Source organism: Zingiber officinale, chromosome 2B (genome assembly GCF_018446385.1).
Source record: "Zingiber officinale cultivar Zhangliang chromosome 2B, Zo_v1.1, whole genome shotgun sequence".
Classification (NCBI taxonomy): domain Eukaryota; kingdom Viridiplantae; phylum Streptophyta; class Magnoliopsida; order Zingiberales; family Zingiberaceae; genus Zingiber; species Zingiber officinale.
In genome coordinates, this window is record NC_055989.1 from 108,032,330 (window position 1) to 108,104,418 (window position 72,089).

The 72,089-nt window shown below is 39.9% G+C and overlaps 3 protein-coding genes, 1 long non-coding RNA gene and 1 pseudogene across 8 annotated transcripts; 1 reads left to right on the top strand and 4 right to left on the bottom strand.

The window, feature by feature from the left end:
- Positions 1 to 17,112: 17,112 nt before the first annotated feature.
- Positions 17,113 to 20,121, bottom strand: LOC122046723. 3 transcript variants are annotated; one of them, XR_006130364.1, is made up of 5 exons: positions 19,383 to 20,121; positions 19,224 to 19,307; positions 17,726 to 17,862; positions 17,407 to 17,572; positions 17,113 to 17,299 (listed from the first exon to the last, which is right to left on the bottom strand). It is a non-coding gene; the product is annotated as an uncharacterized LOC122046723 (long non-coding RNA). The 3 variants fall into 3 exon arrangements; XR_006130363.1 differs by having other exon boundaries at positions 17,668 to 17,862; XR_006130365.1 differs by having other exon boundaries at positions 17,388 to 17,572; positions 17,668 to 17,862.
- Positions 18,145 to 18,924, top strand: LOC122046722 (auxin-responsive protein SAUR65-like). The gene has a single exon (XM_042607548.1). It carries the CDS (start codon positions 18,201 to 18,203, stop codon positions 18,729 to 18,731), a length of 531 nt encoding a protein of 176 aa, XP_042463482.1. The 5' UTR covers positions 18,145 to 18,200; the 3' UTR covers positions 18,732 to 18,924.
- A 5,024-nt stretch (positions 20,122 to 25,145) lies between the features above and the next one.
- Positions 25,146 to 30,765, bottom strand: LOC122046720 (YTH domain-containing protein ECT4-like). Of its 3 annotated transcripts, none has more exons than XM_042607547.1 (9): positions 30,534 to 30,765; positions 29,450 to 29,517; positions 29,110 to 29,284; positions 28,602 to 28,678; positions 28,181 to 28,517; positions 27,980 to 28,098; positions 26,264 to 26,791; positions 25,938 to 26,150; positions 25,146 to 25,795 (listed from the first exon to the last, which is right to left on the bottom strand). In XM_042607547.1, exons 1-9 carry the CDS (start codon positions 30,565 to 30,567, stop codon positions 25,439 to 25,441), a joined length of 1,908 nt encoding a protein of 635 aa, XP_042463481.1. In that variant the 5' UTR covers positions 30,568 to 30,765; the 3' UTR covers positions 25,146 to 25,438. The 3 variants fall into 3 exon arrangements, with proteins under 3 accessions (XP_042463481.1, XP_042463480.1, XP_042463479.1); XM_042607546.1 differs by having other exon boundaries at positions 27,983 to 28,098; positions 29,450 to 29,526; XM_042607545.1 differs by having other exon boundaries at positions 29,450 to 29,526.
- An 11,842-nt stretch (positions 30,766 to 42,607) lies between these two features.
- On the bottom strand, positions 42,608 to 44,982 carry LOC122048552 (annotated as a pseudogene).
- Positions 44,983 to 63,082: 18,100 nt separating this feature from the next.
- On the bottom strand, positions 63,083 to 65,169 carry LOC122046724 (glucan endo-1,3-beta-glucosidase 6-like). Its single transcript, XM_042607550.1, has 2 exons — positions 64,511 to 65,169; positions 63,083 to 64,433 (listed from the first exon to the last, which is right to left on the bottom strand). Exons 1-2 carry the CDS (start codon positions 64,855 to 64,857, stop codon positions 63,302 to 63,304), a joined length of 1,479 nt encoding a protein of 492 aa, XP_042463484.1. The 5' UTR covers positions 64,858 to 65,169; the 3' UTR covers positions 63,083 to 63,301.
- Between the last annotated feature and the right edge of the window lie 6,920 nt (positions 65,170 to 72,089).

The window sequence follows — 72,089 nt, forward strand, 5'->3', positions numbered from 1 at the left end:
CTCTGATCGGTCCACAAAGCTCTGATAGGAATTTTTTATTTTTCTCTCGAAATTCAGAAACCCCTAAAAAATCACAGAAAAATCCAAAAATTGTAAAATTTTGAGGATACATTCCTCATAACATATATTATCATGGAAAAATAGTTTTCTATGAAAATAACTTCCATTTTTAAATCTTAATACAAAGTTTGAAAGACTTTGAAATAGTTCAAGGTTAATCCATCTTTGTATCAACTTGCTCAATGATGAATGCTATCACTAGAAAAGCTTCATCAAGGTTTTTCAAATCAATTTTGAAATGATTTTAACCATTCAATTTAGGATCACAATCTTAGGGCTAAATGTACATGACTTGTACACAAGCTTTCCCTATGATCCTCAATTTAGAATTAGGCTCATCTAGGTACAAGAGCTATGCACATTGATCCTAACTCATAATCCTAATATCTCACACACATCTAAGGTGTATCAAACACATCCAAGTCAATTTTGATGTGAGATATGGGTTTAGATCATGTTAAGCTAAGTTCTCATGCATTTTCTAGACAACAATTTGATTTCCATATCAAATTGAGTTTTTATCCTTAAATCAATTTAATTGATCATAAATGCAAGAGATGATGACATAGCATAAAATAATATCATAAGTGAACATATGTGCCAATGTCATGATGTCATGACATAAAGTATGAAACTTAAATAAGGCATGACATATAACTAACCTATGCATTATCATGACATTTCAAATGACAATAAACTAAATATGATGTCATGACATGGCATATGACAAACAATATATGACAAATAACATATAAAGGTATAGAAAATACCTAATTCTAGCCTTAGTTGCCATTTTGATAATTTTGATCATTTTGCCATAAATTCTATATTCCTAAGTGTAATAGACCTAAAATCATATACTAAAGATTTTTAGATCACTATGTGCCAATTAGATTGACCCTAGAAAATTCCTCAAATGTGGTTGGCACATCCTAATCACCTTAGGAATAATTTTTAATTTCATTTTCAAGACTTGGTTATACCTTGAAACTTCCTAAAATGTCATCTTTTACCATGATTAGGTTAACTACCTATCCAAATAAGGTGGGCACACCCTAAACCATCTAGCGTGATGAGATCACGCTCCTAGGAACCCAAAACCTATTTGAGCTCATTGGGTTCACTAAATATTCACTGGGGATGACTTCCCTAGCAACCCTCCTAATGACCCTCATAGGCTTTAAAGCCTTGGTCATTTGGGACTCATCAAGATCAACTCTAGGGGTGACTCCCCTTGTGACCTTGGTGATGGTCTTCCTAGCCCTAGGTCTTGTTCCATAATCGAATGGAACATTATGATAAGTGGGCTTGACCACTTGAGACTTAGGTTTGTGACTCAAACCTCTCATGTCCTTGGGCTATTGTTTTTGACCCTTAGACCCTAGAGTTGACTTCTCCAAATTCTTAAGAGTCTTTTCTAAGGTGTCAAGTCTTGACCTCAAGACTTGATTTTCCTTCTCTAATACCTCAAGTTTTAATTTGTCATTTTTCTTTGAGGTATTCCTAGGCATATGTCTAGTTGTTTTGGGATTCCTATCTAGGTTTTCCTTAACCTTAGATGAGTTAATTCTAGGGTTGGCATTTCTAGTATTATCCTTACCTAGACTAACATGTTTGGCACCTAAGCACATGTATCGGTTTCTATGGTTATCATGCTTATTATCATTGGCAATTGCAATAAAGCTACTAGCATGTTTCTTATTAGAATTGCAATAATGTGCCTTAAAGGGTACCTTAGGGTTTACCTTAGCTCCCCCTATAGATGTGCTTGGTCTCTTGTCCTTGTGAGGTTGCCTCCCCCTCGGACATTGGCTCCTATAATGTCCCCTTTGCTTGCATTGGAAGCACACCACATGCTCCTTGCCCTTGCGTATCGGGACTCCGGCTTCCTTGACCTTTGGCGCCGATGGAGTCTTCCTAATCCTCTTTGGACATTTACTCTTGTAATGCCCATATTCCCTACACTCAAAGCACATTATATGTAATTTATTTGAAATTAAGTTGCTTGAGTTACCTAGGGTTGAGGATGGATATACGCTCTCTTCTTCATCCCTTCCGGAGGTAGAGGCTTCTTCTTGCACCAATCTTGATGAAGAACTCTCCTCCTTGTTAGGATATCTTCGTACGGCTAGAGGGGGGGTGTGAATAGCCGACCCCAATCTTTCGCGTTTCTTCCTACGATTAGGTTAGTGCAGCGGAAATACAACGTAGAAAGAAAATAGGAGAAGAAAGACAAACCATATAACGAGGTTCGGAGATGAACTCCTACTCCTCGGCGTGTCCGTAAGGTGGACGAAGCCTACCAATCCGTCGGTGGATGAGTCCCCGGAAACCCGGCTAATAGATACTCCTTGTGGGTGGAGAAACCTCACCACAATCTTTGCAACAGCAATAGGAGTACAAATAGGAACAAGAAAACAAGAACAGAAATGTAAACAACACTTGCTTGCCTTCTTGAAGTCAGCAGGAACCCTGGTGAAGCAGCAGCTTCTCGGATCCAAGCCTAGCTAGAAAACCAGCAACAGGAAGAAGCTCACACGAGCTCAACAAAGCTCACAAGAGGAAGAAGCGAAGCTTGAGGCAGGAGAGAACTTCCGAAGGAAGAAGAAGTAGCTAAAGGAGAGATTTCACCGAAGTCCTGTAGCCCTCTTTTATACTGCGAAGAAGACAGAGAACTAGTCGTTGCGTCGCAACGGATTCTGATCGGTCCATGGACCGATCGAGAACCTCTGATCGGTCCACGGACCGATCAGGGTCCCTCGGGAAGGGCCCGATCGGTCTTGTGGACCGATCAGGAACATCTGATCGGTCCATAGGCCGATCGGGCTTCATTCTTCCGCTGCGATCTATGCGATCGGTGCCGGACCGATCGGGCCATGGATCGGTCGGCGATCCGGCTTTCTTCTCGCGGTTGCGTTGCCTCACGATCGGTCTCGGACCGATCGATTATCGATGAGCCATCGATTACGATCGGTCACCAAACCGATCGGCCTTCACTGGATCGGTCACCAGACCGATCCAAACTTCTCAGCCCTAAACCTAAGGCTTCCACACCAACATCCGGTCAACCTTGACCTGTTGGTACATCATCCCTAGCATCTGGTCACTCCCTTGACCTGCTAGCACTCCCCGCTAAGTGTCCGGTCAATCCCTTTGACCCACTTAGACTTTTCCACACCAGATGTCCGATCATCCCTGATCCATCTGGATTTTCCTCTTCGTGCCAAGTATCCGATCACTCCCTTGACCTACTTGGACTTTCCAACACCAGAAGTCCGATCATCCCTGATCCATCTGGATTTTCCCTTGCCTGGTTTCACTCACCAGGACTCTCCAACTGCCTAACATCCCAGTTAGGACTTTCCCACTGCCTGGCTTCACTCACCAGGACTTTCCACACTGCCTAACATCCCAGTTAGGACTTTCCCACTGCCTGGCTTCACTCACCAGGGCTTTCCAACTGCCTAACATCCCAGTTAGGACTTTCCCATTGCCTGGCTTCACTCACCAGGACTTTCCAACTGCCTAACATCCCAGTTAGGACTTTCCCTCGTGCCAAGCTCCCTGCTTGGACTTTTCCAGTGCCAAGTCTCCATACTTGGACTTTTCCCGTGCCAAGTCTCCATACTTGGACTTTTCCAGTGCCAAGCTCCCTGCTTGGACTTTTCAGGTCAACCAGGTCAACCTTGACCTACGGTTGCACCAACAATCTCCCAAGTTCGTATTCTTGTCAACACATCAGAATACAACTTTTCTACTCTCGTCAAACATTGTCAAACATCAAAATACAACTCGAGTCACGTCATCTCGAGTCAGGTCAACCAGGTCAACCTTGACCTAAGGTTGCACCAACAATCTCCCCCTTTTTGATGTTTGACAAAACTCATAATCAAGTTAGGTTAACCCGATAACCTAACTTAGGTTTTCCAACCATCTTCCAATGTCCAATGTTCTTTCCTTGAACATTCTCAGGACATTCTTCCCTTAGGTTAACCCGATAACCTAACTTGGGTTCTCCAATAATTCTCCCCCTTTTTGACACACATCAAAAAGAATTCCAATGTTCTTCCTTGAACATTCCTTGACATTCTTCCCCTAGCTTAGGTTAACCCGATAACCTAACTTGGGTTCTCCAATAATTCTCCAATGAACACTCTCCCCTTTTTGACACACATCAAAAAGAAAAAGGAGGGTATCAAGGTCAAGAGTTTCTTCCTAATGAAAGTCCCATACCTTTCATTGAAACTCTTAATTTCCCCCTTGATACTAAACTCAACAATCAACTTAGTGATAATCACATATCACTAATCCTCAAAAGTCTTAAGGAGTAAAAACTCCCCCTAAAAGTCAACTCCCCCTTGACAATTAGGTAAAAACTCCCCCTAAAGGTTAACTCCCTTTAGAAATCCACAAAACCCAACTTCCACCTGAAATTTCAGACCAACAGCTGAAAATCGAAACGACACGCTCTGATCGGTCCCCGGACCGATCAGGCCTTCACCAGATCGCACCAAGCTCTCTGGTTCTTACTGGATCGGTCTGCAGACCTATCCATGCTTCACTGGATCGGTCCACAGACCGATCAGGACTTACCTGGATCGGTCCCCAGACCGATCCAGACTCTGATAGGCAGATTTCTGAAATTTCCTTCCCGAAATTCAGAAACTCCTAGAAAATTCCAGAAAATTTGAAAAATTATGAAATTTTGAGGATACATTCCTCATAACATATACTATCATGGAAAAATAATTTTCTATGAAAATAGTTTCCATTTTTAAATTTTGATACAAAATTCGAAAACTTTGAAATAGTTCAAAGTTAAGTCAATTTTGTATCACAATGTTCAATGATGAATGCTATCACTAGGAAAGCTTCATCAAGGTTTTTCAAATCAATTTTAAAATTCTTTTAAAACCATTTGAATTTAGGACCATAATCTTAGGGCTAGATGTACATGACTTGTACACAAGCTTTCCCTATGATCCTTAATTTCTTGAATTAGGGTCATCTAGGTACAAGGACTATGCACCTTGATCCTAACTCATGATCCTAATATCTCACACACATCTAAGGTGTATCAAACCACATTCAAGTCAATTTGATGTGAGATATGGGTTAAGGTCAACTTAGGCTAAGTTCTCATGCATTTTCTAAACACCAATTTGATCTCAATATCAAATTATATGTTTGTCCTTAAATCAATTTCATTGATTATGATGCAAGAGATGATGACATGGCATAAAATGGTATCATAAATGAAAACATGTGCCAATGTCATGATGTCATGGCATAAAGTTTGAAACTTAAATAAACATGACATAAAAACTAGCCTAAGCATTATCATGACATTTCAAATGATAATAAAACTAAACATGATGTCATGACATGTGAGGGCAAACAATCATGGCAAGATTTAGCATAAATAAATATACCTAGATTACCTATCTAAGTATCCTTAACCACTTGGCTAACTTCAAATTTAATCCTAGATTGCCCCAAAACGCCAAAATCCTAATTTTGACACTTCTTGAACTCTAGATTAATTCATGCCACTTAAAGATCAAATTTATCCTCAAAACTTGGCATGTTTCATTTTTCCTCAAGAGTTCTCTAGATTTTCCCAAATTGTGCCAATTGAGATTAAAAATGAAATTTCCAATCTTTAGGCACATTTAACTCTTCAAAGGAGTAAATGATAATTCCATTTCATTTTCAAAAGTTCTCAAAACCTTGAAAATGCTCCTTGAGTGTCAATTTCCTCAAAGTTGGGTTAACTACCCTTCTAATCGGAGTTGACACTCTCTAACCCATCTATGGGGTAGAGAAGATGCTCCTAGGAACCCAATACCTATTCGAGCTCATTGGGTTCACTAAATATTCACTAGGGATAACTTCCCTAGCAACCCTCCTAATGACCCTCTTAGGCTTTGAAGCCTTGGTCATTTGGGACTCATCAAGATCAACTCTAGGGGTGACTCCCCTTGTGACCTTGGTGGTGGTCTTCCTAGCCCTAGGTTTTGTTCCATAATCGAATGGAACATTATGATAAGTGAGCTTGACCATTTGGGACTTAGGTTTGTGACCCAAACCTTTCTTGTCCTTGGACTTGGGTTTTTGACTCTTAAACCCTAGAGATGACTTCTCCATGTTCTTAAGAGTCTTTTCCAAAGTATCAAGTCTTGACTTCAAGACTTGATTCTCCTTCTCTAATACCTCAATTTTTGATTTATCACTCTTCCTTGAGGTATTCCTAGGCATATGTCTAGTTGATTTAGGATTCCTACCTAGGTTATCCTTAGCCTTAGATGGGTTGATCCTAGGGTTAGCCTTTCTAGAATTATCCTTATCTAGATTCATATGTTTAGCTCCTAAGCACATGTATTGATTCCTAAGGTTATCATGCTTGTTATTATCGACAAGTGCAATAAAGTTCCTAGCATGCATTTTATTAGAATTGCAAAAATGAACCTTAGAGGTTACCTTAGGGTTTGCCTTAGCTCCCCCTTTACATGTGTTTGGCCTCTTGTCCTTGTGAGGTTGCCTCCCCCTTGGACATTGACTCCTATAGTGTCCCCTTTGCTTGCATTGGAATCACACGATGTGCTCCTTGCCCTTGCGTTTCGGGACTCCGGCTTCCTTGACCTTTGGCGCCGGTGGAGTCTTTCTCACCCTCTTTGGACACTTACTCTTGTAATGTCCATGTTCCCTACACTCAAAACACATTATGTGTAATTTGCTTGAAATCACAGTGTTTGAGTTACCTAGGGTTGTGGATGAAGATGAGCTTTCTTCTTCAACCCTTCCGGAGGTGGAAACTTCTTCTTCTTGCTCCGAACTTGAGCAAGAGGAACTCTCCTCCTCTTCTTCCTTGGATGTTGAGTAGCCCTCAACTCCCAATTCGCTCCCTCCATGATGTGAGCTACTTGACTTACTATGCTCCTCTTCATGGCTTGAAGTGGAGCTCTCCTCATGGTACTTGGCCAAGTTATCCCACAACTCCTTGGCATTGTTGTATTTACCTATCTTACACAAAATATTAGTAGGTAATGAAAATTCAATTGTTTTCGTTACCTCTTCGTTGATTTCGGATTTGTGAATTTGTTCTCCGGTCCACTCCTTCTTCTCAAGAGGTTTTCCTTCCCTATCCACCGGAGGAGAAAAACTTTCTTGTACACAAAACCAATTCATTATGTTAATCATAAGAAAGTACTTCATCCTTACCTTCCAATACGCGAAGTCGCCGCATTCGTAGAAGGGTGGAAAGGTGACATCTTCTCCGAGTAGATCCATCCTCTAGCTTGTGCTCCCCGGGTGTTAATCCGATGAAGAGCAAACCTTGCTCTGATACCACTTGCTAGGATCTCTTCGTACGGCTAGAGGGGGGGTGTGAATAGCCTACCCCAATCTTTCGCGTTTCTTCCTACGATTAGGTTAGTGCAGCGGAAATACAACGTAGAAAGAAAATAGGAGAAGAAAGACAAACCATATAACGAGGTTCGGAGATGAACTCCTACTCCTCGGCGTGTCCGTAAGGTGGACGAAGCCTACCAATCCGTCGGTGGATGAGTCCCCGGAAACCCGGCTAATAGATACTCCTTGTGGGTGGAGAAACCTCACCACAATCTTAGCAACAGCAATAGGAGTACAAATAGGAACAAGAAAATAAGAACAGAAATGTAAACAACACTTGCTTGCCTTCTTGAAGTCAGCAGGAACCCTGGTGAAGCAGCAGCTTCTCGGATCCAAGCCTAGCTAGAAAACCAGCAGGAAGAAGCTCACACGAAGCTTTAGCACCCAGAGCTCAACAAAGCTCGGCGAAGAAGAAGAAGCTTGAGGAGAGAACTTCGAAGGAAGAAGAAGTAGCTAAAGGAGAGATTTCACCGAAGTCGTAGCCCTCTTTTATACTGCGAAGAAGAAGCAGAGAACTAGTCGTTGCGTCGCAGATTCTGATCGGTCCATGGACCGATCGGGAACCTCCTGATCGGGAAGGACCGATCGGTCCTGTCCGATCGGACGGCCCGATCGGTCTTGTGGACCGATCGATCGATCGGTCCATGACCGATCGAGGCTTCTTCCGCTCTATGCGATCGGTCCGCCGGACCGATCGGGGTGGATCGGTCGGACCGATCCGGCTTTCTTCGCGAGGTTGCGTTGCCTCGATCGGTCTCGGGCCGATCGATACAATCAGCATCTGGCACGCCCGATCGGTCACCAAACCGATCGGCCTTCACTGGATCGGTCCGGACCGATCCAAACTTCTCAACCCTAAACCTAAGGCTTCCACACCAACATCCGGTCAACCTTGACTGTTGGTACATCATCCCTAGCATCCGGTCACTCCCTTGACTGCTAGCACTCCCCGCTAAGTGTCCGTCAATCCCTTTGACCCACTTAGACTTTTCCACACTAGATGTCCGATCATCCCATCCATCTGGATTTTCCTCTTCGTGCCAAGTATCGATCACTCCCTTGACCTACTTGGACTTTCCAACACCGGAGTCATCCCCGATCCATCTGGATTTTCCTTGCTGGTTTCACTCACCAGGACTCTCCAACCCCTAACATCATCCAGGACTTTCCCACCGCCTGGCTTCACTCACGGGACTTTCCACACTGCCTAACATCCAGTTAGGACTTTCCCCTGGCTTCACTCACGGGACTTTCCACACCGCCTAACATCCAGTTAGGACTTTCCCACTGGCTCACTCAGGGCTTTCCAACTGCCTAACATCCCAGTTAGGACTTTCCCATTGCCTGGCTTCACTCACCAGGACTTTCTAACTGCCTAACATCCCAGTTAGGACTTTCCCTCGTGCCAAGCTCCCTGCTTGGACTTTTCCAGTGCCAAGTCTCCATACTTGGACTTTTCCCGTGCCAAGTCTCCATACTTGGACTTTTCCAGTGCCAAGCTCCCTGCTTGGACTTTTCAGGTCAACCAGGTCAACCTTGACCTACGGTTGCACCAACAATCTCCCAAGTTCGTATTCTTGTCAACACATCAGAATACAACTTTTCTACTCTCGTCAAACATTGTCAAACATCAAAATATAACTCGAGTCAGGTCACCCTTGACCAACTCGAGTCAGGTCAACCAAGTCAACCTTAACCTAAGGTTGCACCAACACTCCTCTTTTTCCTTAGATGTTGAGTAGCCCTCAACTTCTAATTCCATACCTCCATGATGTGAGCTACTTGGCTCACTTGACTCCTCTTCATGACTTGAATTGGAGCTCTTCTCATGGAACTTAGCCAAGTTGTTCCACAACTCCTTGGCATCGTTGTATCCACCTATCTTACACAAGATATCATTAGGTAATGAAAATTCAAGGATTTTCGTTACCTCATCGTTGATTGTGGATTGGTGGATTTGTTCCTTCGTCCACTTCTTCTTCTCGAGAGGTTCTCCCCCTTTATCCACCGGAGGAATAAAACCTACTTGTACACAATTCCAATTTACTAGGTTAGTCATAAGAAAATACTTCATTCTTACCTTCTAATACGCGAAGTCGTCGCGATCGTAGAAGGGTGGAATCGTGATGTCTTCTCCAAGTTGATCCATTCTCTAGCTCGTGCTCCCCCGGGTGTTAATCCGACGAAGAGCGACCTCACTCTGATACCACTTGTTAGGACCTTCGGATAGCGGCTAGAGAGGGGGGGTGTGAATAGCCGACCCCAAATTCTCGTTTCTTCCTACAATTTTAGTTAGCGCAGCGGAAATAAAAGATAGAAACGAAAATGGAAAGGATCAAACCTCAAACACGACGATATAACGAGGTTCGGAGATGATACTCCTACTCCTCGGCTTGTCCGTAAGGTGGACGAATCCTATCAATCCGTCGGTGGATGATACCCCGGAAAATCGGCTAATAAGAACTCCTTATGGGTGGAGAAACCCCACCACAATTCCTTTTGCAACAGCAATAATGGAGTACAAAGAATAGAGCAAGAAACAATGGACAATATGAATGTAAAAACACCCTACCAAGTTTGCTTGCCTTCTCGTTGTCCGGAGTCCGTTGATGAAGCAGCAACTTCACGGATCCAACAATAGCAGCTAGAAAACCAGCAAGGAAGCTCACGCGAAGCTTCAGGAACGAGGGAAGAGCTCAGCAAAGCTCAGATCACAAAGAGTAGTCGTTCAAGTGTTGTTAAGTCCACCTTCACTGTAGCGGCCTTATAACCTGTACTGCGAAGAAGAAGAAGACAGAGATCTAGCCGTTGTGACTCAACGGCTAAACCTGGACCGATCAGGCTCCGCCCTGATCGGTCTGGGAGGCTCCTGATCGATCTATGGACCAATCAGGCCCTAGGTTGATCGGTCCCCAGACCAATCCCCAACTCACGCAGAGAGGTGATTCCGAAGCCTGATCGGTCTGTGGACCGATCAGGCTATAGGTGGATCGGTCCACAGATCGATCCCCCTACCTTCTTCTGCCTCCTGATCGGTTTACAGACCGATCAGATAACTTACAGTCAGCCACTGTTTGGTTACTGATCGGTCACCAGACCGATCAGATAACCCATAGTATCACTGGATCGGTCTGCAGACCGATCCAATTTCCCAGCTTTAAACCTAAAGCCTTCCTGATCTAGAGAACGAGCTACCGAGCCCTCTCTGACCTAGTCCGGAGAACGAGCTACCGATCCCCCTCCGACTTCCTCATCCGGTCCAGAGAACGAGCTACCGAGCCCTCTCTGACCTAGTCCGGAGAACGAGCTGCCGAGCCCTCTCCGACTTCCACGTCCGGTCCAGAGACCAGCTCCGAGCCCTCTCCTAGTCCGGAGAACGAGCTACCGGCCCTCTCCGACTTCCACGTCCGGCCTAGAGCGAGCTGAGCTACCGAGCCCTCTCGACCTAGTCAGGAGAACGAGCCACCGAGCCCTCTCGGACCTACTCGAACGAGCTACAGAGCCCTCTCCGACTCCATCCATCAGAGAGAGTGCAGCCCTCTCGACCTACCATGCCAAGCTTCCATACTTGGATTTTCCCGTGCAAGCTCCCCTGGACTTTTCCGTCCAAGCTCCCTGCTTGGACTTTTCCGTGCCAAGTCTCCATACTTGGACTTTTCCCGTGCCAGGTCTCCATACTTGGACTTTTCCCGTGCCAAGCTCCCTGCTTGGACTTTTCCGTGCCAAGTCTCCATACTTGGACTTTACCCGAATCAGGTCAACTCAAGTTGGGTCAACCAGGTCAACCTTGACCAAAGGTTGCACCCACAATCTCCCAAGTTTGTATTCTTGTCAAACATCAAGATACAACTTTTCTATTCTCGTCAAACATCAAAATACACCTCGAGTCAGGTCAACTCGAGTCGGGTCAACCAGGTCAACCTTGACCTAAGGTTGCACCAACAGACAAGAGTTTAAGGTCGTCGCTCGACCGTCAGTGAAGACTAGGGTTTATAATCGTCGCTCAACTTTTAACTTAGTTGATCGACACAAGAGTCTTGAACACTTGGGGTTTTTATTCATTCTCTTCCTGCATTCACAAGTCATACACTTACACAAGTACATATGTATTTACTCACGCACCTCTCACCCGACCCTATAGGGTTGGAGATAGTTCGCGCTCTAAGGCCGCTCGAGCTATCTTCCATCTTCGTCCTGCGGGTAGTAGGCTCCCGAGCAGAGTTTCTACACGACCTTGTAAAGTTCCACCCATGGGGCTTCCAGTTTGGTGATGTCGCTGACCGACTTTATTCTTTTCCACACCAGATCACTGACTTAGAAGGACCTTGGGATCACCCTTCGTTTGTAGTTCTGCTTGATCCGCTGCCGGTACGTCATCAACTGAATGACTACTTTATCCCGCGTCTCATCCACCAAGTCGAGCTCTATGAGTCTTCGCTCGGCGTTCCCCTCATCGTAGAGCTGCACCTGATCGGATTCTACTCCGACTTCCACCGGGACCACCGCTTCACCGTCGTACACCATATGAAATGGTGTTATGCCGATCGCCTCTTTTGGAGTCATGCGAAGGGCCCACAGAATGCTGGGGAGCTCGTCAACCCAGCTGCCTCCTGCATGGTCGAGCCGAGCTCGTAGACCTCTGAGGATCTCCCGGTTGGTAACTTCCGCTTGGTCGTTGCTCTGGGGGTAAGCCACTAAGGTGAAGACTTGCTGAATGTCATAGCCTTCATACCACTCTCTAAGCCTCCGACCGGCGAATTGTTTCTCGTTATTTGACACAAGCCGATGGAGGATGCCGAACCGACACAAGATGTTCTGCCAGACGAATTTGATGACCATCTGTTCAGTTATCTTTACTAATGGCTCGGCTTCCACCCATTTTGAAAAATAATCCACCGCAACGAGTAAGAATCTTCGCTGAGCGCTGAGCGGTCACCATGGTCCAACGATGTTCATGCTCTATTGGTCGAACGGGCAAGACACTATGGACACCTTCATCTCCTCGGTTGGTCGGTGTGGGATATTGTGATATTTTTGGCAAGACATGTAAGCAGCTACTGTCCGAGCGACATCTTCTTGAAGTGTGGGTCAAAAGTATCTGGCCAGAAGGATCTTCCAAGCTAGTGATCGGCCTCCCGGATGACTTCCGTAGGAGCCTTGATGTACTTCTTGGAGGATGTACTCTATGTCTTCTAATCCAACACACTTTAGCAATAACCTCAAGAAAGCTCACTTATAAAGCAGGTCCCCGATCAGCGTAAACCGTCTGACCTTCTTTTTCAATAGACGAGATGCTTCCTGATCGGACAGGGTGCCACCTGATCAGAGGAATTCAATCAACGGTGTCCTCCAGTCGCTTGGGAAGGAGACTCCCTCCATCCGATTGATGTGCGCCACTAGTAAGACCTGCTCGATCGGGTGGTCTATCTCGACCGGGGATAATGAACTAGCTAACTTAGCCAGTTCATCTGTCGTCTGGTTGTCTGATCGGGGGATCTTCTGTATAATGACTTCTTGGAAATTTGCCTTCAGCTTCTCGAAGGCTTCTGCATATAGCTTGAGTCGGGAGCTGCTTATTTCGAACGTCCCTGATAGCTGCTAAGCGGTTAACTGGGAGTCCGAATACATGAGGATTTTTGCAGCTCTGACGTGCCGAGCTGCCCGTAGGCTGGCTATCAAGGCTTCGTATTCGACTTCATTATTCGTCGCCCGATAATCCATCCAAACGGACAGCTGCATCCAGTCCTCCCGGGGTGAAATCAATAGAATGTCGATCCTGCTATCTTGCTGAGTGGACAAGCCATCGATATATATTTTTCAAGTTGCCTCTGGCTCGGTGTTCTGGACCTTTGTGATGAAATCAGCTAAGGCCTGGGCTTTAATCGTCGTTCAAGGCTGATACTGAATGTCAAACTCACTGAGCTCGGTTATCAACTTGATCACCCGTCCGGACGCCTCTGGATTTAGAAGGACCCTTCCCAGCACCAATGCGTATGCTAATTTTTTAAGACAGGTGTAATGGGACTCTGTATCTTTCAATATATTACTCAAAAAATACATGGATTATTGTTCGTGGCCATTCTGCTTTACCAATGCCGAGTCAACCGCATACTCGGTGGATGACAGATAGATCCAGAGCAGCTCACCAGCACTCGGCTTGGCCAATACAAGCAAGGAGTTAAGGTACTCCTTAATCTCTTCCAGTGCCTTGTCGCGCTCCGCATCCCATTGGAATTTCGTTGCTCGGCGCAGCACCTTGAAGAACGGATGGCTTCGGTCGGATGAGTTGGAGATGAACCTTGATAACGCAGTGATCCATCCAGTTAGTCGTTGGGCCCCCTTCAAGTTGCGGGGCGCGGGCATGTCTTGTAACGCCTTCACCTTGCTCGGATTCGCCTCGATGCCCCGTTCGGTGATGATGTATCCGAGAAAGCGATCACTCTTTGCGCCGAATAGACATTTGCTCGAGTTCAGCTTTATCCCATATGCCCTTAAGGTCCGGCATGTTTCTTCGATATCTACACAAAGATCAGCAGCTCGAAGGGATTTTATTAATATGTCATCGACATATACCTCCATGTTATGGTTGATCTGCCAATGAAACACTTTATTCATTAGTCTCTAGTAGGTGTCGCCGACATTCTTCAATCCGAACGACATAACATTGTAGCAATACGTTCCGTCGGTCGTGATGAAGCTAACCTTCTCTTGATCCTCCTGAGCGAGCAGCACTTGGGGGTATCCTTAGTACACATCAAGCATGTGATCAGCTCGCAACCCACCGTAGAATCCACCATCTGATCTATCCTAGGCAGCGGATAGAAATCCTTCGAGTATGCCTTATTCAAATCACGGAAGTCGATGCAGACCTGTCACTTGTTGCCCGGCTTGAAGACCAGTACGACATTAGCGAGCCAGCTTAGGAATTGAACTTCTCGGATGTGGCTGACCTCCAGCAATTTTTCTATCTCCGCCCGGATGATTAGGTTTTGTTCCGCGCTGAAATCCCTCTTCTTTTGCTTCACCGGCCGAGTGTCCGGTCAAACATGAAGCTCATGCTAAGCCACATTCGACGAGATGCCTGGGAGCTCATGTGTCGACCAAGCGAACACGTCGTGGTTTTGTATGAGGTAGGCAACCAGTTTTGCCTTCTTCTTAGTATCCAGGTCGGCGACGATAAAGGTGGTTGCCTCCGGCTGGCTTGGGTGGATTTGAACCTCTTTCTTTTCTTCATAGATCAACGTAGGAGGCTTTTCCGTGATAGTGTTCACCTCCAAATGCGGATTTTTCGAGTGGCCCTTGCTTCAGATTTGACCATCTCGACATAGCATCGCCGAGCGGCCAGCTGGTCGCCTTTGACTTCGCCCACCTTGTCGTCCATCGGGAATTTGATCTTCTAACAGAAGGTGGACACCACCGCTTGGAACTCATTGAGTGTTGGTCGACCCAATATGACGTTGTAGGCTGACAGCGCATCCACCACAATAAAATTTGTGGTTCTTGTCCTCTTTAGCGACTCCTCCCCGAGCGAGACAGCCAGGCAGACTTAGCCGATTGACAACACTTCGTTGCCCGTGAATCCATAGAGTGGAGTCATCATGGGCAGCAAATCGCTCCGGTCGATTTACAACTAATCGAACGCCTTCTTGAATATAATATTCACCGAGCTCCCTGTATTAACAAAGGTTCAGTGAATAATGTAGTTAATGATTACCGCTCTAACGATCAGTACGTCGTCATGAGGAATCTCCACTCTTTCTAAGTCTTCCAAACTGAAACTGATCTCGGGTCCTTCGGCCTTCTCCTTGCTACAGCCAACAACATGGATCTCGAATCGCCGAGCATGCGACTTCCTCGCTCGGTTGAAATCACCGCCGGTCGACCCACCAGCGATCATTCCTACCGCGTTGTCAAATTTGGCTAGGTGGTCGTCCGGTTCAGTAGTTCCATTGTATTCTCTGATTGCTAGCGGGGTATAATGCCGAGGCAGAGGGTCGTTCAAAATCCCTTGTGAAAATTGTTGATTGATTCACTCAGATGAATCGTCGTCCCTCGGCGCCTTCCCTTTCCTTGTGTCCCGAACGGGCGCGTCATCTGAGGAAGACCCCTGATCCTTGTTCGCTCGGCCCCATTCCTCCGATAAGGTCCTGAACAACGTTCGGTGGAAGGAGATCGACGCAATGAGTGCTTCCCCATACGTGTGGGTAGACTTCTTGTTCTTCCCTCGAGCAAATATTTGGTCCGCTTGGTCTCCGTGTTCAACCGGTCGGCCAGCGGCTGATGCTGCGGGTGCCTACGCTTGGCACTCGGCCAGCGCTTGGCGCTCGACCAGCGCCTATTGTTATTACTGCTCCACTATTTTTGCCGCTCAAGCTTGTATCAGCATGTCGAGCTCCTCTTGCATCAGCGTCAACGTGGTGAATCGTCTAGTGTCCTCCATCTTCTTATTTGGATGCAAACTACGTTCCCATAGACAGCGCCAAAATGATCCTGTCCAAAAACGAGAAGGTGGAAAGCTAGGGATGTGGCGGCTTCACTGACCGACTGTAGACCTCGCTCCGCTCTATAAAACAAGTAACGTCAGTGCCGAGCCAGGGGAGAGGTCCCCGACATTGGCCCTCCGACGCTCAAATCAGTCACCAAAATAATGGAAAAAGTGGAGCAACAGTAATTCTAGCGCAAATAATGAATCTCGTGTACCTGCGCCGATGATGGACCCCCTTTATATAGAGTCTTGGTGGGAGACGTGCACACTTCTCAAGACATGGACACATTCTCCAATATGTCCTATGAAAGGACCTGTCGAAAAAATACCTCTGCCACCATACCTTAACAGGGTATGCATATCCCTGGCAAGACAGTAGAAATTTCCACCGTACGATCCGTCTGTCGACCATACCTCGTGTCAACGACACTATCTCCCAAAAGGATGTCAAGAGATACTATAGTGGTCCCGTTGTTTGGTCGAACGGGGTAACCGCTCGACCGAGACTCCTCCGCTCGTCCATGGCCAAGTCCCACTGCTTGGCCGAGCGAGGTAGCCGCTTGGTCGGAACTCCTCCGCTCTGTCGGCCTCAGTTGCTCTTTCCTGCGATGACTGTGTAGCAACATGTCCTCTCCCGTTCAGACAAACTATCCGGTCTCCTCAGTGTCCCATTGATCCACACTGAACGTTGGATCATTTTATCATATTATCCCCGAGCTGAACAGGTAGTCCACTCAGACATGTCTACCGTCGGTCAGGCACTGAATACCTCAATCGACCGCTGTAATTGTCCTCAATTCAACTCTTTAACACCTTACATTGACCATCCTAATTTTAATCTCCACCTTAATAATTGATCCTGTACCAAATGAGTATCCCTATATCACCACATCAGTAACATAATTGAAATATTTATGTTGTAACAGATGAACTATGTCTGCTCTAATATAATTTATAAAGATGCTAAAAATAAGGATAACTTCAAAAATAGGAATATCCTGATGCGGAATAAGAGGCTTTTCGATAATAAATAAAAACAGGACTCCCTTTTAGGATTCTAATAAAAAGGAATATCTTTTTAATTTTTGCTCATTATAAATAGAATAAGTACTACTGCATAAATTAAAATGTTTTTGATACTCAATAAACATGCATAATTAATCATAACTGGATCTCATGATATCATGTGTAACATCACCAACTTGTCTGGGAATCTTATTAAATATATCAACAAATTCTGCATTGAAACTGATGATTATTAGCCATTTTCATCTGGTCAAGCAGCGTTCTTCATGTGCTTCAAAATGGTGAAGTTTTCGAGACCACTTCGTTCCTCTTAGAAAACTATCAATCATCAACACACACCAAAGCTTATTAGTTAAGAGAATTCATATGACTTACTATTTTTATAAAAAAAAAAAGAATTCTGAACTGGAAAAATATTAGATTACTGTTCTTTCACCCGTCCAAGATTTGACCACGACTGGATCAACACAGGGTCTCGTGATCAAACTTCAAATGATTGATCAGAAGCAGACCCAAAAGTTGAAATCTTCATATGATTTCCACATGGGCTCTGCTCTCCAGACCCACCTGCTGCCATGTTCTCCCAAGCATCTAAATCCAATAGAAAAAAGGGAAAACAAGGGAGAAGTCGAATCAGGAGGCGATCATAAACTTGAGTTTAAAGAATGGAGAAATGAAGATCGTACAAGGATCACATGCAAGGACAGTGAAAGAACAGCAGGGACAACTACCAAGTGGCCGTACCATCAGGCATGAAAGATTTGTAGATTTTGCAGAAACCAAGTGGTTTGGAGTTGGAGTCAGGTGGTGAGTTGAGTAGCGACAGCAGAAGCATTGTTGTATTATTGGCTTGGTTCCTGACAAGGATGAGTAAATTGGACCTGCAAGAGTGTTAGATTTACTTGTTTGTAAAAAAATCTAAAAGATAATGAAGCAGAAAATCAAATCAGAGAGTTCAAAAAAATGTCTTTAAGAAATGAGAGCCTACCAAGTTGGTTCAAGATATTTACAGTGGAATTCAGACGTTGAAGTACTAAGTTGGAAAGTAAAAAAATTATTAAATTGTGTTGTAAATCTGAATATTATATGTAATAGTATCTAGAATATTTCTGTTGGCGTCCCAACTCCTTTAAATCCTTGTGAGTTTCCCAGGCTTTAGACAAAGCAATTCAAGTAGCTCCACTTGATTGACACTCGTTGCTGTGCTTCTGAGTTGTTGATGGAGTCCAAGAAATCCAACAAGATCACCGACATTGTGCGGCTCCGGCAAATGATCAAGAAGTGGAAGAAGCTCGCAGTGGGGTCGACGTCCAAGACGAGCGCCTCTGCTGCCCCCACCGCCGGTGGGGGCGGAGGCGGGGGCAGCAAGAGCATCAAGTTCCTGAAGAGGAAGCTGTCCTTCTCTGAGTCGAACTATTCTTCTTCTTCCTCTTCTGGTTATTCTACATCATCGTCGGTGCCGAAGGGGTACCTGGCGGTAAGCGTGGGGGTGGAGCAGCGTCGGTTCGTGATACCAACAGAGTACCTGGCGCACGGGGCGTTCGCGGCACTGCTGAAGGAGGCGGAGGAGGAGTTTGGGTTTGGGCAGGAAGGCGTGCTGCGGATCCCGTGCGAGGTGGGCCTGTTCCAGGGCATCCTGAAGGTGGTGGAGAAGAACAAGGACTGCCGATGCCATTTATGGTACTGCTCTCCGGAGGCAGAGATCCCTGGTGGCGCTCGCCAGCTGCCGCCCAAGCCTGTGTGCAGATGATCAGTGGACTAGTACCACTCCTTCCATGGCGTGGGATGATCATCGATGATGATCTCCCCCTGGAATCCGGGGTTTCTTCTGATTAATCATGTTTGTTGTTGAGTTTGAATTGTGATGGAAATGAAGAACAAGTAATGAAGCTGAAGAAGACGATCTGCTAGATGTTTCCATTTTTTAGTGGTTCATTCAATTATGTCTCTCTTTTTTTTAGCAAAAATTAGTCAATGCTTGCAAAATGCAGGCTCTGGCGATTGGCCTACTGCAGTTAAATTTGCAGCGCTCATAGAATTCAATTGGTCAAACACCTGAACTAATTACTTCATAAAATTCCTTTTTCAAAACTAAATTGAGTTTTCCTGAAAACTCCAACAGAAAGTATTTACCTTTCCATGATTTGCATTTCTTAAAGAAAAAAAAGAAAGAAAGAGCTTTTTCTATGGCTATTGATCTTATGAACAAAGAAAGAAACTTGAAGAAGGGATGCTCACTAACCTGTGGTATAACCTCAGTCAAAGTGATAGATGGACAATAACTGGATCATCGATTCCATTCTCTCCCTTTTTTTTCTTGATTATTCTGCACACAAATGGTAAAAAAAACTTCATCTTCAATATACAAGTACAAAATACAGCAGGGTCACAGTTTTATAACCTTGCAAACGCAGGATACATGTGAAAATTTCCATCTTTGCTCCGGCAGCCAGTGCAGTAGGGTCACATTTCGATTTGCAGGCCCGGCTTTTAGTCAATAGCAGACAAACAATGAACATTTCACAGGGAATTGCTGGAACAGACAAACCATGTAATAAATCAACGGCAATGGAGATCTTTCCTATGAAGCATATTTTGAAGGAACTGAGGGCACCACAAAAAGTTTTTCAACATCCATGTACTCTCGTTGACGCCGACCTTTCCAAAAATGGTTTGGCATCCCTCTTCTGTGAAGCTCGATTGTAGTCTGAAGTCCTCATCGTTAATTTATCAGACTTAGGAACCCAAACCTTATCGATTAGATCAGGAAGCTTCTCCTTAGACAGATATCTAGCAATGAGCAAAGCAGATGAAAAATTGCACCTTCTTGCTAAAACTAGAAGTATTCAGATCGACGCCCTCTTCATCTATCTCCCCATTCGGAGAATCCTGTAGACTGTGCTCGTGCAGTTCTCCGCGAATTAGAGGCGATATAAGCTGAGCCCTTCTAGGAACCTCCGCGCTGCCGCAGAATCTCCACCACGGTTCCCCGTCTTCTCCGGCGGTCGATGAGTCACCGGAGGCGGCGGACGACGAGCCCTTGCCGTCTTCCGTAAAAGAAAACCGCGCCGGCGCACCTCGCTGCCGGTTAATCAACCTCACTAGGGTTTGGATCCTTCCAGGCGCCCTCCGTTCGTCATCATCAGCGCCGAACGACTTCGAGCCGTTACATATCGTGGTGGGCCGTGACCGACGTAACCGATCCGGGCCCACACCCATTCCGGCCAAGATCAGACCGGGCCCAGCCCATTGACACCTCGGACTGTAAAGTTGGCCCACGGATTTACCTCCAATCACGATGACGGTAAGTCAAAAGGTCAAACTTTCATCATGACTCCATCGTACGCTAGATCCGCGAGGAACGCTTCCCCTAATGAGCTTCCAATAGCCAAGTGCGATCACGCCATCCAATGGAAAGACGAGGAGTTAATAACTTCTATTAATTAATTTAAAATAATTTTAATAAAATTTAAATAAATTTTTGATAAAAATATATTGATATAAGTGTTAAAGACTCTAACTCCTAAATTGTAAATATAATCCTAAATTTTAAATCCTAAACTTTTTACTCATCCAAAATATATTATAGTAACTATTGGATAATTTATATTTTGGAGTGATTTTCCTACTTTTATGGATGGTATCTCAGTTGGAACTACTTTAATCCACTTAGAGTACTGAAAATTTTGAGCTTATGTGAATAGAGTACAATTTACGCATTTTACATGCTCAAGCTACTTGGTCTTTTTTTCTGCATTTACTTACATTGCTTTCATTGATCACATGAACTTTTATCAATTTTAATTTGAAGATTCAAAGATTTTTAGATCCATCAGCCAGATTTAGAACAGTGTAAATTGAGAATAGTGGATTTTTAAACTTGCAAAGACTCAATAAAATTTATTGCAAACTCATTATAAAGTCTAGGATAATAATACTTATTAACTAACATCATCAATAGATTCTTAAGACTCCTTGATTCCGCAAATATCAAACTTTTAAATTTTCGAATGTAGGTCAATCGGTCAATTTCGTTCGAAATTGATGAATCTAAAGAATTTTAAATCACTTCAAATCAATACGAATCATTTCAAACAAAAAATAATGTATTTTTGCAAGTTTCCTTAATGTATTCATACCTTCATATCTAAATTCAATAACGTAAATTGAGAGTAGTGAATTTTTGAATAGAAAGAGTAAAAATATAAAAAAAAATTCCATGATTATTTTGCGAAAGAAAGAGGAGGAACATTGGGAATACACTACATAATTTAGGTATTATAAAAATTAGAGACACAAAATGAGAAATATGGTTCAATAAAATGTGGTTATTTCTATTAAAACTATTGATTTATGATGGATTGCGCTTGCATATAGAAAAAAAACTTATTATACTCGAGGCACTTTAGTAGTGGATGGAGAGACTATCTCTACCTCCTAACATAGAAGATAGCTCCTCGATGCATGAAATTGAGTGACTAGTAGATCGAGATATCCATTCCAAAGGCTCATGCTTTGTCACTAGTTAGTGATGATCACAGAGAATCTTCAAGGGCTCATACAAGAACTAGGGGTGGTAAGTTCTAGTCAGGTGCAAGATACAAATTTTGATTGTGGTTGCATAGAAGTGGACGATAAGCTAAAGTGCTCATGCGTATCCGATCTTTCTAGTAGGAACTATGAGATGAAGCATGAAATAGTATCATAATGTTGTCATGCCAAAAAGGGTTCAACACAGAATTGAGAACAGTAAATTTTTAAACTTAATTTACAATGTCAAAAATTCACTATTCTCAATTTATGTTGTTGAATCCAGATCCAAGGGCATGAATACATTAAAGAGGTTTGTAGGAATACATTGATTTTGGTTTGAAGTGATTCGGAATTCTATAATCCATTAGTCAGATTTGGACACAATGTAAATTAAGAGCAATGAATTTTTAAACTTACAAAAACTCAATAAAATTTATCACAAGCTCATTATAAGGTTTAGGACAATGATACTTACTAACTAACACCATCAATGGATTCCTAAGACTCTCCTAATTCCACAAATATCAAACTTTTAAATTTTTAATGGTGCAAGTTCATCGGTCAATTTCGTTCGAAACTAATGAATCTAGAGAACTTTGAATGACTTCAAACCAAATTGAATCATTTTAAACCAAAAATAATGTATTCTAGCAATTTTCCTTAATGTATCCATGTCTTCAAACCTAAATTCGACAATATAAATTGAGAATAGTGAATTTATGAATAGGTAGAGTAAAAATATAAAGAAATCCCATAATTATTTTGTGAAAGAAAGAGGGGCATGGACGGAGAGACTCATCTCTACCTCCTCAATGCAGGAGATAGTTCCTTGACGCAAAATTTAATGTCATAGATCAAGAAATTAGTTCAAAGACGTATGGTTTGTCACTTGTTAGTGATGATTGTAGAGAATCTTCAAGGCCTCATACAAGAAATGCCTTTGAAAGAGGGGTTGTAATGTCTGATCAGGTGCAAGATATAAATTTTGATTGTGGTTCCATGCGTAGAAGCGGATGATAAGCCGGAGTACTCAGGCATACCCGATCTTGCTAGTATGAGATGAAGCATGAAATAATATCACAATACTCTTTACCATATAATTGAGACTAGTAAATTTTTAAATTTAATTTACGCTATCAAAAATTAATTGCTCTTAATTTAAATTATTGAATTTAAATATGAGCCGTGAATGCATTAAGGGAGGTATACTATACATTGACTTTGGTTTGAAGTCATTCTGAGTTTTCTAAGTACATCAACCAGATTTAGACGAGCGTAAAATAAGAACAATGAATTTTTAAACTTACAAGGCTTGATAAAATTTATCACAGGCTTATCATGAGGTCTAAGACAATAATATACTTACTAACCAACATTATTAATTGATTCTTAGAACTCCTATGATTTAAAAAATATCATACTTTTAAATTTTCTAATAGTATAGGTCAATCAGTTAATTTCAAACTAAACTGACTCATAGACATAGAGAACTCTAAATCACTTCAAATTATTTCGAATCATTTCAAACTTAAATCAATATATTTTTGTAAGTTTCTTTAATGTATCTATGCGACAACATAAATTGAGAGGAGTTAATTTTTAAAAGGGTAGATTAAATAATAAAGAAATCTCATGATTATTTTGTGAAAGAAAGAAGAACGGCATATCAACAATACCATATCATTATTTGGGTATTATAAAAGTTAGGTATATAAAATGAGAAATCCTAAAACCTGCACATGCGGTTCAGTAAAATGCGGATATTTCTATTATTAAAGTTTTTTTATTTATAATGGATTGCCCTTGCATATAGCAAAAAAAACTTATTATCCTCCAGGCACTTTACAAGTGGATGGAGAGACTCATCTCTACCTCCTCAACGCAGAAGACAACTCCTCGACGCCTGAAATTGAGTGACTGGCAGATCGAGATATTAGTTTCAATGACTTGCTAATGTGTCGAGGCAACTTTCTCTGTCGACAAAAGCACAGACGGATTTCTTGTTTGCATTGCAGGAAGCAGCAGCTAGAGCAATAATTGTTCCAGTACTGAGAATGCCTATTTCCCCTTATGCAGCAAAATTATGTGAGCTGTGGCTTGAGACTCCATGCCGGTAACTATGCTTCACTTCGACTATTTCAACGTTCATATCTGCTCTGTAATCTTTCACTCTTCCGTGCCTTCGATATTCTTGACAGTGATTAAGTGAACCCAATACTCAAGAGCTTTAACTGTAGTTTGTGAACATATTCATCCAAGAGGAACAAAACTTGTATTTCTTACAACTCAAATGAGGTTTTCTTTTATAATTCTTTTCTATTTTGCTTGCTTTCAAATATAAGTTTATGAAAAGGCAAATCATTTAAAATTTTAGAGCAATAAATTATAAAATTTGGGACATATTTGAACATGATAAAAACCAAAGTAATGAACATTGAAATTTAGATCAAATAATGCTCCTAGAACATCTCATATTGGAATAGGGTTTTCTACTTGTTCATAAATATATAAAAGACGAGCTTGAACTGATACTGAAACTTTTGTTGTTGCATGTACTTCTTTCTTTCCACAGTGAATATCTCTCTCTTATAATTGTTAGTACTTACCCTAAGAGAATTTTTTTGAACACGAATAAATTTAATATTCAGCTTGATAATAACTTGTTTATGTTCTTTTAACACGGAATTAATTAAATGAACAAGGTTGAACAACTTATTAAACTAAATGAACAACCTTGAACATATATATTTAACTCGTCAATGTTTGTGAACTATATTCATTAATAAAACTTTATCAATGTGCTAAATAAATAAAGAAACTTTTAAAATAAATAAACAAGTTTATATTATCAAGTTCAATAACCAATCAAACAAACTTGAATTGAGAACTCGATAATATCTAAACAAACAAAACTCAAGTAAACTTGAACCAAGTTCAAGCTCAAAAGAAAGAAACTAAACCAAGCTTAAATAATAATTTTAACAGCTTAGTTTGATTCGATTATCTTATCAAATAAACTTGAACATCATAAAGATCAACTTGGCTTGGCTAGCTAGTTTACTGTCCTAGTCTCAATAGGTCTAGGATAGTAATGAACAAAACATGCCTTTGTTGGTCAATACTGCCGAAACTATATCGACGTGGGTGATAAATTATCATCCTTGCCGACATGGTATCAATATCAATCATGCTGAAACAAATATGTTTTTGTCATGTTATTCTATATTGATTGACACTTCAAATCACACTAACGAAAGCTCTTTTTTTTTATGTGTTGATCGAAGCCAAGTTTTATTTGCAATATTGCTACTGATGTTATTTGTTTCAGGAAAAACCTTCAATCAAGAGGATCACAAGGGAGCAAGGGACGTGCCTTCTAGTTCTTGTGGTTGACCTCTCTACCTTATGCATGATGTCAAGTTTTTCAAAATGTTTTGATCGAATTTAGAAAGCGCAATCTTTTGCATAGCATGTTAGAAAGAGAGATCAAAAGCTATGTAAGAAGCATCAAGAATCCTTTAAACAAGCAATGTTAGTATCTGTGCTCCAACATCTCATGCTCTTCAGAGTTCAGAGTGGATTAATGTAGTACAGATATTGCTAGAGGACTAGGGTTTGTGGAATTGGAACAAAAGGGAAAAGGCCAAATTATTCATTCATCTCTCATTAGAATGACTATACAAAAGCTGGTAGACATCTGCTCAAGGTTGGTTGGCAGGCAAAAAAAAAGGGAAATTAAATAACATAAAAAGGAAACAAAATGGAGAGATGTGATTTTTTTTTTCAACTTCTTTTTCTTATGTGGCCAACAAAATGTACAACTGCTTCAGCAACACTAGAACTGATCTTACTCAGCAGCAGCTCGTCCATGGCGACTACACTGTCCTACAGCTAGCAAAAGCTGAATCCTTCTTTCTTATCTTGCTAGCTACTTGGAGTCACAGTTGCAGTTGCTGGCTTTATTGTATCATCAGGCTTGGGGGCAACAGCAGTGCTCGATGATAGGTCAATGTTGCTGATTTCTTCCAGTCTCATAGTATGAGCAAAGTTCTTTGAAATCTGACTGATAATGCTGCCAGAGATCACTGCTTGGCTCCTTTGGTCTTCCCTGAATGTTGCTGGGATCGGACCGGCTGAATTCGATAGCTGATGCTGGAAAGCCTTCCTCTCCTGCATTGCTCTCTCCCTCTCCTCGTAGAACTCAAAATCATCCAGGACTGATACTTCATAGTCATGCTTCTTGAATATGTTAAGCATCTCCAAACCCTGCTCTAATATTACCTGTGTAACAAAATAGTCTTAGTTAACCGGCAAACCTTGTGCAAAAGTTATGAACAATGCAAACGAAAATCCAAGTTCTTTTTGATTGTTGAATATATATATAATATACTTGGTTATGAACAATGCAGAATCTGTGTCATACCTCTTGGGTGTCTCTGCTGTTGGTGACAGGCTTATTGTCATTATTTTCAAGAATAATATGTCGAAACATGTTGTTCGGTACATCTTTCACCATATGCCACTTAACAGGGAATTGGCCATTCCACTTGTCTTGCTGCCAATAATCCACACTTTTTTCGAAATCAACAGGTCCGATCATTTCAGCTATCCCGCAGAATTGTGCACTCGCATTTACCTGTTTATCGTTTTTGAAATTTTTTTTCCAAGAATCAGTAATCTGCTAGTTATTTGACCAAAAAAACAAAATTACTGAAATTTGATAGAGTGGACAGGTGGAGGTAGAGTTACCGAGAAAAATAAGAAAACCGGGCAAGGATCTTCTTTCTTTTTTGCTTCATGGTATGCAGAATCTAACTTACGATTCCCATTGGAAGTGCTAGCCCAAACACCATATTTGATGCTCTTATGAACATTATCCTCGGTGTATGATTTAATTATAAAAAATCGGGCATCCTTGTACTCTGTCACAAAGTCAGGATTATTATAAAGATTATGATCGACCTTTGCGGAACCAATATTCAGTATGTCCATGGAAGGATTCTTTTCATTCATCTGATTCTTTGTCCTACTTGCTCGTGGCCCTCGGTTTTGTTCATTAAGAAAATCAAGAGTGCCGTTGCAATTGCACAATAGAGCACTTCCGATTCCTTGCCTCTTACTTTTCTCCATAGTAACTGCTCCCCGATCCTTAATTCCCGAGTTGGTAAGAAGCGTTCCAAATGTATTACCATGGTATACTGCAGCACGAGGATATCCTCTATCAACAGAACCTATAGCAGATCCATAACCATATGAAGATTGCTGCTGCTGTGAACCCTGAAATCAGTAGGAAAATAAAGTGAATACACTTTCAAAAAGATAGACTCCGAAAACAACTAGTTACAAGAAAACACAAATGCTCACTCGTAGAGAACTTACAACAAAGTACAAACAACCTCTACTAAAATCTGTAGTCTTTTAAATGGAACCGAAATAATCACTATTACACCCAAATTTAGCTAAAATATAACCAAGAGTAGGGGTGAGCAAAAGATCGGTTAAACCAAATCAACCAACTAAACCAATTGAATTCGAAAGTTCAGTTTGGTTAATTCAAAATTTTATTTTAATTTTTGTTTTTAAGTTTATTCGGTTCAGTTTTGATTTTAAAATCCACAAGTCAGCTAAACCAATTAAAGCGAAACATCATCAATCAACTGCCATATAGTAAACAATTGACTCATATAGCTGAATCGGATAACAACTACACAGCTTGATAGAGAATTTGACTACCCAATATTAGTCAATTGATGATGTCACTAATCGGTAACCGATTTTATATCAGTTCGGTTTGTTTGGTTTTGATGACAAAGTTTGATGGTTAGATTTGTCCAAAAAAAAGACGGTTTCGATTTGTTCTGTTCGATTTTGAACCGATTGTTCACCCCTAACCAAGAGACAATAGTGTCAATACAAATCCCAAAACACAAGGTCCAATTATGGACGATGGACTCCTACCTCTAGAAAACCAAAAAATCAAAGGTATTTAGCAACATGTAAGGTATATATGCACAAACAACAATAGAAAGCACAACATTATTGTCATGGAGAGCAGCTAGGATCATAGATTAAGATCTTCAGTCATATCATGTGCAAATTTAATTCAGTGTGTTCAACAGCCACAATATTATGCTACTGAATAACACATGCGATTTAGTGCTTGTAACATGATTAAAAGAAGAGAAAAAAAACTATGTAGAATAGTGACCCCAACTGAAATTAAATTGGAAAGAAAATTGTAATTAGTAGATTATTTTACAAATGAAGTGCTCATTCTATCTCTTCCCTACCGAATAAAAGGTTTTAAATAAAATTTAAAAAAGTTCAAGTGACATTAGAGTAAGAAAGATGAAAAAATGTTGAATTGACATATTGAAAATCTGCACTCAAAAATAAAATTATATATGCATGTAGTTTCCATCTCATCAAATAAGAAAGCAAGCAAATAAGGAATGAAAGACTCACTACCATTCCGAAAGAAATCATGCTTTGCCCAAAAGAATGAGCACCGATAGGTTGTGGTGAAGCTGCAGGTGATAATAATGGAGTTGCAGATCTTGTCCCATCAGGGGATCTCAACCAGTCTGAATAAGGCACAAGAAAAACTGAGACATCAGGCCTTGGTGCAAACTAAAACACGAGTATTTTTTAGTATCAATACTATACCTCCGCTAAAAGAGCCATATGATAGTTGATACCCAGGCCTTGGACTGTATAGCTGGGCATTGAAATTTGAGCTATCAGCAGGAAATGCTCCCTGTTGATCAATTGGAAGTCTCCAATCAGCTTGTGGAATAGGAGCTGCAGAAGAGATATATGAAATGCTGGCAGGAGATGGCTGCTGGTAGTATGGGCCTGGGAATTGAAATTGCTGAGTGGAGAAAAGAAGGCCGTCCCCATTAACAGAAGGTAGAGGGGTTGCGACAGGTGAATACGGGCCATATGGCATTTGAGGACTGTAACCATAACCAGTGTAGAGCAGCGAATGATTATCATACATACCCTTTGATAGGAAAGAAAAACACCATAAGATTTTCACAAAAATAAAATGTAGAGACAAAGCTTTCATATGAATATTCATCCTCACATTTTGACCAACTTCCATGTTTTCGAGATTTAGAAACTGAGATTGACCTTCCCAGTCATTAATTGAATTATGGTATCCTGAAAAAAAAATGAAATGATCAAACATCCTTGTGCCTCAATACAAAGGCATAATCAAATTATCTACGGTTAGATTGGGGTAAATATTGTATTTGTATCCAAATTCATAGTTAAATACCCTGGAGTTAGATTGGGGTAACAAACTCGTCCAAAAAAATCAATACTAGGAATTTGATGCACCGGACAAGAAATGAAAGTAATAAATAACTTAATTAACAGAAATTAAAGCTATGAAAACTTTGAAAACACAAAGCAACTATTATTGTTTGTCAATCTAAGGTTCTATTTACTGCATGCACCAATTTTGATTCATCCTGCATATCTTGCATAAGTCCATACCAGCAATATTTGCACAACTACAGTCAAATCTTGGAAAACAGATGTTTAATTATAATGTGAGATACTTAAATGCTATTTTAAGAAAATCTGACCTCCATAAAAGGATTGTGCCTGAGGAGCAAAGGCATTTTGTGCATACACCATACTATCCACATGGACAGGATCAGATGAACTCAAATTTCCTTGGACATCTCTTGTGAGATCCATGTCCCTCATATCATGTGAAGCATCAGAAGTTGTCACTTTCTCATTTTTAATAGATGGTGGCTGTTAGAAGGAATAAATTCTTACTGATTAGAAATTATAATAGTTTCCTTGTGTTATCAATACTAACTGGTTTCTGCTTAGTGTTTTGGTTAATGATGCAAACGGGTATATCAGAAACTATATATTGTGAATAAGAAAAAAAATGAGTGTCAATGGAAAATATACCTGTTTGCTTGAATTGTCAACATCAACTGATTTCCGCTCAGTGTTTGTCTGCAATGATGTCAATGGCTCTATTGAATCTAGTCGAGAAATACAGGACAACTTGTTAATTCAACTATAGTGGGATATGGCATAAGACATGCAAAAAAAAAAAAAAAAGATGTAAGCGCATGCTCATAGACAATCCACAAGTTAAAGAAAGCACAATCGTATGTGATATTCATACTTATACAATTCACATAAATTCAAAATCATAGATGCAACTGCATGATACAAAGTCACAAAAGTGACTTGTGCATTGATTGCTGATACGCAAACCTCCAGTGACATGACTAAATGATGCAAAGAGTTTAAGAGCTCAAGTAAGTACGCTTTCCTCCTTCCTGATCTTCTTTGCCCTCTTCTCTTTCCTTGTCCTCCTCCGCTCCTCATCTTCTTCCTGTTCCTTCAATCCATCTTTAGATAGGTGCCAATCAACATTATTTAGTGCTGACACACAGTATGCCAATTAGCATTGGAAAACCTATCGTTCATCCAAACGGCCAGCTCCTGCACTGGTATTTTTGAACTACGGAATCTAATGAAGATCCATGCTCTAGAATGAAGATTCATGCACTTATCTACCTCCAGTACACTTGATCTAGAAGAGTTAAGGTCAAAAGAGAATGTAGATGAAGAAACCAGATTCTCAAACTATACAACCATATAACCAAGTAACAACTTCACCGAACCATTACCACGGTCGTAGATCTACATCTAACACAGTCCAATCCAATCCGTTCTTCCTCTACTAAAATACAAATTGCGGGGCAAAAATAACCAAATTATACAAACGTTCAAAATAAGATCTGAGAAAAACGCCAAACACATCAAGTACTTAAATTCAAAACCTTCATTCTAGAACAACACAGGAAACAAGATCAGAAGAGCGACCAACAAAAAGATCACGTTTTCAATCGATTAAACCGCGACAACGAAATTTATTCCCAAAAAAAACCACCTTTCCAATACAAAAAGCAAAAAGACGCCAATTTGATGGCAGAACATAAACAGAAACTCATGAATCTGGTCAAGGAATGGGACACACCGATTCGATCCGGCGCCTGCTGCGTCGCCGCCATCTCGAACCCAGATCTCCAGGCCGGTCTTCTTCCAAACAAGAGAAGAAAGACAGATAAGGTTCCTCCACGATCCCTTGCGATCTCGTAGCACGGGGGCGAGAGGTTTAAGATTGAGAGAGGAAGGGGGACGCTCCAAGATGCGACTCGGATTGCGAGAAGAGAAAGGGCAGAGAGAGAAAGAACGAAACAGACGACGCCGTATTTATTGGTCTTATATATATATATATATATATATAAATTATGAACGAATTTTTTCACAAACGTACATTGAGGTTTCTATTTAACAGAATTTGCCCCATCAAATTACCATTTTCGCCCTCCACAAGGCTACGGGTAATCAGCAATTAAGATTATATTATAATATTATGGCCCTCATGTTATACGAACGCACTGCTTAGTAGGCTGGTAGCAGATGAGGAAAAAAACAAAAAAGATAGAATAAAAATGGAAAGAAAAAAAATTTTGAAATCTTATTTGGAAGGAAGTGTGCTGGGAAGGAAAGATAAGGTAAAAGGAATTAAAAAATTTGTATTTCAATTTTATTCCTATTTTATTATATTAATTTTATAAATTATTATTTTAGATAATTTTAAAACAAAGGGTAAGGCTATGGGTAATCAGTAATCAGGATTATATTATAATATTGATTATTCTTTTTTATATAATTCTAAAACTATAATATAATCTAATCTAATTATAAAATATAATAAAATTATTTAATCAGATTACAATATTAATACTATATAATCCAATTATATTTAAATTTAATATTTAACTAAAATTTAAATATCAAATATATCCCTAATCTATTTCCTGCACCAATAGACATTGCTATTAATATAATTCGTCGTCGGCCGCCAACCATTGCCGCCCCTGGTCGCTATCATCGCTGCTATTATCATCGACGTCGGAGCTACCGTGGCCTCCACCTTCAAGCATCTGTCCACCGTCAATAGAAATTGTAAGATATTTTTATCATATTATAATAATATAAATTATATTTTTTATAAACAATGATGTCCGTCTTAAAAAAAAAAATATATATATATATATATATATATATATATATATATATATATATAATAACTTGATTAGATAGATAGTATACAACTTGGTCAGAAGTTACATTATATTAAAAATTGTATTAAATTATAAGTTTGATTATATTATTCCTAACGTAGATTCTATTTTTTTAAAACAAAAGTTGAAATTTCCAAAAAGAAATATTCCACTAATTTTTTTTATTTAATATCAAATATCAGTAGGACCAAATTTTATCTAATAGCAATTTATTGTATTAATTTATAGAATATGTAGATAAAAATTTATCAAAAACGAATAACAAAGTAATTGTAATCAAGAGAAATTACCTTCTCTTTTTTGAAAGGGATAACCTTTAAAATTTTAATTTTTAGTGGGGGTATGTGCAAATTTTAGATATTAATAACAAGGTCACCGTGTTGCTGAGATTTGGTGGTTTCCATAGGATAAAAGGGTTATATTTTCGGAGGAAATTTAATAATATTTTATAATAAATGAGAATTAAAAAGATTAAAATAATAAACAAATAAATAACAAGAAAGAGACTTAACAAAGTGGAAGAAGAAGCGTCAGCTTAATGATGCAGCGATGAGGACTTTAAACTATTAATTAGATATTTAAAAATTAAATTTTAGGTGCGGAATGGACTATTCCCGACTTGGTTAAGTTCACCAAAGATGTCGCAGGAGAGATCCGAATACATATTAAGTGAATTTCATCTTTTTCTATATTTTATCAAATTTTAAATTTTTATTAAATTAATTATTTTCATTTTTATTAATAAAATTATTAATTTATCGATAATAATATTTAATTTATAGAGGTTGAAAATTTAAAGGTCATACTAAAATACCTAATTGCCGACACCAATATTAAATGATGGTAGAAAAAGATGAATACGTTCGTCCCCGTCAAGTCATCTCAGAATCAATACAGAGGAGATAAATCACGGGCGGCTACTAGTATTTGGAATAATGACTAATACATGAAGGAGACATTTACCTTGACTTTATCGACATTCGAACCCTATACCTCATGGTGACAACACCTCATGCGCTGACACCAATATTAAAAAGTCTATCGCTGATGGTGAAATATCATAGAGATAGTCGGTTGATGAGCATGACACAAGGTCATATTTGAGAATCTTGCATGGAATCTCAATCCATAACTTGTCTCCGACGTTGACATAAGGGTAAGTTAGAATGGATGATGATACAGGATATAACGAATGAACTCAAAAGATGACGTGGCAGTCAAGGTGATATCACCGTCAAAGTCAAGGGAACAGAGTATTCCCCACCTGACTTCATTGCTCGCCTAGCGCTATGGTTCTCAGGTCTGGCCCGACCGGATTACAAACTAATCGAGAGAGGGCCGACCGACTCTTAAGCCGGTCGAATATAAAGGGTTTAGTGTTTTACTCTTGAACTAAAAAGATAACATGTCCTGCCACTCAATAGTCGACCGGGTTTAAAGATGGTCGACCTTATAGGTCGGTTGGAATGTCCAACCCACCTCACAATCAACTAATCATATGTATGGTCAGAATAAGGGTCGATCTCTCTGATACTCATAAATCTCTCTATGCATGCCAGACCAAATAAAGTGTAAGTCAGTCTTAAGACACTTAACTTCATATTGACTTTCAAACGGTTTTTCCAACACATAGTTTATCATATGGCTTCTTGAACAGACTTTCAATACGCCTAATGCATCATATTATTCTCCAAACGAATTTATAACATCATTCAATACATAACAAAGCAATTAATGCAAGGACTAGTATAAAGATTGTCGGCTTTATATATATAGGTCGATCAAGATATACTCAGCCGACAACATGAGTAGAGAATCCTAACAATCTGTTAGAATAATAACCACATATAAAAGAATATTTTGCTGGAACCTTCTTCATGGATTATTGTGTCTCTCATCAGCTAACCACTTATAACAGGATATTCATTCAACTGCCTCATCAACAACCTAAGCTATAAACGACAAAAGAAGTATGCATATGAGTAAATGGAAGATTCCTCAAATAATGATTACACATTGCCTAGATTGTACACTTTTTATTACCCAACAACCTCTGACATTCTTAGTCATCTCATGATTACGGAGGTTCTGAGAGGTGATATATAAAGAGGGTCCTCTTTGTTGGTAAGGTACACTCTCTGAACATCTGAAACTTACTTTCACGCGCACATTCTCTATTGCTCTTCACTCATCCGTCCGAAATTATACTGACTAGAGCATCGGAAGGCTTTCACCAGGTCTAGGAGCATAGCCAAGATTTAAAATTATCTGGGGCTGATCGCATGCATTAGTGTTCTAGCGATGGTGGTTGCAGTCGAGATGTGACGACAGGACGGAGTCGACATCGCTTGTGGCAGGGAGAGTAGTGATGACAAGACTATCAACAAGGATAACAATGAATGTAATGTCATGGTGGTCAGGGAGAAAAGTAGCGATGACAAGACTGGGGGTAACGACTATAATAATGTCCCACAAATATAACGCGCTAATAGAAAGAAGGTTTACTGCGGTTGTGCTAGTCAAGTCGTAGCTAGATGCCTGCGAGGAGGGACAAGAAAGGTGGCGGCACCAGCTGCTCGTGCGGCAGATAGAGCGGTATGCGTAGTGAGGTGAAGCGGCAAATAAGGAGAAATTTAGGTTTAATTAAAATTTTTGACAATCAACCATTCAATAATTCAATAGAGAGATATAAGAACTGAAATAAAATTATTATGGGGGTGATATGGGTGGAAATAAAATGACGATGAAGCTGAAATAAAATTTTAGTTGTAATTTTTTAAAAATGGGTAGGGCTGGAGTGTAAGGAACTAGATGCGCTAAATACGCAAATGCGCAGCGGAAAATACTAGTTTCTCTAGAAGATCCATGCGAAGGGAAAAAGAAATTACTACATATACTAAGCTTTCTAACATGATAGTATTATACCTTTGTAGCGTGCTCATGGACTCACGACAGCTCGGATCACAGAACGATCTCACGTTCACGCCTCTACGGTATCCACACGAACAAGCGTTCGTTTGTCTCACAAACTCACAAGATGGAGATGAAACCACCTAAGGTTGTGCTAGCAACCTTGAGAAGGTTTTGGCCAATAGGAGAGGAGAGGAAGAGAAAGAAGCCAAAAATGAAGAAGTTACAAAAAAATGAGAGGAAAAATGACTTAAGTATTTTCATCCAATGAAAACACTTAATGTGCATTAATTCCATTAATGAGCCTTAATGATCATTCACTCTCCATTTAGGACATATTTGAAAACCTCTCATTTTAAATTTAAATTTCAAAAATTAAATGACATGATTCATTGAATTCAAAATTCAATGAATTTCTTCATTCCTCACTTGAGTCTAACTCAAGTCTCCTCACTTGAGTCTAACTCAAGTCTAATTCAATCGAGTCTTACTCAATTAATCTCATACAATTCAAATTAATGAAATTGACTCATTGAGTCCAGTTTGAATTGAACTTAATCCAACAATTAGATCCAATTGAGTCTAACTCAATAAGTCCAATTCCAATGATTCATCATATGAACTCATCTCCAAATCTACTTGTTCTTTGTGTGTGACCCTATAGGTTCTCGTAACGTTGACAATGTATCTAAATCAACATTTAGATACATAAGCAATGAGTGACATCTAGCAAGACATCATTGCTACCCAAGTAACGAGAAAATCGAGATCCGACCTAACCTGTCCGTGGCTATTATCTTGTATGACTTGGTCCCTCTATCCTTGATATCTAGGTTGATCAATGAGGCATAGACCGTGTCATCCTCTTATCAACCTTTGTGTTTCTTGATCTCTAAGTAGACACACTCAATCAAATAAGTTCAATATTTCATATTGACTCATTTGCGCATGACCATGCTTTCTTGTGTTCAATCAAGGGGCTCACAGATATCGCTTCCGTCATATGGAAGGGATAGATCTCATCTACATCACTCACATCCCTCCGCATAATTCATTGCATACCCAGTGATCGATTTTATTGTCCACCTTGTTACATATGACGTTTGCTGATACCAAAGTACACAACTTCTTATGTAGGGAACCGTAGTGACTTCATGTCAAAGAACTATTCATACCAATAATCACATGAGAATGTTTATGACACTCATATAACAATCCATGAAACATTCTCATGGCGGGTCATTCAGTATATGATCCTGTCCGAACCAGGAGTCAACGGACACTGGGCACGTGGCGCTCCCTGCTGGATCCTCGAGCGCTCCGGCGAACCTGCAGCAAAACCGAGCCGGGAGGGGTGTCCCGGCGACGGCCCTCCGACGCTCAAGTCAGGCGAGGAATAACGAATAGGTGGCCTCAAGATGAAGATTTGCATACCTCCGGTGAAGAAATGGAGGCCTTATATAGACCTCTCGAAGAAACCTGGGCGCACCAGTCGAAGCAACCACCTGCCTTTGACCATGCCCAGGTATGGGTCTGTCAGAAGGGCCATGCCCAAATATGGATCTGTCAGGCAGACGTCCATGAGACCATACTGCTACTGTATCAACCTTTCCATGATGTGATGGCAAGATCCTCCATCGTGCGATCTTGTGTACGGCCTAATCATCCTTCTGTTGATATCCCATATCTCGAGCTGAGCGCATAGGCCGCTCGGCCACCCTTGTACCCTCGCCCCTATCCTGGCCGAATGGACCACCCGATCGGCCCTTCGGTCCCAGCCGAGCGGACTTCCGCTCGACCCTCCGATCTTCCTGCCTTGGCGTCGGAAACCCAAGCCCATGGATGGGTTATCTCTAGCTCCGCTCGGAAGCTTGGCCAACCCTCCATCCGTCCTTAGGTTGGGACCCTTCAGAAGGTGGGCCCCGCATTCTTACCGCCGGATCAGTATATATTCTCTAATATATAATCATGTGTCAACCTGATATCTCATATCCATGACTTGTGAGATCAAGTCATCCGTTGACCTACATGCTAGTCTCAACGCATTAATATTGTCTTTGTATATTAATGCTCGACTAGGAATAATTAAGAGTAGTGTTCTCTACAATATCTCACTATCAATTCAACCAATTGATATACTGTAGATAAGAACCTACAACCCAAGGACATTATTATACTTATTCAATTGGCACTGAACTGAAATAAATATAATAACCAACTTTGCCTTTTATTAATAATGATATATGATACAATAATGTGTCCTTTACAATCATCTCATAATTGGTACTATGGCTAATACTAACATGGAGTCCATCCTAGTCCAAGTGTGGCTCCACCCCTGCCTAGGACTAGCTAGTTTCTCGACAATAACGTTTTGTTTGCTCGTCTCAGTGTGCGTAGGATTGAAAGGAAGTCTTTTCGTGAAGTAAAAAGTCTTCTCTTTCAGTCAACAACTAAGCCAGTGTTCTCAGCATACCATCTCTTCAATTTTCAGACATGATCATATGACATGCCGATCCAGTTGTGGCAATCACGGTCGAGAGTAACCATATTGATGACTATACCTCTGAGGATGAGGATTTGGCTACGGAGAGAGTGACCGTAGTCATGAGCAACAATAGAGAAACACACGAGGATGAGTAAAAAGAGAAAAGATATCGGGAATGACAGATAAAAGTGTTGGGGGGGGGGGGGGGGGAAAATTAGGAAGATCATTTTTGTTTTTTAACGCCGATCGTCAAATCCACAAAAATCCATACATCCTAGTTATATTTTTTTTATTCATGTAATAAGATAATATATTATTTGAGCGTTTAATGGGAAAAAGGAGAATGATTTAAAAGAAAGGCCATTTGTGTTTTTATCCAATTTTATTTATGTTTTTTATGGAATGATTTACAAGGATTAAAGTTGTAAAAAAAATTAGAGTATCATCCTGCGATTTGAATTGTCTTAATATTTTTTAATCGAGCAGCTAAACATAAGTAATTAATCATAGTCATTTCATGACTATTATATCACTAGTGTTACTTTAAGACGGGGAAGAAATATTTAGGATGAATATAATTATTTTTTATTATAACTATATCATCTGTTCTGGGCTACACTCCGTACTGCCCTTGTATAAATCCGTCTCAAGCTAAGTTGCACCGTAAGCATTCGAGTTTTTATGTGTATTTTTAAATTTATCCTAATAACTGACGGTTTTAAGAATTAAATATTTAAATTTAAAAACACACAAAAGAAGAAAGAAGATTGTGGGTCAACTCCAACAGAGGGGCCTCAATTGAAATTTTAAGAAGTTGGGGGGCCAAGTTGACATGTGATGTAAACGTCTTATTTGAGCATGATCCATCGATCTCAACTTCATTACTTTTATTTTAGAAAATGACTCAATAATCTAGTCCATGAAATATTTATTGATCTTCTGTGTAGATGTTTATATCATTATTTTTAGAGTTTCCCTCAATAAATATTATTTTGATTTTCTTTGTAATATTTTTAGTTATTATTATGTAAGTATATATTTACCGCAACTCTCATCTTTTATCACATAAATAAATTCAATTTAAGCCAAAATCACAAATTAGAGGCTGCGAACCGTGACTAGCTAGGTCGCTTGCTCGTGGACGACTCCGTAGCCGACTAGCCGTGAATTCCAGCTAAGCTGCAAGCTCACATTCGTGATTTCATCGTTGATAACGTTGATGACGACTGGTTACTATATAGTTGATGATCGAGCATAATCTCCTTTATGTTTTGGTCATTTGTACTAAGAATTAGTAGTCATCCGTGATTTACCTCCTCCGTGTTGACCTAGAGACGAATTGACGGGGGCGCTAGAGACGAGCGAATCGCCTTTTTACCACATGGCTGCAAAATAAACGAGAGAAAATGATATATATATATATATATATATATATATATATATATATATATATATATATATATATATATATATTTTTTTTTTTTGATCTCGTCCGTAAGTTGAGTCAGACGAACTGTCGGGTGATTTAACGAGAATGTTGACCGAATCGCGACGTCCCAGAGGGGAGTGTGCTGAAATGACTTCTGTGTTGACCAAGTCTTTAGAAGTCCTCTGGTTAACGCTACCTGCAGCCAGTGACCGGGTCCCCCGGTCCCTGGTACCCCGAGACTCGAGGCAGATCCAACGAACATATAAGTAATAGACTAAACCCTAAAATAATGAAAATGCGTATGAAATATGAACGAAGAACATACCCTGCCCCAGGGGGCGCCCTCGGATGGGACGCTGCTCGAGTGGTCGCGACCTGGAGTAGATGATGCCCGATCAGGATATAGGGCTGGATTTGATGAAGCAGAGCCGAATGCGTCATGGAGCTGGAAGTCGAGCTACAGGTCGGGATAAAACACCGGCACGCAGACCGGGAGGTAATAACGGCACAAGACCGGGACATGAGATTGACACACATGCCAGAATAAGACTCCGACACGCAGGCCGGGATATGACTTCGACACGCAGGTCGAGAAATAACAGCAACAAGAAGGTTAGATATACGGAGCACACAGTCCGAAAGACAGCCGCAGCTAGCAGGCCGAGACACCAGGCCGATGACATATAGATCGAGACTCCACCACCGCTCTTAGGCCAAAACAATATAGTGATGTGCAGTACGGTTGTAGCTCGGGATACTACACACCCTTGGATGGATCGGCACAGGGATCGACATACCACAGCGACATAGAATCGGAACCGAGGCAAAGTTGGCGCATGGACTACCGACACCTGGACTGCCGGCGTGTGGCAGCTGCGGGCTACGGAGCTGCCGTGCGTGGAAGCTGCCGGCGAAGGGGCTGCCGTGTATGGAAGCTGCCGGCGCGAAGGGGCTGCCGTGTATGGAAGCTACCAGTGAAGGGGCTATCATGCGTGGAAAGCGAGGTGGAGAGCGGCGCTCCGCCGTTGGACGCGTTGGCCGTCGCTAGGGAGAGAGGGAGACAGCAGGCGTGGAGGTGGCTCACAGCAGCAGCCGGTGGAGGATGAGCTGTGAGGTGAGGCAACGATGGAGATGGCGGTATCAGCGCGGTTGAGGTTATACGAGGAGGAGGAGATGAGGAAGAGGAGGGCTCTGGCATGCAGAGAGGGAGAAGAGGAAGGAGAGTCCGATGGCCTCGCTCCTTGGTTGTTGTCGTGGGTCATCCGGGAGAGATGGCAGTGGCGGTGGAGAAGGAAACGCGGCCTCAAAACCTCCTTCAAGCTGGAGATGTGGTTTAGTTGCGGAAGAAAGAGAGACAGAGGAGAGGAGGTGGCGTCCGGCGGCCGGCGCCGGCGAGGAGCGTGAGATTGAAAGGGAGGAAGAAGGCACTTTCCTTGATCCCCATTGGCGGCGGCGGCTGAAAAACACGAACAAAAAAAACTCCTTTTCTACATGCTACAGTATTTCCTTTTCTTTCCTCAAGCCCTAACTAGTAAAAAGACTCAAATGCCCTCCTTCTCCCTCCTAATTTCATCTCTACCCCTCAACCCATATCCACATCAAATATATATATATAAAGAGAGAGAGAGAGAGAGAGAGAAGAGAAGAGAGAGAGAGAGAGAATTGTTATCCTAGGGACCTATTGCTGCGGAATGCTACGGACTTGTTGATGTGGTAAAATCGCGTCATATTTTTTTCTAAAAATATCTACGTCATTTTTTCTCCCTCACCAAGGGCGCCATTTTCCCCCTTTCTTCGTCGTCCTCCGATGCCGCCCGCCTCTGCCGCGACCTCCCACTTGACTCCGCCCGCGGCACCGGTATTCGCCTCTTCCTCCCCTCACCCTCTTTGCCTCCCACCAGATCCAAGCTCCCGGTCATCGTCTACATCCACAGTGGTGGATTCATCATCTTCCGCATCTCCCTCGACACCCTCTTCTGGCTCCGGGCCCACGCCATGGGGGCCTCTGCGGAGGGAAACCTCCCCTTCCCGCTCACCGAATGCGCCGACTTCTCCCGCTGCTTCCTCATGGGCGACAGTGCGGGCGCGACCATCACCTTCCACACCTCCCTCCGTGTGGCGGCGATCCAGGACTCCTTGGCCCCGCTGAGCATCACCGGCTTGGTGCTGGACCAGCCTTACTTCGGAGGAATTGAGCGGACTGATTCCAAGGAGAGGCTGAAGAATGGCAAGATCCTATCTTTGACGGAGAACAATTTAATGTGAGAGCTGGCGTTGCCGGAGGGCGTCGACAGCTGGGACCACGAGTACTCCAACCCGTTCAAGAACGAAGAGAAGTTATTCGCCGGACTACGTGATTTCCCACAGTGCTTGGTTAGAGGACACACGTGTGATTCCTCGCCTATGGAGCCCTGTCCTCTCCGCGCCCTTTCCTCCCTCGTCGTGACGTTAACTCTTGCCGCACCCTCCTGCGAGGGGTTTGGTGGAGGAAAATAAAAGGGAAGAAAAAATGACGCAGATATTTTTAGAAAAAAATATGACGCTATTTTACCACATTAACAAGTCCGTAGCATTCCGTAGAAATAGGTCCGTAGAATAACAATTCTCTCTCTCTCTCTCTCTCTCTCTATATATATATATATATATAGAGAGAGAGAGAGAGAGAGAGAAAGAGAGTTTTGTTAAAATACGGACCTGGCCATGCGGACTCATCCGCGATCTGCAAAATTTGATTTTTTTAAATATTTTTTTATTTTTTAAATATAAGGTTTTTTTTTGTGTTTGTTCGTTCTCGCCACTGCTCACCGTGACTCCTCGCCCGCCGGCCATCCGCTCACCGCGCCTCCTCGCGCGCACGCCGGCCATCTGCCCACCGCAGGCGGCCCTCCGGCCGCCTGGACCCACCCACACTATAGCCCAGGGGGTGAACCCGTCGGGGATCGCCGCATGGATTCCGGCCTCACCCTGCAGCGCGCCACCCTGCTCCTCCTCTCCGCCTCCCTCCCGATCGCCTTCCTCTGGTTCAACGCCCGCACCATCCTCCTCCGATGCGGGCAGGACGCGGAGATTACGACGACAGCGCAGGTGTTCGTCGCGGCAGCCTCGCCGGATCTCCTCCTCTTGTCCTTACTACACCCGCTCCGCGTCTTCCTCCGCTCCCAGAACATCACCCTCCCAGTCACCTACTGCTCCTCCTTCTGCGTCGCGCTCCATGGCCCGATCACGTACCTTCTCGCCGTTCGCCTCCGCCTCGGCATAGCTGGCGTGGCGGCAGCCATGGTGTGGACCAGGGGCGGAGCTAGGCCCCTTATAACAGGTGGGGCAATGAATGCCATTGTTGATTATGAAGTTGGTGAGCTTTTGATCCTCAATGATCTTATACAAATATAAACAGAAGTTACATTAATGACTAATGAGCATAGAAAATTTTGATAAATTTATACAGTATCAGAAAAAACAGTTACTCAGAAAAGATGAAGCATCATTCACCAGGTCATAGTACAATTTTGCAACTTAATTGATTAAGCAACTAAACCCACATGAAGATTTGGTTCTTTGTATCACACAATGTAAAATAGTAATTCTGAACCTCAAAATAGAATTTGTTAACCAATTTGGTGATGGATATGAATCTAATAAATTAAATTGGGAAAGAATTGGACAAAGTAAGCTAGTTATATAGTGGTAAAAACTAAGTAAATAAGCTAGTTGGAAAATTTCTGACCTTGAACATCTTTTGCAAGAATTTGCATATAACAGAAGATAAATAGCTTTGTATGTGATTCTATTAAATACAGAAGGTAAGTCAAAGAAAAGAAGGAAGCACCTTAATAACATGATTAGTAGAAATGAAACTCTCAATTGTTGTTTTCTTGCATAGATCAAAGAAAATCAGCTGGAAAATTAAGTAAAGGGTTAAGTTCCTGTATTTAACAGCAGCCACAATATAAAAGTTTTTGTAGGATTAAAAGGCCTTACAATAAGCTTGTAGCCATATCTGAAATTTGAATGACTTAACAGATACAATACACGAAATTTTTCTGTCCAGAATTGTGAAGCTAGCCCCCTTCTATCAAGTGGAGCAAAATATTTAAAGCACAATATATTATACAAAAATTACATAACAAAATATTTTACAAGAATTCCCTACGAGTACACATATTTTGAAAACGACGTAATATTAATTCATTGTCAATTGTATCAAAAACTTCTTTTTCAATAAAAGTAACCAAACAATCATTCAGCCACCGATCTCCCATTCGATTTCGAAGTCGATTTTTCACAATCTTCATAGCAGAAAATGCCCTTTCCACAGTTGCTGTAGCCACCGGTAACACAAGTGCAAGTTTAATAAGCTTATACACCAATGGATATACAATATCTCTTCTTGTTTCAACTAATTCTCTCGCAAGACTTCCTATTCCTTTCAAATTTGCAAACTCTTTCCTGGAGTTCATATCCATAAAATAGTTATCAAGCTGATTACCTAATGCCAGAATCTCAATTGATGAAAAATCTGCGGGATAAAACTTAGCAAATTGAAGCAACTTTTCCTTGTCAAAAGCAGAAAACAAATTTTCTGGGCTAAGACATTCCATACAAAGAAGCAATTCAGTATTTACTTCTGTAAATCGATCATTAAGCTCTTGAAGTTGCATATCCAAGACTTCATAAAATAGACTAACCTTGTAGTAGTGTAAATTGGTAACAATTGGAGCTTTACGTCTTGATCTACCTTTGAGAACACGAACTTCATTCATGTCTGGAATTACAATATCATGGCAATTACAAAACATCATTACTTCATTCAATAAATCATCCCAACCATTATCTCTCATCAATTGCAATCTCTTTTTTGAGATTTTAACTTGTATCATGGCATTGACAATATCTTGATTCTTTCTCTGCAAAATCTGGGAAAGTTCATTTGTAACACCCAAAATGCTCTTCAGTAAATGCAAAGTGAAAGCAAAATCAAATGTTTCTAAAGAATCCAAAAGACCAGCAGCTTCAGCCTTTTGTTCTGAATGAGCACCATCTTTCACTACATATTCTAAAACATCAAGAACAATGGAAAAATGCACAATTAAACTCATCAATGTGCCATAATGTGAACCCCAACGAGTATCACCAGCTTTTTTAAGCCCAGATTCTTGATTTAAGCCACGACCACTGAAAATTTCTCCATTTCCAAGTGCTTTTTTAACTTCAGCCATTCGTTTCTCTCGAAAGATATCTTGTCTTTTACATGAACCTCCAACTACTTTAACTACAATAGCAACCAAATTAAATAGAGAAGCAACTTGGAGATGATTTTTTGCTACTGCAACAATAGTAAGTTGCAGTTGATGTGCAAAACAATGAACATAATATGCAAAAGGATTATCTTTCAAAATCAAACTTTTGAGCCCGTTAAACTCTCCTCGCATATTACTTGCACCGTCATATCCTTGTCCTCTAATTCTAGCTATACTCAATCCATAATATGAAAGTAGTGATTCTATAGCTTTTTTTAGTGACAGGGAAGAAGTATCACCAACATGAACAATCCCAAGAAAACGTTCAACAACAATGCCTCTCAAATTTACATAACGTAAAGCAATAGCCATTTGTTCTTTATCTGATATATCGCGTGATTCATCAACTAATATGGCAAACACTTCATCTCCAAGTTCATTCAATATGGCATTTGTAGTCTCAAGACAAGCAGCATTTACAATATCTTTTTGAATTTCAGGAGAAGTTAATTGATTATTTTCCGGAGCATTTTGTAAAACTGCATTCTTTATATCTTCATTATGATCTGCAACGAATTTCAAAAGTTCAAGAAAATTACCTTGATTAAATGAACTTTCAGATTCATTATGCCCTCGAAAAGCTAACCCCTGGCGTAACAAAAATCGTATGCAATCAACTGAAGCAGTTAACCTGACTCTATAAAGATTGCGAGCTTGCTCTGTTTGCCTGGTAAGAGCAACTTCAATGTGTTGACTTTCTTTCATCAAATCTACACATTTCTGCCAAGCTTGATTATGTGCGCTATTTGAACTTCCAACATGTTTAACAAAAATCTCTTTTTTTTCCAATTAGTAAACCCAACTGAAGTAAATGAATCTCCACCTACTTGTTTTCCAAAATCTGGTCGGAATAAGTAGCAACACAAACAAAATGCAGCATCTTTACTTATGCTATATTCTAATCAATTTCCAAATTCATTAAACCAAGATGGACAAAATCTTCTTGATGCTTTACCGATTTTTCTTTGTGGAAAATTATGATTGCGAGGTTGACAAGGTCCTTTCTGCAGGTAAGCTCTTCTCACTTTTTCCCGATCATTAGGATCATAGTTTGAAATCTTTACCCGTAACCCAGGATCTGATTGAAGATCATCCAAATTGATTTCAACTTGAGATTTTTTTAAGGGAACATGTTGTAACTCTAGATTACTTTTTTCTCTTTGACTTGTTTCTTCATTTACCATTGACTTTCTTTTAAGAAATTTATCCATTCCTGTTAATGTTAAGAAGAAAAAGAAAATGTCATATGAACAATTATTTGTAAATTTTAATATAATTTACTTAACTTAAATGTAACCCTACAACAAAAGAAGCTTCAATAATAGCATAATGGCAACTAGAAAATTGTAACAACAGCTGACACTAATCATCCACCACTTATTTTTTCCGCTTATTTATTCACCTCACGTCCTCAACTATCTAGTAAATGCAACACCGTAAGCCTATGTGATAAGGAAGTTCCTCTACAAGATTAAAATGTTAACTTCTTTTCTCAATTTGCATAATCAAGAATTTGATCAGTCGAGAAGTTCGCTTTCTTGGTCTTAAAAATATGTTATTTTACTGCACTATGAGTTAACTAGTAAATTAGTAATGTAACTTATGTAACTCATTAACATGACTTTCATAGGAATCTGTATTTCATAATCAACAATATCAGATCGACTTTCTCCTCTCTTTTAAAAGCCCTTTTTTTCCATGCCAAAAGAATTGGTGGCAATGGCACATGAGAAATTCTATGGATACTGTTGGTTAAAAATGTTCATTTTTTGCAGCAAAGCTTTTCTTCTGATATCATTTCCATTGAAGGTTGAGTGAATTGAAACACTTTAATATGCACCAAACTATCATAGTAGTCTTGCCACAATAGAGCACAAAGACGAAAATTATTTCTGCCTTGTAATAATAAACAACACCAGTCACCAGTTCATTCTACAGATAATTGGAGTGAAGGTATAACTTTGAATCATGATATACAATTCACTCATGTTATTTAAACACACTTGGCATCTTTATTCTACAAACATAGCAAAGTGTCCAAATAGATGTAATGCTTGACTTACTGATGCTTTGATTTCCTCTATGAATTTATTTCAAACTTTTTATGAACTATGTTTGGGATAATGTAAGGCCAATAATATTTAATCAACCAAAAATCCAAAATTACTAAATAATAAGAGAAATCAGGGAATGGATTCCAACTTGAAAGCAGTAATAAGTGAAATTGGGGAAGATACCAGCTGTCCTCGAAGTCTTGAATCCGGCAGACAAAGCAGTGGAAATTAGGGAATGACGTCCAACACGGGGTGGACTCCACCGCCACCGGCAAGCACAGTAGCGTCGTCGAATCCAACGAGTGGCGGCGGGGACAAGGCAGAGGGAAGTCGGCTGTCGACACCGTAAAAGAGAGCCTCGTCGAGTCGTCGATGAGGTTCTACTTGGAGAAGCTACGGAGGCGACGGAGGGTGGAGACTAGAGATTAGAGAATCGGAGCGGAGGAAGAAAAGGAGGGCGAAGAAAATCTTAGAGTTGTTGTCGATAAAGATGGATAGGGATTACCGGATTAGGGGGTTGTCTCGTCTCAGGGAGCACAGCTGCACAGGCGGCCGCGGCGCACAGCCGCGCAGGGAGAGGGCAGCGAGGGTTGCAACTTACGTGCCCTAGTTTTATTTTTCTTTTTTGCTGGGGCAAAATTGTAATTCTATAATATCTATGGACATTTGCAAAATATTGAGGTGGGGCAGTTGCCCCACCAATCATCAACGTGGCTCCGCCCCTGGTGTGGACCAACCTCAACCTCCTTGTTTGCCTCCTCCTCTTCCTCCTCCTCTCTAGCGCATGCCGCGATACGTGTCCCGGCGGTGGAGGCGGCTTCCTTTCCAGCGAATGCTTCCGCGGGTGGCCAGAGAAATGTTAACCTACGGACTTTTATCTACGGAATGATACGGACCACCCGCCACGTCAATTTTTTTTTTCATAAAATCTTTTCCTTTCTCTGCTTTATGCTTTTCCTTCGTTCTCGCCGAACCGAAGCAACTCACCGCGCCTCCTCGCGCGCCCACCACCCGCCCGGCCGCCGACCATCTGCCCACCGCCGGCGACCTTTGGCCGCTTGGACCCACCCACACTATTGCCAAGGGGGTGAACCCATCGGGAACCCCGCATGGATTCCGGCCGCTGCCGCCTGCCCACCGCCGAGCTGAGAGGAAGTCTCGGCGACGAGGGGATCTAGTCGCACCGGATTCCGGCCATGATCGCATCGGATTCCGGCCACGATTGTGCTAGAATCCGGCCGCGATCTCGCCGGAATCTGGCGCGATCGCGTTCGGTCGTGACATGTCCGGAATCCAGCCACGATCGCACCAGATTTCGGGCATGATCGCGAACTGATTTCGACGGGATCGCGGCCGGATTCCGGCACGGCCGCGATCGCGCCAGAATCCGGCTGCGATCGCGTCGGAATCCTGTCGCGATCGTGTCCGGAATCTGGCGTGATCGCTGCCGAATTTCGGACGTGTCACGACCGAACGTGATCGCGCCAGATTCCGGCGAGATCGCGGCGGAATTCCTGCGCGATCATGGCCAGAATCCGACGCGACTAGATCCCCTCGCTGCCAATATCCGGCAGATATCCGGCTACGATTTGGCCACCACGCTAGCGACCGCAATCGCGGTCGGATTTCGGTTGGGATTCTGGCTGCCGGCGGGTGGTGGGCGGCCGGAGGCGAGGAGGCGAGGTGACAGGTGGTTGGCGGCCAGGCGGCCAGAGGCGACGCTGGCACATTGGCATACGACGACGAGAGAGAGAACGAGGATGGTAAAAAAAATCAAATTCTTGCGAACGAGTTCACATGCACATGTCCATATTTTAACAAAACTAATATATATATATATATATATTTCAAATTTATATCCAACTTTTCAAATTGGTTAATCAATCCGATTCCATAAAAATTCCTCATCAATAATTAGAGCAAATTTAAGAAGCATAGATGATTTCAGACCTGATTCAATTCGTTATCATGGCTGCAATAGCATGAGTGATTCAACACTATAAGAAAATATGACTTTAGAGACTAAAAAAAATCTATTTATAATCTGTCTCAATTGGCATATCAAATATAATTTTAATCTATTTATAATTCTATTCATAAATCCATATATAATTTCATTTTTAAATTTATTACTAATTTTTATTATATTTGAATTACTATATTTCTCATTTACATATTTTTACCAGAAACAATCTCACATTTTAATAAATTAAAAATATTAAAAATAACTAATTTTTAAATCTAAAAAATTTAACTATTAATCAAACTATAATCATATAAATTTTAAAATCTCACCATAAATAATCTAATCTTTACATCATCTATCACAACATTCACAAAGACAATTCTCTTAGATATAAATGACTTGTATACCCCATCTCTACTTACTTTCTATTATAACGAGTTCCAATTTTTTTACTTTCAATAATTTCTTCCTCCATCCTCTTGTTAGTAGCACACATTTTCAATTTCTTGTGATAGTTCTTTCTTCTTCTCATTAGAGGACATCTCATTGGAACTTCCATTTTATGATCATCCAAAATGTTGATCGTGTCGAAATCCATACACCCTCCCTTTATATAGACCACCTATCACATTCCACCATGATTTAAGATTGAATGAAAGATGAGTGATGATTAATATTTTGTTTTTCTCTATATTATTCCTATCTATATTAGACTAACTTATATTAGTCTAATAAATATAAAAACATACAAGTGAAATGTCGACATGATATAATAAAAAAAATAATGAATAATTAATTATTTTGACTTACACTAACTTGGGCCAATTTGTTGTCTGTGAATTCTCTGGTACCTTGCCTTTTATGCATTCATGGACCTATATTTCATTTGATATGTTATCAAATTTAAGCATTGTATCATGTTACCTACATACATCATCATTAAAATAAATATTATATAACTCAATAATTTATTCAAATTGTATACCACTAACTAGCATTAAATATACATACTCATCTATTATCATAAGAGATTGTCATCTCTGTCATCCTCCCTTCCTATCTTCCCTTGATATTCTTTTGTTGGAACCAAAATCCTTCTCTCTACTTGAAATCCTACATCAATGTTAAATGTCTTACTAGCATATACACCAAAAAGGTACAAGTCAAATAGTTAATCATGTGCACCTGCTAAATAAAATCATAGGCAAGTTCAATGCAACTAATTGTGAAGGAGGCCTTTTAATGGATCTTTTTGCCACTGAAGGAGATTTTAGAACCCAACTTTTTTTTTTAAAAAAAATAGCTTAGAAAATTAAAGCTTGCTTTGAAAAAAAATTGATAAATTTTGAGAATATCTGAAATTGTTATACGACAAGGGCATTCAAAATACAATAGGGCAAAAAAAAAAAGTAGCATGAAAGAAGAAATAGTTAGTATAAATTTTGAATGTCCATATCAAGACAATACTAGAGGCATTTGGCTCTATCAGCAAATATTTTGGATTAAGTTTTGTTATTCCTCACCATGTAGGCTACCGTAAAGGCACACACATTACGTTCATAACTTTAAGGGTGTGTTTGGTTCAAGTCATCATATATAACCTTGGTTATGTGATTACCAGGTAATCACATAACCAAGGTTATAGGGAATAAAACATAACCAAATGTTGTTTGGTTCAACTTAGGTAATGCAACAAAAACTTGTTTGTTTGAAGGTTTTAATGAATACCCTACTTTAATATTTTACCGTATTACCCTCAGTTACAAAACTAACTATACATAATAATAATAATATTATTATTATTATTATTTATTTATTTATTAATGTTTTTTTACCTTTATTTTTCTTGTATATTTTTTTACTTTTTTATGTGTTTTTTTTTATTTTTTAATGTTTTTATATTATTTATATTTATATTTTTTATTTTTTTACATTTTTTTAATTTTAATTTTTATTTATTTATTTTATTTTTAAAATTTTTAAATTTTTATAATTTTTTTTTTATTTTTAAAATTTTAAAATTTTTTAACATTTTTTAAATTTTTATTTTTAATTTTTTTTTAAAATTATTTATTTTTAAAAAAAAATTAAATTTTTAAATTTTTTAAAACATTTTTTTTACATTTTTTCTTTTTTTTTCATCTTTTTTCTTATCGGAGGATATTTTTGGTAAAAAAAATTCATTAACCCCGGAATTAAGAAAAACCTTAGTTTTCTGAGGTTTTCCGATTCCGAGCTACATGACCCTTTTGCTGACGTGTCGGGCATGGAACATTACTTGGGAATCATCGAATACCTAAACCAAACAAGGTTTTTGTTGATAACCTTGGATGGATAACCAAGGTTATCAAGAATAACCCTGAACCAAACACACCCTAAAAGTCAAATTTGATAAATGTCAATTCTATAAATAACTCATCACCATCTGCTTATTAGCTACAAGCTAACTTGCATTTGCATGTTTCTTGTAACTATTATATCTCATTCCCGACATGAATTTCAACATCTCTCAGCTTATTATTGTTAGTATTAGCCCTAATATCAGTTATGAGATAATTGATAATGACATTTTATATATCATATTTCACTTATTATGTAATACCCACTAAGCTTGTAAGATAAATATATGAATGTGGGATTTTTGCCTTAGAAAAATAATAGAAAGTGAGTTGAAGCAAAAAGAAATAAAATGAAATAAAAAGAAGTGAAGGTCAAGGATTGAACCTTGAACCTCTTATATTATATTTCATAGAATTAATGGGTAATAACCAGTTGGGATAGGAATAATATGTTGATAGCAAAGGAGGGAAACTCATGATAAAGGTAAGAGTAAAAGCTAGCCAAAAGGAAACAAGTAAAGAGTAAGAGAAAGGCAATTTGCCTTCCTCCTTTCCTCTCCCTCTTCCTCTTTGATTTTGCCGAAAATAAAAGAGGTTAATTAAGGGGATTCATTCCCCTTATTTCACCATGAATGATGAGGATAAATAAATAAATAAAAATAAAAATAAAATAGAAAAAAAAGGCTAAGGGAGAAGGAAAGCAAAAACTAAGTTTGCTACCTCTTCCCCCTTAACATAAAAGAGAATATGTAAAGGGAAAATTCTATTTTCTCTCATTTTTCTCATTCTCTCCTCTCCCTCACCGAAACCTCAGTTCCCCCTCTCCTCCATCTTCGGCCCCAAGCCAAGGTTTTCCCTAAGAAAGCCTAAGATACAAGGAGGACTTAGCAAAGGAATCAAGGGAAAGGAACTAGAAGAAGAGACTACTTCTTCTTCACCATACCTTAGATCCACAAGCGAAAAGGATGTAAGCTTCCCCTCACCTGTGGTACAAGGCGTTTTAAGTGTTTTTCGGATTTTATGAAGATTTTAAAACCTAGAAACAAGTTTGAGAAAATTCGACCAAGAAGGACTTTCAAAAATCTAATGATGTTTAAACTAGTCTTCACTACATGATAGATTTTTCTATGCTATGTAGAGGGGTTCTTCTTCATGTTTTTATACCTATATGATGCTTGATCAAAGGAGTACTGAACCCTAGAATTTCGGCCAAAAATATTCTTAAGAGGCTAGGGAAATTTATTGTTTTACCCAACTAGTACAAGGTTCTCCCTATGAAATATTAAGGATCATGTATTAGTTTTTCTTCCTTAGAAGATATTGAAACTAAAAGAAAACTCACTCATATGATTCGGTCAAGAAAGGGTTTAGGGTTAGGAAGACCTTTAAATTTAAATAACCATGCTCATGTGATAGAATACAAAGATCTTAAAGGATTTGTATGCTTGAATATTGCTAGAATTTCATGAACTCCTTCTTAGGGTTTTTCGGCCATGATGAGATGGATAGCTTAGAAAAGCTTAAACAAAATTTTAATATGCTCAAGACCTCTGTGTTGTTTAGATATGAAAGCTGTTCAATGCCCTCATGCTTAATTAGGGTGTAGAAAAATTAGTTGCATGACATATAACATGTATGACCACAAGGGGTCCTAGCTTATTCATGAACCAATTTGTATATATGTTTCTTAGTAACTTTTGCCATGAAACTTACTTAGGTTTTTCATGCTTTAGGCCACTTAAGAACCTAGCTAAAGAATGGTAGGTTTCGGCCATGAGAAAAAAATAAAAGAAAAAGAGAAAAAGAAACCTAGAAAGCCTAAGACACAATTCATATGTATACTCATTTTGCTTGTCTTTACATATGCTATGAAACTCGTATGACTTCATATGTTTTTATGTTATTTGAAGCAAGTTTAAACACTGATGAGTTTCGGCCAAGTAGGGTTTAAATGACCTAGAGGCCTTAGAATTTAAACCAAAGGTGTTAAAATGCTTCTTATGAAAATATGATAACCTATTGCTTGTGTCACATGCTTGTATAATGTTTCCATGACCTAAATGGACCATTGTAAGTCTCGGCCATGAAGGTTTAGATTCCCTAGGGACCCTAGGACTTAAATTAAATATGCTCATGTCACTCTACATGAAATATGATAAGTAGAAAGCCAAGGTTCAATTGCTATATGTTGTTTTATGACCTAAAATGATGCTAGGGTATGATTCGGCCATAACTATTGTATGATGCCTTGTATGAATTTATACATAAGGTTAGTCCAAGTTCACATGCTTGTATGCTTGTTTGTAGCCTTAATGAGAACTTGTTAAATTTCGGCCATGACATATGTTAAGGGCTTAAAGAACTTAGGAACTAATTCAAATGTGTCAAATGTGTTTACCTTGTTCCTTGGTAAAAATGTTATAAATATGATTTAAAGTTGTCCATGCTTTTATGTCATATGGAACCTTGTTTCATACCTTAAGGTTTCGGCCACATGAAATTAGGGACTTGAAGAACTTAGAAACTAAGTTAATCATGTTTATAATGCTTCCTATGAAAATGTTATGATGATAATTTAGGTGCCATATGCTTGGATGTTGTGTTTAACCTAAATTAAGCTCTAAAGGGGTTTCGGCCACAAGGGTTTAGGAAGCTTAGAACCAAGATGAATATGATACCATGTTTCCTATGATAGGATAATCACAAGATACACCCTTATGCTTAATATGTATGCTTGTGATTTATGACTTATGATATGATATGCATGCTTTTATGATATGATATGCTTTGTGCTAAAAATATGCATGCTTATGTTATGATATGTGGTTAAATTATGCATGCTTTAATGCTATGTTTAGTGCCTAAAATATGCATGCTTTCATGATATGCTATGTGGTTAAATCATGCATGCTTGATAAGATGCTTTATGCTTAAGATATGCATGTTTTTATGATCTATGCCTAAGTGATGCATATTGTTATGACATGATGTATGCCTAAGTGATGCATGCCTTTATGATGTGATGTATGCCTAAGTGATGCATACCTTATGATATGATGTATGCCTAAGTGATGCATACTTTTATGACATGATGTATGCCTAAGTGATGCATACCTTTATGATATGATGTGTGCCTAAGTGATGCATGCTTTTATGATACATGATATGTATGACATGTACTTTACTTTATGTGTGAGTGGCTTGTATCAAGGGTGGGCTCCATAAGCGCCCCGGGGACTAAGGACCTCGTTAGGGATGGGCTCCTAAGTGTCCCTAGGACTAAGGGCCTAGTATGTTTGCCTCGTAGGGTTCAAGACTTGCTACCTTGGACCTACAAGGTTGCGCGCAATATGTAAGTGGTACATAGCCGGGATCCCCCTTATGTTGAGATTACTTTCAAGTATATATATGTAAAAGAAAATGATTTTAAAGATCATGAGACATACACATGTTTTTCGGATACATGTTTTCCAAAATCATATTGCATACACCTTATGATTATGCTATGTTTCATGCTATGCTCTTGATTATGATATGCCATGATAAGGTATGATTATGTTATGTTCATGCTATACCTTATAGACATGTTTCGGCCATGGATTTGTTGATGTTTGATATATAGATTTCGGCCATAGATATGATGATGCCTTGATGTACATGTTTCGGCCATAGTATGATGCTTTGATATACATGTTTCGGCCATGCTTTGATATACCATAATACTTGTTTGTTATGCCATGTCTAGCTATGTTTTATGCAATGCACTATGTATATGTTTCGGCCATGGTGATGCTTGATATGCTATGACTAGTTGTGATTATATTATGATGCATGATATGCTTGAATAGAATGCTATGTTATACCATGATTAGTTGAGATTATGACTTGTTGATGCATTCTTGATTATGTGCTGATTGTTGGTTTTAGTGAGTAGGAAAGGAACTTACTGAGCCATGAGTGCTCATGGCTTACTTTCCTTGTACCACAAATAAAGGAAAAAGCTGGATGAGTTAGAGGAGCAGCAGGAGGGGCAACGAAGATGTGTGTGGCAGTGGCTAGGCAACCAAATAAATAAGAACCTGCTTAAAGTTTCTTTAAAGAACTATGCATTGGTATTTTATGACTTGTGATACCTAAACATGTGTGGCTTGACATTATGGTTCCACTGGATTTGATGTTATGATTTTGATGCCATGTGATAGTATAGTTCAAAAGAAATTTAAAAGAAAAGTTTTATTAAAACTATGAAAATTATTTTAAGTCTTCCGCTGTTTTAAAAAGAAAAATTTATACGTAGAGTATCGTAGCCCCGCCCCTTAGGGTAGCAGGGAGGGCGGGCGTTACATATTAATAAAAGATAAAGTTGGTTATTATATTTATTTCAGTTCAGTACCGAATAAATAAGTATAATAACGTCCTATAGTAGGAGGTTCTAGTCTACAACATATCAATTGGTTGAATTGATAGTGGGATATTGTGGATATATAGAACGCTACTTTAAAATGGTGGTCCCTTGGTGATCGGCTAGAGGGGTGAATAGCCTGCATGCATAATAAAAGCAAACTCTTCTCGACTTTATAGCTATATTAACATAAACACTTGTACAAAAGAAAACTAATCAAAGAAAGAAGAGGCTCAGAGATTTTACTTGGTTACAATCGGGGAGGTTATTAATCTAAGAAAGATGAAAAGTTCACTAAACAATCTCCTTCAGGCGGAGAAGCCTCTTACAGCGGTTGAAGCACTTAATTACAGAATAAGACTAAAGAATAATCAATTACAAGTGTTGTTTTGATCTCTTGGGACTAGGGTTGTATTTATAGCCCTGGTCGGGGTGCCTGAAGGGGAATAAACTTTTATCCCCATCGTAACAGGACGCGCCACATTGCGTTTGGATAGTTTTTCTAGTCCGGAGGCCTGGACCAGTTCCAAACGCTCGAACCGTGATGAACCCGCATCCACAACGGTGCCGAAACAAGGCGCCACTGGGCTGTCCCAGGGGTCCGGACGCCTAGACCGAAAAGTCAACTTGGTGTTAACTTTTTGGTCCCTATTTTCTACTCCGGTTCCGCTCGCATTGGTCCGGATCTTCTGCTCCGGTTCCACTCACTTGGATGATTTCGGCCATCTGGAATAGGGCTTATCCGAACCCAACTTTCGGCCTTCTCGAGCAAACTTCGGCTCCAGTTTCTCATCCCTCAAAGAACGTCGCGTGCCTCCTTCTCATCAGCCCGCATACTCTTCCGCAGCACCTCGTACCTTGGGCACACTGAGCCCATCGGCTCTCTCTCGTGTCATCCTTCTCGCTAGCTATGTCTTTCGCTCAACTTCCTATGATCCTAAGTTTCTACATGCTTAGACACAGGGGTTAAATACCAATAAGACCTAATCTGACTTGGTTGATCACATCAAAACTATCTTGGGATACTAATATAAACTATTTCTAGTCAAGCATTAATATACAATGACAATATTAATGCGTTGGACAATATTAATGCGTTGCGACTAGCATATAGGTTAACGAATAACTTAATCTCATAAGTTATGGATATGATATATCAGGTTGATACATGAGTATATATTAGAGAATATGTATTAAATGACTTATCATGAGAATATTTAATGGATCGTTATATGAGTGTCATAAATATTCTCATAGTGACTATTAGTATGAATAATCTTTAGATCTGAAGTCACTACAGTTCCCTATATAAAAAGTTGTATAATTTGGTATCGACAAATGTCACCTGTAATAGGATAGACAATAAAGTCGATTACTGGGTATGCAATAAGTTATGTAGAAGGATGTGAGTAATGTAGATAGGATCTATCTCTTCCATATAACGGAAGCGATATTTGTGGGCCCTTTGATTAGTATGACACAAGATTGTATTGTCATGCTCAAATAAGTCAATATGCGATATTGAGCTTATTTGATTGAGTGTGTCTACTTAGAGATTAAAAAATACAAAGATTGATAAGAGAATGACATGGTCTATGCCTCATTGATCAATTTAGATATCAAGAATAGAATGATTGAATCATACAAAATAATAGACATGGAAATGTTAGGTCGAATATCGATATTCTTATCACTTGGGTAACAATGATGTCTTGCTAGATGTCACTCATTGTTTATATATCTAAAATAGTTTTAGAGACATTGCCAATGTTATGAGAACCTATTGGATCACACACAAAGAACAAGTTGATTTAGAGATGAACTCATATGATGGATCATTGGATTAGGTCTAATTTAAATTGGGCTCATTGAGTTAGACTCAATTGGATCCAACTATTTGATTGAGTCCAATTTGAATTAGACTCATTGAGTCAATTCGAATTAGACTCATTGAGTCAATTCGGATTGATGAGGATTAATGAGTTAGACTCATTGAGTGATTTGATGAATTTGAATTTATGAAGAAAGAGGAGTGTTCAATTTAGAATTCATCATGCATTGATGAAGAGTGATTGATTTCGAATTGAACATGCATTGGATGAAGACAAATATTAATATCAATTAAGGCAATTGACATTAAGGCATTTGATTGAATGAGTACAAAAGATGTTTTGATTCATTGCATGATGAGACATTTGTGTTCTTATTCTTCTTCTTCTTCTTCTTCTTCCACCTTGCCAAACCTCCCTTATGGTTGATAGCACAACCTTTGGTTAGTTTTCTTCTCCACTTTGTGAGTTCATGAGACGGACGGAAGACTTGTTTATGTGGATACCGAAAGAGGCACGGACACATGATCGTGCTGAGATCTTTGCTGTCAAGAGTTCGTGTTTACACACCAAAGGTATAACTCCCTTTAACAAATTTAGTATATGGTTTTCCTTCGCATGAATCTTCTAAAATAATTTGGCTAGTTTTTTCGTTGTACTTTCTACGTGTTTAGTGTTTTAGATCTTTACAATTGTAACTTGGATTCCTAAGAAGTGAAATTTCTTTTACTGCATAGCTATAACTTGGATTCATAAGGTTTGCATCAGTCAACTGCAAACAAAACAAAAGACAAAGTTTATCAGACATGAAAAAAACCTGTTTCTATTAACTAATCTAATACAGACTAATAAAATACAACAGTTTCATGAAATATTTTCACTTTTATAAACAAATAAACTAGAATCTTTTTCCATACTACGCCAACTTAAAGAAAATCATAGAAAATATAGATCAATGGTTACTCAAAACTATAAATTATTCTACAATCAGACATACATGTTGAGTAAATTAATACATAAAAACATATTCTTGTTTGGAGAGAAGGCTGTTGGAGCAATCTCGATGGTCCGTGCGACCATGTGTTTTGGTGTTTGGGCAAATGGTTTAAGTTAGGTTCACCCTTGTATTTGATATATGTATGTGAGTGTGCAGGTTTGCAGGATACACATATGACTCAGGTTGATGGCTTCGGGGTCTGATGAAGGATGGAGCATCCGAGGAACCGTGGACAAGGCAGCAAGGACAAGGGCCGAGGGAAGCGACTCCGAGGCATACGCGAAGGATAGCATTGGGACGAGCCATGAGCTTGGGTGCATCCGAGGGACGAGAGCCAAAGGAAGTAGGCTTGAAGGCAAGAGGTCAAAGCTGCAACGAAGAGTCAAGTGAGTCGTAAAGGTGAGGGCCCGAATGTTGAGAGATTGTACTCAGGTATCGGTCGACTGGTGGTTTTATAAGTCGACTGGTGTAGTCGACTGGGCAGTAGATTGGGAGCGAACAGAATACTTCTGTTCGCTCGGCTAGTGTGGAGCAGTCAACTGGTACTTTTACCAGTCGATTGGTATCGAGTCGTTGGAATGTAACGGTCGAATCTCCACATAGGGCAGTCGACTGATGATTTTGGCAGTCGACTGGCAAGCGGGGTTTTCTAACCCACGACCTATATAACCAAGCCTTGGGAGTTTGGTTGAGGTTGACAAAATAGAGGCGGTTAACCCCTATTAGTAGTCTACTAGTGCCTTACCTTCTTAAGAGTTCTTGTGAGAGTTGTGGTGAGGTTTCTCTATCCACAATGAGCTACGTGAGCTAGCCGGAGATTTTTCGGGGAGTAATCCACCGACGGATAGGGATCGTCCACCTTACGGACAACCGTGGAGTAAGAGTTTTATCTCCGAACCACGTAAATAGACGTGTATTGGTTTGCATTTTCTTATTGTCTTTAGATTAGCTTTCTATTTGTGTTTGTTTATATTTCGTTGTGCTAACATCGTAAGAAGCAATCGACTTGGGGGTGCCGTCTATCCAACCCCCCTTTCTAGCTGGCCACCGATCCCCTAAAAGTGGTATCAGAGCGAGGTCACTCTCCGTCGGACTAATCGCCAAGGAAGCAAGGATGACCGGCTTGATTGATCCACCGAAGTTTAAAGGAGGAAGCTTATGTGACATCACCTTTTGGATGGTGAAGATGAAGAACTTCCTTGAGACGGATTAGGACACAATGATGGCAATGAAAGAGTCATTTGAAGTCCTGAAGGACAAGAAAGGGAAGAAGCTTCGACCACGACATTGGACGGAGGAGCAAACCACACGATCAGAGGCAAATTCAAAGGTAATATCAATGTTGATTGAAATTTTACCTTCTAACGTGATAAGTCGTGTAGGTAAATATGAGAACACCCATGAATTGTGGAGCAAAGTGAAGAAAGTTCTAGGAGAAGAACTTTTGCCTACACATGAAGAGGTAGAGCCTAAGGAGATGGGTTCAATTGCTCAAGGAGAGGAGGTGGAGCAACCGGAAGTTGAGTCATGCTCAATATCCGAGGAGGAGAAGGAAGATGAGGCATCATCTACATCTTCAAGGGGTGAAGAAGAATCCAAGATAAGTGAAGAAGAGGTCTTGGAGGTCAACCTAGTGAGCATCTCCACCGAAGTGAAATCAAAAGACCATATCATTTGCTTCGGGTGCAATGAGAAGGGACATTACAAGAATAGGTGTCCAATGGGTAAGAAGAAGGTATCTCCAAACTCAATTCAATTTCTTTAGAATGTAATTTGAGTTGTAGGAAGAAGAAGGAGAAGAAGCACATTAGATGCTTCACGTGTGGAGAAATGGAACACTACCACACAAAATGCTCAAGGAAGGAAGAGCTCAAGAAGTTAGAGTAATTAAACAAATAGGAGAAGAAGAAGAGAAGCAAGAGTCAAGGGGGAGCTTCAAGGGTAAGGGAGGTATATCCTAACTTGAAGTTTAATTCAAATTTAAACTCCTTCATGCATGCTAGAAATAATTGTCAATATTTACCCATGCATAACTTTGCTTTAGATATCATGGTAGGAATAGGATAAATGTCGATTATAACCCTAGGAGACCTATGCATGATAGACTTAAACACGTTAAATTCTCATTACCTAAGGAGAAGAAGGTAATGGAGAACCTAGACATTAATCCCAAAAAGGGGAAACATATGTTTAGAAAGGGTAGGTCAAGAATTGTCTATGGTGGACATGTTGACTCTAGGTTTAGGAACCTAAAAAGGGAAAATCAAGCTTTGAAGGCAAAGCTTGATAAGTTGGAGAAAACCCTAGAAAGATTCAATATTAGATTTAAGGGTTTAGATATGGTGTTAGGTAGTCAAAGACCTAACAATGATAGATCGGGTCTAGAATATCGATCTAGTGTCTCCAATGCTAAGGGAAAGTCTTATGCTAAGGTTGAATATGACTATAGCAAGGAGAAGTCAAGAAATGGCAAGGGAAAACTATTTAAAAGTAAGGTTAAATTAACCAAGGACAAGGTGTCCAAAGTTAATAAGGTTAGGTTTGTAGGCCAAGTGTTACCGGAGGTGTACCGATGTGGCTTAGCAATTGTGGATGAGTCACCTAGGGAGGTGACTAAAGTTAAAAGCTCTAGGGGGAGCTCTAAAAGTCAAGTTGGGATCCATGACAAATGGATCTCAAGTGGGTACTACTTGGGAGTTTAGGTTGGGTCATGAAATGTGCCAAGTGGTTTGGAGATGGACTTGAGTCTCAAATTTAGAAATTTAGCACAATTGAGTTGTGTTTCATGCAAGAAAATATGACATTGGGGTCATATTGCATGATAATTGATTTTGGATGTATAGATGTCATATAAACCAATGTTAGGGATGCATTGTGGGTTAGTATGGACAAATACATCAAGAGGAAGCCAAAACTAGGACTTTAGGTCAAGGTTCAATTGAATCATTTAGCTAGTCTTGGGTGTTGTGTCAATCTTGGGATTGGAGATAAATATATTTTTAAATGTATTTTTCCCAAGTAGACATGGGTAAAACGACCTCTCCATAAAATTTAGGGATTTTTAGAGGTCTATGGAATTATTGGCGCATTTCTAAAATTGGGTTCAGAATGTTGAAAAGGGTTGAAAAAAGGTGACAAATGACTAGTACAGTTACCAGTTGACTGTTAACAGTGAATATCGAATACAGAATGCTTCTGTGTGGTGATTTCGATAAGGGCAGTCGACTGATACCAGTCTGAGATTGTTTTCAGCACTGGTTAGTGACCAAGTCCGCTCATATATATGTATCAGATCCTAGGGGAATACATACACGAGTTTAGGGTCAGTTTGGATGATAAATTTCGACAATTGGGAGATTGTTGGAGCTTTTTAATGTTAGGCAAAGGGGGAGAAGTAAGGTTTAGTTGGGAAAACTTGAAAATACCTTTGCGGTAGTGAAAATCCTAGCTCGGGAGTTTAGGTGTAGGGGGAGCCTTGTGATAGGTTCTTAAATAACTCTGTGGGAAATTCCTAGCACAATGGGGAGCATAGATGTAGGGGGAATCTTGTGATAGGTTCCAATGCATATTGTATTGTTTTGTTTCGACAGTATAAGTCCAAGTGTAGCCTTGGCAACGTAAGTCCATTCGACAATGTAAGTCTAAGTGTGTAGCCTTGACAACGTAAGTCCATTCGGCGATGTAAGTCCAAGTGTATAGCCTTGGTAACGTAAGTCCATTTGTTTTAGTATGTTTATTTGTTATTATGTTTTCCCTAACTTAAATGTATTGCCAAACATCAAAAAGGGAAGATTGTTGGAGCAATCCCGATGGTCCGTGTGACCATGTGTTTTGGTGTTTAGGCAAAGGGTTTAAGTTAGGTTCACCCTTGTATTTGATATGCGTATGTGAGTGTGCAGGTTTGCAGGATACACATATGACTCAGGTTGATGGCTTCGGGTCCGGTGAAGGATGGAGCATCTGAGGGTCCGTGGACAAGGCAGCAAGGACAAGGGCCAAGGGAAGCGACTTCGAGGCATACGCGAAGGATGACCTTGGGATGAGCCACGGGCTTGGGTGCATCCGAGGGACGAGAGCCAAAAGAAGTAGGCTTGAAGGCAAGAGGTCAAAGCTGCAATGAAGAGTCAAGTGAGTCGTAAGGATGATGGTTCGAGTACTGAGAGATTGTACTCGGGTACCGGTCGACTAGTGGTTTCATCAGTCGACTGGAGTAGTCGACTGGGGAGTCGACTGATGGTTTTGGCAGTCGACTGGTAGGCGGGGTTTTCTAACCCGTGGCCTATATAACCAAGCCTTGGGAGCTTGGTTGAGGTTGACGAAATAGAGGTGGTTAACCCCTATTAGTAGTCTACGAGTGCTCTAGCTTCTCAAGAGTTCTTGTGAGAGTTGTGGTAAAGTTTCTCCACCCACAAGGAGCTACGTGAGCTAACCGGAGGTTTTCCAGGGAGTAATCCACCGACGGATAGGGATCACCCACCTTACGAATAGCCGTGGAGTAGGAGCTTTATCTCCGAACCACGTAAATCAACATATATTGGTTTGCATTTCCTTATTGTCTTTAGATTAGCTTTCTATTTGTGTTTGCTTGTATTCTGTTGTGCTAACATCATAAGAAGCAATCAATTTGGGGGTGTCGTCTATCAAACCCTCCTTTCTAGCCGGCCACTGATCCCCTATAAAGGCAACTCGTAAATTTATTATTTGTTTCTTACTCCAAACCCTAATTTGTAGAATTTTGGGCTGTTACTGCCTTCTTCAAGAAGGGTTGCTGCCTTCGCTGCGCGCACGTCCAACTCGCGTGATCCACTCCCTCAACCTCTAACGTGGCCATTGCTGTAGTGTTTTTCGGGTGGCAGTTGTTGTGGCCGCTGTTTGGATGCGAGCGCAACCAAGGTAGTTGCCACACGAGTCTGTCATGCACATGTTGAGCTCTCGCAACCGCGAGCGTAATCCACGCCCCATGACATCGGCCACACGAGTTGGACACTCGAGGCTAACATGTCGACAATCATGGCAGTGGTCGCACATCACGATTGCGCCAATGAACACGACAGGTGTAGAGGTGATTTCAACAACAATCGATTATGGGCGGTGGAGAAAAAAACAGAGATATGTGCGGAAGAGAGGAGAAAAAAAAAAAAAGATTAGGATTTTAATTAGAATTAGCTGAGAATCTTGGATGTCATGGCACATAGAGATTTAGATTAATAAATTAGATACTGAAAATTTAAATTATTTTAGATATTTTTTTATTAAAATAAAATAAATTTTATAATTACTTAATAAATTTATTTTTTATTTTATATAAATTTAAAATAGAATTTTTTCTGTTTAAACTTTTTTAAGAGATTTTATGACCAATATAATTTTTATTTAAGATTTCGTTTGTAATGTGTATTTATTTTTTTTTATAAAAATCCATTTATAAATTTATCTTAAATTCCGTCTCATTTTTTTTAAATTATATTTATTTAACTGGAATGGATCAGTAATTTTATAGCAAATCTGTTTTGATTTATTAAAATTTGAAATATACTTGAATTAAGTCTTAAAATTTAATTTGTGAAGCTATGTTTCTTATAGTGCAATCACCACGGAGGTAGAGGATCTGTATGAGTTTTGAATCTTCTATTGAAGTTCTTCCTAGCTCTCACCGTCCCAGCATGTCCCAAAACTAATACGCTTGCTCCTAGACGTGTCTATCAATCCATCCCTAAACTAATACCTTTGCTCCCAGATATCTCTATCAATCCATCCTAAAACTAACACGAAATTCCTGCTTCAGCCACGCTCCAAAGTAAACGTGACAAAGAGATAGATACGCAAATCCCTACAACCAAAAATTTATTTTGCAACACTATCGTAGCCAAACATATCGAGAGAAACAAGTCAACTCAATTGCACAACCAGCACAAGAATTGCAGCACCCCCAATTCTCCCATCTCATGCTAACGTCAAGGTCAACGGAAGAGCCACGTACAGGAACATGCTGAGCCCAAACCCCACCGCCGTCGTCGTTCCCGGGCGCGCTGCTCCGCCGACGTCGATCATGATCTCAAACTTGCACGTCGCAGTCGAGGGGTCCTTCTCGGTGACCGTCCCCAGGCCCGAGAATTCGCACTCCTTCCAGCCCTGGTCGTTCTTCTGGTAGTAGCTGTTGAATGCGTACGAGATGTTTCCCTGGGCGTCGAGATCGCCGCACGAGGTCCGGTAGCCGAGGCTCGTGCAGTCGGCCTTGGCACAGGCGTAGCTCATGCTCTGAGCGATCTGGGAGTCGCTGAGGTTGGGCGTCGACTTCAGGACGCACCACTTCCTGTCGAGGTACTTGACGTTCTTCGCTCCGACCAGCGAAGAAGAAGAAGAATTCGAGTCCGCCGGGCGAAGGTTCAGCTCGTACTTCCGGCTGCCGTCGAAGGAGAAAACGCCCCAGTGCCGCTCGAAGTTCCCCGGCTGGATGCTCTTCTCGTCTTCGTCGACGAGACTGAACAAATACGCCTCCACATTTCCGGGTCTCAACGGCGTGCCGTTGCCGCCGGAAATGTGGCGCAGGAAGCCCTGGTTGAATCGCTGCGCGGTCCGCGGATTCGCGTTCATGTCTCCGTCGGTAGGCCAGCCGACCTCGCCGACGATTATGGAAAGGTTGCCGAAGCCGTTCTTCCACAGGGAGGCTACAAGCGTGTCGTGGTTGGCGTCGAAGACGTTGGAGTAGGTCAGTGAGCCGTCGACGATGGAGGAGGAAGAGCCGTCGAAGAAGGCGTAGTCGACGGGGAAGTTGGGATCGTCGTAGAGACTGATGAACGGGTAGATGTTGACAGTGAAAGGCGCGCCATTGTCGCTGAGGAACTTGACGATCGAGAGCATGAGATCGTGGATGTCGGCCCGGAAATCGCCGCCGGAGGGTTTGCCGGTCGATGATTCGTAGACGTCGGCATTGAGAGGGACGGTGACCTTGACCTGGTTGCTCAACCCGGCGGCGATGAGAGCTGCTTGGATGTTCTGAAGCGCCGGCAGGGTCGCCCGGAGGAAACTTCCGCGGTATGACGCCAAGAAAGGCTCGTTTCCGACGGCGACGAACCTGTCGGAGAAGATGCCTGCCTGATCATGAAGCTCGATGAAACTAGTCGAAATCATGGTGGAGTGAAGTACAAGTACCTGACATCGACTCCGTCGTCAATGTATTTGGAAGCGTTCTTGGACACCCACCTCTCAGCCGCCTTCTCGTCGGAGGCGAGGCCGGCGAGCATGTCGTTGGGGATCCCGACCATGACCTGGATCCCGGTCTTGGCCAGGGCGTTCATCGGCCCGGCTTCCGCGTCGAACAACTTCACCTTGTCGATCCCGTTGTCCTTCAGCATCTGCACCACCGTGCTCGGCGGCAGCAGGTGGCTCGCCTGCGTCCCCCAGTTGGCCCCAATCCCCCCCGCACATCGCACCGACCAAATCAACGACGCTATCGCCGCCAGAAGCCCCCAAGACCGCCGCCGCGGCCGCTGCTCCATCCGCCCGTCGATCGATAGCTCTTTCCAATCCGGAGCTTAAATCAGGGCTTCGGAATCCGATCGATTCCAAAAAGACGATATTTTGAATTGCTGAAGCTTTCAAGGAGAAAAGGACAAATAGATTAAAAACCGGAAAATGCACCAAAGATTTCAACATTACGGAGCGAAGATCTCAACTTAGAAGAGAGCGCGACAGGAATGTGAATAGGGTAAAGGGCGGCGAGGCTTGTGGAGGAAGAAGAAGCCAAGAATCTTGCGGTGGAGTGAGACGAGAGATGAAGAATGGATTCTCTCGCCAGAAAAGCTGTTTCACGCTTGGGATACACAGGATAGCAAGTCACTTTTCTGAGCGGACACTAACGGTGTAAATAAGTCGAGCAGAGCTAAGCTAACCACAATTTTCCTGGGATTCAAACCTTCAACTTCTACTTATCACTTACCACAAACACCTTTTTAATTTATTATTTAATTTTAAAATATAAATTATTTTAAATATTAAAATACTGAATTAGCCTATCTCGAACATGCTCGAGGAATCATCACGTCAGTCTTAAATAGGCTCGAGCTCGGTCAACTCTCAGCTCGGCTCGAGTTTTGACGAAGCTACTCATAAAAGGCTTAACTCATTTGCACTCCTAACGGACACCGTGAGTTATCGAACGGTGTAAAGCTACTGTTGAGAGCTACCGAACAAGACGTTGACCAGATGCTGAGAGTTATAACACAAACACTTAGTGAATACCGAGTCCAGCCTCCCATAGCACTCAGAGGATTAGATGGATGACTATCTTCCATAATAAAATGATAAGATCATGAGTACAATTGAGCACGGGTTATCGCAGTTCAGATCTTCTGATCCGTAAAATATGGACTAAAGGATATATGGTGAAGAATGATGACTTTCACTTATTTTACACATAAGATCATCACTCTCCATTAATAACTTATCCTCTAATCCATATTTTTTGGACTAGAGGATCTGTGCTTGAGTTGTCGTGACTATCTTAGCTATCCAAACGCTATCATATGTGTCTACTGAGTAAAAAATGTAAGGTAATTGAAGGGGCCTCTCTTGTAATAGCTTTCTTTCGTGCTCTCCATTAACATTTTGCAACACAATCTTTAATCGAACTTGGGAGAAAGAAGGACGATCGAGCTGATCTGTTGCAGGAGAGGAGATGCTTCTGGTGACGAGGCACCTCCGAAGAAGAACGAAAGCATCGAGGTTGCTTTACACGTGGAAGGAAGGCGCATACTATGCCTCTCATACAGTCATACTGTTTTTTTAAGGAAATCAAAATAGGGTCCCACATTTAATAAATCGATTTCAATTCCGTTATATTAATTTTAAAATTATTAAATAATTCATTAATATTCATTTGTCAATGACTTGGGAATGATTAGATGAGGCCGGATCTCTTGGACCATTTTTTACGATCCAGAGAATGTACCACTCATATTTATGATCGGATTGTGATCACGATCTGGTCGTAATTGATTGCGATCCTTGTAAGTTTTGTGGCCCACGTGCCACAATATAATTAGATATTAATTATATTATTTAATATCTAATTTATGGTTTAAATATATTATGTCTATATGATAAGGCTTATCCATTTGAAAAGATGCCTCCATTTGAAAAGGTCTCTATTTGAAAAGGTGCCTACACACACGTTGATAGAATGTGTAGTTATCTAAGGATCAGTTATTAGAAACTGTCCTCTCTCTCCATATAAGGAAAAACACAGAGATCATTATCTATCGTGAAAGGAAAATAACTCTGTGAATTAAGATAAAGGAAAGAGAGAGAAATCGTCTCTTCGTTCTTCTACTCTTCTACGAATAGAACTCTATGACTACTCAAGGTTAGTAATTTAATGGTATCAGATTTAAATAAGAGTGTGATTATCATGAAGTTTCAAGATCCATGATTAAATTCATCAAGTTTTGTTATGAATTTTAATAAAAGTTTACATGTGGTATCAGAGCATAGGTTTAAGAACTCATGATTTTCCATTTTTTTGTGTTATAATTCATGAACCCTAAATTTCAATTAAGTATACATTCCGTTGCCATAAACTTTTTGTCTTCATAATTATATATGTCGTATATATGTATTAATCAAAGTTGCTCACAATTTTTGTTTTTGTTAACTCAAGTAGTAGTAATGGTGCATGATGATGTTGGTTCTGTACAATTATTATATTCTAAATTGTGACTTTATGAAACTAATGACGATGACATAATATATTCTGTTGCTATATAATTTGAATTTATTTATGATGGTTTGTTAATCACTAAAGTGATCTTGCAATAAAATTAATAAATTCTAAATTATATATTCAAACTTTAATTACCTGTAAGTACGTAATGCTTGGAAATGACTTATAGTCATAGGTAATTAAAATTCATAACTACAAGACATTTAAAGGTCACCCAAAGGTGGATCATTTTGCTCTTATAGTTTATGAATATAAAATGTGGTAATTAACATATTATGTTTGATTTTTGTATATCTTCTTAAATATTTTGATTATCAAATTATAGTGAACCATTAAGCATTATGGTGTTTATATACTGTTGGATCATCCAAAGATGAACATCAGTACACATTAATATTTATTAGTATTGTTGGATCATCCAAAGGTGAACATCAGTACACATTAATATTTATTGGTGCTGAATCTGTAATTAACAAGTGATTATTGTATTATTCTTGGAGTACCTATTCCCGTTTCACTTCAATTGCATGTTTCGTCTATTTCGATGTTTAATGGTCTCAACTTCTCTGATTGGTGTGAACAAATTCAATTTCACCTTGGTGTTATGGGTCTTGATTTGTCACTTCGAGTTGAGAAACTTGCTACTATTACTGATACTAGCAATGATGATGAAAAGAACATTCATGATGCTTGGGAAAAATCGAATAGACTAAGCCTAATGTTTATGCGAATGAGTGTGGCAAACAATATTAAGTTTGCTCTTCCTCATACTGAAAGTGCTAAGAAATTTATGAAATTTGTGGGAGAGCGTTCCCAAACTACTGATAAGTCTCTTGCTGGGACTTTAATGGCTACTTTAACCACCATGAAGTTTGATGGTTCTCGTAGCATGCATGACCAGAATTTGAGAGGGCCCAATTTTTTTTTTTTTTTAGTATTATGTATTATAGGCATGTAATTGGGGCCTTGGGTAGTTGAGACCAAATTCATATTTCAGAATCCTTTGATATTGTCTTTTACTTTTATCTTTTTAGGCATGTAATTGGGGTCTTGGGTAGTTGGGCCCAAATTCATATTTGGGAACCTTTTGATATTGTCTTTTACTTTTATCCGTTGCAATTTGCAAAATGGTAAACAAATGAAAAATGTGTTAAGAAAAATATTTTGAAAAATCTTGAAACCGATAATATTATAAACGATTTTATAAATAGAAATATCAGAAGAAATCGTTTAAATGATTTGTATATTATTAAAAATTTATTTTGGACTTTTTTTTTCGCCCTGGGCCTCCTGAGTCGAAGGACCGGGGCTGCTCGTAGCATGCATGAGCGTGTTATTGAAATGACAAATATTGCAGCAAGACTTAAATCCTTGGGAATGAATATCGATGAGAATTTCCTTGTTCAATTTATCATCAACTCATTACCGACTGAATATGGCCCATTCCAAATGAACTATAATACCATGTAAGACAAATGGAATGTGAATGAACTTCACAGTATGTTAGTTCAGGAGGAAATAAGACTGAAGAATCAAGGAACTCATTCTATTCATCTTGTAACCAACCAAGGAGTTGGAAAGAAAGTTGGAAGAAAGAATGTAAAGGGAAAACAGAGGCTACATAAAGTGAATGAGTTATCTGCCCGAGTCAAAAAAAAGGAACACAACAATCTTAAGTGTCGTTTTTGTGGAAAACAAGGGCACTTTCAGAAAGATTGCCTGAAACGTAAGGCATGGTTCGAAAAGAAAGGTATGTCTAATACTTTCGTATGTTTTGAATCAAATTTAGTTGAAGTTCCTAATAACACATGGTGGCTTGATTCTGGCTGTACCACTCATATTTCAAATTTGATGTAGGGATTCCTTACGACCCGAATCACAAAACCAAATGAAAAATATGTCTATATGGGAAATCGAGTCAAAGCTCCAGTTGAAGCCATTGGAACTTACCGTTTAATTCTAGATACTGGACATCATTTAGATTTGTTTGAAACTCTTTATGTACCTTCTGTTTCTCGTAATTTAGTTTCCTTATCAAGACTAGATTCTGTTGGATATTGTTTTAAATTTGGAAATGGTTGTTTCAGTTTGTTCAAACAAAATCTTTTCATTGGTTCTGGTATTATTAATGATGGTTTATGTAGATTTAGGCTTGATAACCTTTTTGATGAGACTCTTTTAACCTTGCATCATAATGTTGGAACTAAACGTGGTTTAGTAAATGAAAGGTCTGCTAACTTATGGCATAAACGTTTGGGGCATATCTCCAAAGAAAGATTAGAAAGATTGATGAAGAATGAAATCCTACCAGAATTGGATTTTACATATCTCAACATTTGTGTGGATTGTATTAAAGGAAAACAAACAAAACACACAAAGAAAGGAGCCACAAGAAGCACACAACTCCTTGAGATAATACACACCGATATTTGTGGGCCTTTTGATATTTCATCTATAGGAAAGGATAAATATTTCATTACCTTCATTGATGACTTTTCACGTTATGGTTATGTCTATCTAATACATGAAAAATCTCAGTCAGTAAATGCCTTAGAGGTATTTGTCAATGAAAGACAATTAGATAGAAAAGTGAAAATTATTCGATATGATAGAGGTGGTGAATATTATGGAAGATATGATGATTCAGGACAATGCTCAGGACCGTTTGCTAAATTCCTTGAGAAACATGGCATTTGTGCTCAGTACACTATGCCAGGTACACCACAACAAAATGGTGTAGCAGAAAGGCGTAATCGTACTCTATTAGATATGGTTAGGAGTATGATGAGTAACTCATCATTACCAATATCTTTGTGGATGTATGCACTGAAAACTGCTGCATATTTATTGAATAGGGTTCCTAGTAAGGCAGTTCCTAAAACTCCTTTTGAACTATGGACTGGTAGGAAACCTAGTTTAAGGCACCTGCATGTTTGGGGTTGCCCGGCAGAAATAAGAGTTTACAATCCACATGAAAAGAAACTAGATTCAAGAACAATCAGTGGTTTCTTCATTGGTTATCCAGAAAAATCTAAAGGATATCAATTTTACTGTCCTAACCATAGTACAAGAATTGTTGAAACTGGAAATGCTAGGTTTATTGAAAATGGTGACATTAGTGGGAGTGAAGAGCCACGTAAAGTGGATATTGAAGAATTAAGGATGGAATTTCCTTTACCTAGAACCTTTTCTCATATTGTTGTTCCTACAATTGTTGAACCATTAAACAACTCACAAGAACAACATACAAATGACCAAACTCCTATAAATGAAGATATCATCAATGAACCTAATATGGATGAAACACATGAAATAGTGTTAAGAAGGTCTGAAAGACAAAGGAGACCTGTTATTTCTAATGATTATGTGGTTTTATCTTCAAGAACATGAATTTGATATAGGAATCCATGAAGATTCGGTTTCTTTTTCACAAGCCATAAAAGGCACTAATTCTAATAAATGGTTAGATGCCATGAAAGAAGAATTGGAATCAATGGCTCATAATGAAATTTGGGATCTTGTTGAATTACCAAAAGGTCGTAAAAAGGTTGGATGTAAATGGGTCTTTAAGACCAAATACGACTCTAATGGAAATATCAAAAGGTACAAGGCCAGACTTGTTTCCAAAGGATTTACTCAAAAAAATGGTATTGATTACAAAGAGACATTTTCACCTGTCTCTAAGAAGGATTCCTTTAGAATTATAATGGCCTTAGTGGCTCATTATGACTTAGAGCTTCACCAAATGGATATGAAAACTGCCTTTCTGAATGAGAATTTGGAAGAAAAAATATATATGGATCAACCTGAAGGTTCTTCCATAGAAGAAAAAGAACACATGGTGTGTAAACTGAAGAAGTCAATATACGAACTTAAACAAGCTTCTCGCCAATGGTATTTTAAGTTTAATGATACCATCACTTCTTTTGGATTTAAGGAAAACACTGTTGATCGGTGTATATATCTAAAAGTCAGTGGAAGCAAGTTTATTTTTCTAATTCTGTATGTTGATGATATCTTGCTTGCAACAAATAATCTTGGTTTATTATATGAAACTAAGAAATTTCTTTTCAATAATTTTGAAATGAAAGATATGGGTGAAGCAACCTATGTGACTGGAATAGAAATATTTCGGGATAGATCACAAGAAATGCTAGGGTTGTCTTAGAAAGCATACATTAACAAAGTTCTTGAGAGATTTAAGATGGAAAAATGCTCATCAAGTATAGTTCCAATTCAGAAGGGTGATAAATTTGGTCTAATGCAATGTCCAAAGAATGAATTGGAATGCAAACAAATGATTGATATTCCTTATGCATCAATTATTGGGAGCTTCATGTATGCACAAACTTGCACAAGGCCAGACATTAGTTTTACTGTTGGAATGCTTGGCCGATATCAGAGTAATCCAGGATTAGAACATTGGAAAGCAGCAAAGAAAGACTAAGGTACTTGCAAGGAACCAAAGATCATATGCTTACTTATCATAAATCAAATAATCTAGAAGTGATTGGATATTCAGATTCAGATTTTGCTGGATGTATTGATACAAGAAAGTCCACATCTAGCTATTTGTTCCTTTTAGCTGGAGGAGCAATCTCATGGAAAAGTGCAAAACAGTCTATAATTGCTACATCCATTATGGAAGCTGAATTTGTGACCTGTTTTGAAGCCACAATTCAAGGAAATTGGCTGCGAAACTTTATTTCAGGACTTGGAATAGTCGACAGTATTGCCAAGCCGTTGAAAATTTATTGTGATAATTCAGCAGCAGTCTTCTTCTCAAGAAACGACAAGTATTCTAAAGGTGCAAAACACATGGAAATAAAGTATCTTGTTGTTAAAGAAGAAGTTCAGAAACAAAAGATGTCAATTGAGCATATTAGTACAAATCTCATGATTGCAGATCCATTGACAAAAGGGTAGCCCCCAAAGACATTTATTCAACATGTCGAACGAATGAACATTATTAAAAGACTCTAAATGAATATTTTATATTTGACATTTTAA

Coding starts and splice junctions, on each gene's coding strand:
- LOC122046722 (XM_042607548.1), top strand. CDS start 18,201: ATGGAGTCCAAGAAATCCAACAAGATCACCGACATTGTGCGGCTCCGG.
- LOC122046720 (XM_042607545.1), bottom strand. CDS start 30,567: ATGGCGGCGACGCAGCAGGCGCCGGATCGAATCG. Junction 29,285..29,449: donor TTGACAATTCAAGCAAACAG/GTATATTTTCCA, acceptor TCCTTCTAACAG/CCACCATCTATTAAAAATGA. Junction 25,796..25,937: donor ACAGCAGAGACACCCAAGAG/GTATGACACAGA, acceptor TTTGTTACACAG/GTAATATTAGAGCAGGGTTT.
- LOC122046724 (XM_042607550.1), bottom strand. CDS start 64,857: ATGGAGCAGCGGCCGCGGCGGCGGTCTTGGGGGCTTCTGGCGGCGATA. Junction 64,434..64,510: donor GACGACGGAGTCGATGTCAG/GTACTTGTACTT, acceptor CTTCTCCGACAG/GTTCGTCGCCGTCGGAAACG.